Consider the following 72,089-nt stretch of genomic DNA (forward strand, 5'->3'; position numbering starts at 1 on the left):
ACACTGTGTTTTTCAGTATGTCTGACCTAACTGTCAACCCCATCAAGGAAATTCCTTGCCAAGCCCTCCTCGGTGAGCTTTCTCAGCGTGGCTTGAATCCGATAGGAAACTTAGTAAAAGTGTTTTACAGGACCGTTTACTAATCCAACCGTACCAACTATGGCGCAAATAATGAACCATAGTACACCCAATGCCGCAGTGCACCAAACCTTAGCAATAATGTGTATAAACTGTATCAAAAAGAGCGGAAGCCAGCTAAGGAAACAACAATGTTTACCAAATAAGGAAGGCTCGAGGCCTTGTGTAAAGACATAAAATAAAGACGATTATGAACCCGTTTACGGGAGATAGATAAATTATTAGACACCTAAATAAGGCATACTTGTCCCGTAGAGGCCTAAAAGGCACGTGTCAATAGTTTGGATGCGACACTGGCACAGGTAGCACTTGGTAGTGAGGTCTGCTCTGGCCAGGAGAACTAGCAACATGACAGTGCGGACACGGCTCGCGAGCCCAGAAGCCCGACTGGCACCAATGCCTCCTCCGCCAGCTCATGTGACCCGGGCTCGACGGATCTCTGCACTCTCGTACAAGCCAAGGTGTAGTCGGCTTTGTCGGCCGCAATTACGGAGAACATTGTGCCGCTTCTCACCCAAGGCCAAGGCAATGGGGCTGCTTCCGCCACTACGCCAGCCCAAGCTCCTGTAACCCACCCGATCAGCCACATGCACCAGCTGTGCCCAAGGCTGTGCAAGAACGTATCTTGCGAAGGGAGTTCGTAGATTGTTCAAGTAAGTTTGTTGCCTGAAATTCTCGCACACTTCTGGCCGGTGCACAGCCCTAATAGGGATAGCCAGCTAAATATCGTTGAGTCGGATGGCGCGAAGCAGGTGCGTCGCCAGGCTCACGATATAGCTACCCGGCTCGAGGCATGGACCACATACATGTCTGTTATCACCGTTGCTGCCCCACACCGGACTGCTGAACTGCTGAACCGATTGCGTACCAGCAGTTGATCGCCGGCGTTCCAACTAGAGACTCCATGGCTCGCATCATCCCTCGAACGAGATGATTACACGCCACAACAGGGTAACTCCGCAGAAAACAAGAACCGAAAAAGCCAAACTTGATGTAGCGAAGCTTGTACTCGTACCGTCGTCTTTACCCGTAGGGAGCGCACATCTTCGTAGCGAGCGCACAATCCTAGCGAGCGCACAATTCAGTTCGTTGCCTCACCAGTATGTTGCTTGCTATCCTCCAGACCGGCCTGATGCCGGCTGGGCTACCAAACCCACGAAACGACTAAAAAAGCTACGGAGCTGCAAAAGCTCTAAATGACCTCAACCAACTCCATTATTGACACCTACACCTCAGATGAAATGGCGGCCATTGCAGGCAAAGAGAAGGCTAGACTGCGGCAATAAAACCGAGAAAGAAGCAAGCTGGCCCGACTTGCTTGTTCTTTTCTTGTGTTTCCTTTAGATTTAGTTATTGCCTCTATATCTGACTAATTCCAATCATTTTGAAATTTTTGCGGGATCGTTTACTGGTTGCCATGGCACCTTTGGCTTGTTCCTTTCGTGAGAGTTAACTATGGTTTGCAGCATGCAAACATCCATCTTGCATGTAAAAACTTCCCGAGAGCAGTGCTCCATCTTGTGGGCTGTGACAATGTTACCGCCAGCCCTATGCTCAGGCGGCGGCCTGACTGTCTTGGCTTGGCTTGGCAACATCACTGTTGCCACTCCAACTAGTATTGCTAGTGACAAGCTGGATATCAACTTCCTTACTTAGGTAAACCTTACAGGATTCAAGGTGAAGTGCCATGCTAGATTTGAATATGTTTTTTTCTTGCAATGCGAACGTGGATATTTACTAGGGCAGTCTTTCATACTTTAGTGGTTGTTGGCTATAGCCGCAGCTATTGGTTGCTTTATAATTAAAACAAACCAAGGACAACTCGTTTCTTCTCTCTAGTAATATCATGTCAACTCGGATTGAGCACCAGTAGTGTGTCATTTTGCTACTCCCCTTACTTTTATTTATCGCCGTGGTTGGCAATCACCTAATCTCTTAACATTGGCCTGTGTTTCCTGAGATGTTGTAATAAAAATAATATAAACTGTCCAATGCTAGTACCATACTGTATATGGAGATTACAAATGAAATGAAGGGGCTGTGGAAGGGTTGTTTAAGACAGTTGGGTGGTAACGGGTGGGGGAAGGGCACTTTCAAGTAAAAATACTTACAGATGTGTTAGATTTGCTTGGTTGTTGAAGATTCCTACAGGCAGGCTGGAAAGTTTGTTATTAGAAAGGTATCTAATGGAAAACAACAGTGACAACCAGTACATCATACAAAGGACACCATTAGTGCCTCTTTGAATCACTACTATGGGTTCATCAGTCTCAATATGCACACATTTCGATTGGCTATAAGACGCCTGCTTTACTGTGTAGCTTAACGGCCGCAATATCTCACAACATTTTAGAGTTTAGATGGAAGATCGTATACCTTTCTTTCGTCGTTACCTCTTCATTCGCGTCTCTACAGAAGTGATATCGTCATTGAGTTGTTTGCCTGTTTTGGTGGCTAACCGAAATTAATGCAAAACACAGAACAATACAAAATTCGAAAAGCGCCAACTTTGAGATATCTTGTTTATCAGCTCAGCGCAATCCAAAGGTTTTGGACACATTTAGAGAAAATAACATATTCAAATCTTACCAGAACCATTCTAAACTGGTACCCAGATATGGACTTCGATATAAATCGTCCAAAAAGTGAAGCCAATCTTCGTAATTACACTCAGGGAGCATTGCAGATTGTGGTGGGTGTGTCTTGGGGATGGGGGTTGGGGGTTGGGTGGGGGAGGGATAGTTGTTAACTATCCGAAAAGAAATAAAATTTACACATGTAGATCGCATTTCCTCCAAAATCTGAAAGCAGAAACCTATAGATATCTGTGAGCAGCAGCCTGTTTTATGTCTATTGTCTGCATAATAGTGTCCCCTGAAGCAGGGGCGCCAGGCCGAACCAGGTTTATTTAACATTACATAGTCCCCCTATCCGTGCACATTGGGACTCGCGGATGCCCATTACTCCGGAACATTCAACCTGATAACTTTCAAGAAAACAAGTTTCATGCAAAGTTCTCCTTGAAAGCTCATTCTTCCGACTTGACAGAGGTCAGAAATGTGTTGGATAAATGGGTTGTCCTGCATCGGGAGAGTTCGGATGAGAGGAGATAACGTGAACATGATAACATGTTGAGGGTATTTCGTCAACCATCCTAGGTAACAGAGATTTTAAAACAAAACAACTAATTGTCGTAGCCCACGCATAACTTTGCGGTTTTTAGGTATTAATGCCAAAATTAGAGTTATACTCAGGTATACATCAGCCTTACAAGGTAGTTGCACTTCTCAAACCATCAAACTCATTGCCTTGCAAGGAGCTTATTTGATTATTGTTCAAAAACGTGGATGAAAATCAACAAAAAAGAAAATAGCATAGTCTTGTGAACCAAGAAATCTATCGATGTCCGGCTTATGTAGGATGTAATACAAAATTGCATCCATCATGTGTTATTACAATGATATACTTGGTCCGCACAGTTTCAATTGTCGCTTTTCTGCACTTTTTTCTCAGGATTCAATTACAAGTATTTGAAGAATGCCGCGATCACAAAATAATTTTTTCATGATAATTTACATGTCAGTAAACAACTCAGCCGAAAATTTAAGCAAGTTGCACGTTCTCGCCGCTTTTCTGTAGGCAATGCTCAAAACCTTCGACCGGATAGCAGCTACGCGCTTCATGCCTTGTTCCACTTCTACTCATCTAGAATGCTCAAAGGCAGTGTGTGCCTGTCGCCTGCTCGCTCACAAGCCGAGTGACACTGCCCGTGTGGTGGTTGTAAGCGTTATCCCTTTTTCGTCACAATAATGCCTTTGCTTGAGACAAAAAGGCAACGCCACATCAGCAGTGTCCATTTTTCAAATCGCCTCTTGTACTGGTCGTAGGTCTACTTGCTGATCAGCACCCACGCCAGCCGCTGGTGCTTGCACGGTCAACTTTGCGTACAAGAACACTCGGCTTGGCATCAGAAAAGTGTCGTTATTCGTGTAGTTTCCTTATACCCAAGTCTCATTATAATTATGCATTACAGCTACACGAGACTTTGCTCTGGGCATGGAAAATGTGCCGTTCTTCGCGAATTGTCGTTATACCCGCAGTCGTTATTGGCGAAGTCGACTGAAGACAAAGTTTTGAAGCCCTTGCTGCAAATAATGTTCAATACCTCAAAAAGAGCAGGGCGTACTACACAAGGCATAACAACAGAGACCAAAAGTCTTTCTCCTTACTCCGAATTTCGTGTTTAAAAACACTCATCAGACGATAAAACAAAATAATGGTATCCGTTAGTTATAATAGGGTGATTGTAATGGAGGCTAAGGCAGTGCTACAACCAACCACGAAGCTTGAGGCGATAACATCAGCGCTGGAATACACTGTGCGTAGTATGAGTGCAAGTGTCATGGCTGAGGTATATTGCTATAAACAAAATGGGAGATACATGTGAGACGGCACAGGAAGTAAGTCGGTTTCAGTGGGAGTTGTGTCACGACAAAGGGTTGGGTAGTATGTGATACATAGCACATACCAGGGTGGATAACGGCGCAATATGTGGTTTGGTGAGAGTGTAAAATAGTGAGGGTGTACATGTGGGTGCTTCAGAGAGAGAGAGAGAGAGAGAGAGAGAGAGAGAGAGAGAGAGAGAGAGAGAGAGAGAGAGAGAGAGAGAGAGAGAGAGAGAGAGAGAGAGAGAGAGAGAGAGAGAGAGAGAGAGAGAGAGAGAGAGAGAGAGAGAGAGAGAGAGAGAGAGAGAGAGAGAGAGAGAGAGAGAGAGAGAGAGAGAGAGAGAGAGAGAGAGAGAGAGAGAGAGAGAGAGAGAGAGAGAGAGAGAGAGAGAGAGAGAGAGAGAGAGAGAGAGAGAGAGAGAGAGAGAGAGAGAGAGAGAGAGAGAGAGAGAGAGAGAGAGAGAGAGAGAGAGAGAGAGAGAGAGAGAGAGAGAGAGAGAGAGCGAGAGAGAGAGAGAGAGAGAAAGAGAGTGAAAGAGAGAGAGAGAGAGAAAGAGAGAGAGAGAGTGTGTTTGTGTGTTGTGTGTGTGAGAGAGAGAGAGAGAGAGAGAGAGAGAGAGAGAGAGAGAGAGAGAGAGAGAGAGAGAGCGAGAGAGAGAGAGAGCGAGAGAGAGAGAGAGAGAGAGAGAGAGAGAGAGAGAGAGAGAGAGAGAGAGAGAGAGAGAGAGAGAGAGAGAGAGAAGAGAGAGAGAAAGAGAGTGAAGAGAGAGAGAGAGAAAGAGAGAGAGAGAGAGTGTGTTTGTGTGTTGTGTGTGTGTGTGTGTGTGTGTGTGTGTGTGTGTGTGTGTGTGTGTGTGTGTGTGTGTGTGTGTGTGTGTGTGTGTGTGTGTGTGTGTGTGTGTGTGTGTGTGCATGTAATCGGGCTTATTGCCCGTTTGGTATTGCGAATTCAAATAAAACACAACAACAGAGAAAGATAGAGAGAAAAAAAGAGAGGGATGGAGAGAAAGAAAGAGTGAGAGAGAGTGAGAGAGAGAGAGAAAGGGAGAGAGAGTGTGTGTGTGTGTGTGTGTGTGTGTGTGTGTGTGGGGTACCTGCAGTTGGATCCCGGGACGGATACCCTGATGCCGTCAATCCTTTTTCTGCACCTTGTCCTCACCCACTTACTGAGGTGTGGTGAGCCCGTAAGTGGGATCATTTCAAGTCCACCCTAGTTTGGGAATTTCAGGGGGTGTCGGCCGCTGGGTGGTTCAATGGCCAATTGAGTCATCTTTCCAAGATTCCTTTTGAGTCTCTCTCCCCTCTCCCGGGGAGACCCACGTGACCAGTTTTGGCAGTGAGCAAGTACAAGTACAAGTACAAGTGTGTGTGTGTGTGTGTGTGTGTGTGGGGGGGGGGTGTGTGTGTGTTTATGTGTGTGAATGTGTGTTTGAGTGTGTGTGTGTGTATGCACGATTCTGTGTGTGTGTGTTTGTGTTTGTGTGTGTGTGTGTGTGTGTGTGTGTGTGTGTGTGTGTGTGTGTGTGTGTGTGTGTGTGTGTGTGTGTGTGTGTGTGTGTGTGTGTGTGTGTGTGTGAATATCTCATCATGTGGCGCCAGTGCAGTTTGCGAGCGAGAATTTGTTCGATGTCTACACTTCAAGATGATCTCGCTTCTCATGTTGAGGCTTTATTCTCTATTCGCGGTTATGATCCGGAAATTCAAGGAAAGGCAAAGTGGGCACCTCTTGCTGATGTTGCTGTAGACTCGTGCTCGTTCCAAAATACTCCACAGGATCGAGTAGTCTTCCTGTCTCTCCTTCTATTTCCGGACATACTTGGATAGGTCGGTGCTTTTCCTCCTCTGCTCGTGGTTGAATGTGTACTTGTGGTTTCCGTACCGGGTCTTGAACGTTCGCTCCGTCGCTTCGAAGTACACACGTGCTGGGTTAACATTACTGCTTTCCACTTCGGCTTTATAGACCAGCTGCTGTGTCTGGCACCTTCCTTTCCAAGGGCAGTCAGGCTTCGCTCGGCAGTTTTATGGCAGGTCTTCATATTGCGAGCTGAGTAGCTTGTTGTTGTGTCTACGGGTGATGGCGGCTACATTCTGTAAGCAACTGTAGCTCACTGTCCAGAAGTTGGGCGCTGTCACTGTGGAGAGTGAAGTGGCATCGATGGTCACTCTTGCGCAAGCACGCCCACTTGCTGACAGCCATACACTGGAGGTGTGGACAGGAATGGAGGCGCCCAGAAACTCACTCCTGGTTTTGATAAATTGCCTGAAGTGGCTCTCAGTGCTATCTGTGGCGATATTGCCCACATACACCACAGCACGCTTGTTTTTGGGTCGTTCTGAGGAGACAAGCTTCCATGAGTCATCCTCAATAGCATGGAAGATTGGCTTGGATTCTGTCACATCTGTCTGGGACTTGGACTCTGTCACATCTGTCTTGGGCTGTGACTCAGAACACTCTGCCTTTGCCAAGCCACCGCTTCCCTGGGGCTTTCGATCCGCGCTTCTACTGAGGCCAGTAAGTGATACGGTGCTGCTGGGTTCCACGTGAGCTGCAGCTTTCTTGGCGCTGCGTTTGCTGGCACGGGTACTACTACTTTGCGTTCGATGTACATCTGCTTGAACTGCACTCGAGCTGTTGCTCGGCGTCCTCAACTTCATCCAGGCAATGGCGGAGTTTTTAGAAGTAACTAACTCTTCCTTCCAATATTTTACTTCCGCTGCCAGTTCACTAATTTTGCATTTCATACGCGCTTCGAGATCCGCAGACTCGGTCGCGAGGGTTGGCAGCGTTTGCATCACTGCAAGGAGACCCTGCTCAATCCCCGGGAGGGTGCAAAGCAGCTTCGTCATGGCCTCAGCAGAGAGCTCGCCCATGGCGAGGAGTTCCTGCCTGGCCCTACCTAACTATCTAGACTATCCTACACTATTTCTATTACTACTACTTCTACCTACCTAGCTATCTCCAGTCCGGCCTGATGCCGGCTTGGATGTCCAAACAACGAAAAGCTACGAGCTTGAAAAACGCGTGCCACACTCGTAGCTGAAAAAATCGTTAAAGGGGAAGTTAAGGCAAAAATTAAAATTTCACCAGTTGTAGTCTTCGGGGTGCTGAGTCGAATGGTCGTGGTCCGAGGAAGCTGAGACGCTCCCTTCCTGCTTGAATCCCAATCGAACTCGCGCACTTCCACCGAAACTGGGTGACTGCGCCCTACTAGATGGGGATTTGTATGCAAAATGTCACTAAAAGCGCCATTTCGTTCTTATAAAAGTACGGATGACCGCGATTGGCCCATATGTTGTAGTCTTTTGGACGATGCGTTGACTGGTTTTGGTCCGAAAAGGCTGCGATGCAGCGTTCCTCCTTTATTCCCAATCGAACATGGTTGAACAAGCGGTCACGTGCTCCTGCGTACGCCAGTCACCTGGTCACCGTGCCTGCAGGGTACAACTTACTAGCCTGTTTGACCTTTTTTGGGTGCAATCCTGTCACTCGAGTTGAACTCGAGTTGAACCTTGGTGTGAAAGTTCTCGCCTGCTGGCGTGGTGACCAGGTGATTTGGGCACCCAGGAGCACGTGACCGCTTGTTCAACCATGTTCGATGAGTGCATAAAATTCCTCCTGAAAATCCAACTCTTCGAAATGGCTGGAACACACGCGAAGGATTTCCATTGTAGTCCCGAACTTGTCAAGCAAAGAATTATGTCGCTTGATAGCTGCTATGGTGCACTGCTCGGCCTGTGCCAAGCACAATCCTACGGAAATTGGTGCAAATTCATCCCTGGGGGGAGGGGGGGGTTGCCAGTAAGATTATAGCAGCCAACAACACAGCCAGAAGCCATGATGACAGCAAATACCCTCACTTCCATGGACAAACAGAAAGAAGATGCAAAATCCCAGTGTTTCTGGATCTGGCCAAAGGATCACCAAGTCTCAACGACGTCACGGATGTGTGCAAAAAAAGAAAAAAAGGACAATTTCAAACTGACACATCTCAAGAACGCTTAGTCGGATCGAAGTGGGACCTTCACCATTCGACTCAGCGCCCGAAACTCTACGGACTATAAAGACGTAGTATTGATTTTGTGTGAAGTTCCCCTCATACAAATACGGTACAATATAAAACTCGAAAAGAACCAATTTTGAGATACTTAGTATTGCGTTTATCAGCTCAGCAGAATAAAAAGGGCTTGGGACACATTCAGAGAAAATAACATCATGTATTCAAAATCTGACCAGAACCATTCTAAACTGGTTCCCGTCTATGGACTTCGATACAAATCGTCCATAAAGTGAAGCCAATCTTCGTAATTACACTCGGGGAGCATTGCAGATTGTGGTGTGTGTGTCTTTAGGGGGAGGGGGGGGGGGATGGGATAATGGTCAAATACCTGAAAAGAGATGAAATGGACACATGTATATCGCCTTCCCTCCAAAATCTGAAAGCAGTCTCCTAGAATGATCTGTGAGCAGCCAGCTGTTATACTTCTATTGTCTGCCCCCTAAATCAAGGGCGCCAGGCTGGACCATTTTTATTTAGCATTTCACAGTCCCCCTATTCAGGCACATTGGGACTCGCGGCTGCCCATTACTTCGGAATATTCATCCTGGTAGCCTACAAGAAAACAAGTTTCATGCAATTTTCTCGTTGAAAGCCAATTTTTCCAACTTAAGAGAGGTCGTAAAATATGCTCAATAGATGGGTTGTCCTGCATCGGGAGAGTTCAAATTAGAGGAGATGATGACCTGTACGATCATGAAAATGTGGTGAGGGACTTTCGTCTATCATCCTAGGAGACAGAGATTTTCGAACAAAACGACTAATTGCCGTAGCCCACGTTAAACATTGCGGTTGTTACGTATTATTATTAATGCCAAAACTAGAGTTCTGCTCAGGTACATGTATATCAGCCTTACAAGTTAGTTAGACTTCTCAAACCATCGAACTCATTGCCTTGCAAGGAGCTGATTTGATTATTGTTCAAATACCTGGATGGAAACCAACAAAAAAGAGAATAGCATAGTCTTGTGTACCAAGAAATCTATCGATGTCCGGCTTATGTAGGCTGTAATTAAAAAAATTGCATCCATCATGTTATATTGCAATTATATACTTGGTCCGCACAGTTTCAATTGGCGTTTTTCTTCAGTCTTTTCTCAGGAAGAAAATACATATATTTGAAGCATGCCACGATCACAAAACAATAATGTACATGATAATTCACATTTCTCGCTCCACATATATTGGCACACAGAGACATAGTCAGCAATAGCGACACTACACAAAGTGAAGGGCGGTTGGCCGCAGCCAGATTGAAGGGTAGTTGGCCGCCGCCAGATGTGAACCGGATAACGAGTGAGGATTGGAAGCAAGGTCTGAGAACAGAGTGTCTCAGATAGAATAGGCATGCCAGTGGATAGCAGAAATAGGCCATGATGCAGAACCACTTGGGACTGTCAGATTAATTTTTCTGGACCGAGCCAGCCGGGAAAAAACCCTCGCACCGACGGACGCAGTTGTGAGGGAAAAAACGGGTGTATATCCCCGATGGCGATTAGGCATCATGTAGGCATGGCAAGCACATCATGGCAAAAAGTGATAAAAAAATGATAATGTGCACCGAAATGAAGGGTGGGAGGGTAGGGACGCTGGTGAGACTCAAAACTGACTGAAGAAGTCAGGAAAAGAAGCGACAATAAAGAATACACCAGATTCCATATTTGCAACGGAAAATATTTCGCTAGAAATCATTTCTCCCCAATTACGCTGCGCTCGGCTGGCGAGAAATACAATGTCAGTGTGCAACTCAGCCGAAAATTCAGGAAAGTTACACGTCCACCTCGCGGCTATCGTCTCTGTAGGAAGAGCTCAAAACATTCGACCGGATAGCTGCTGAACGTTTCATAGCTTGTTCCACTTCTCCTAATCTCGAGTCATGCTCAAAGGCAGTGCGTGCCTGTCACCTTGCCGCTCAGAAGCTGAGTGACACTGCTCGTGTGTAAGCTCTAAGCCTTATCCTTTTTTCATCACAATATTGCCTTTGCTTCAGACAAAAAGGCAACGCCACATCAGCAGTAGTCCTTTTTTCAATTCGCCTCTTGCGCTTGTCGCGCTGCTGATCAGCAACCAACCCAGCCGCTGATGCTTGTACAGTCAACTTTGCGTATAACCACACTCGGCGGGGCATCAGAAAAGTGTCGTTATTCTCGAAGTTCCCGTATACCCAAAAGTCTTAGTATAATCAGGTATTACAGTAACATGAGATTTTGCTCTGGGCATGGAAATTCTGCCTTTCTTCGCGAATTGCCGTTATATCCGCAGTCTTTATTAGCGAAGTTCACTGTAGACCAAGTTTTAAAGTCCTTGCTGCAAACAGTGTTCAATACCTCAAAAAGGGCAGGGCGGACTACGCAAGGCACAACAACAGAGACCAAAAGTCTTTCTCCTTACTCCGATTTATCGTCTGATGAGTGTTTAAGAGCACGAAACTAGGAGTAAAGAGAACGATTTTTGATCTCTGTTGTTCCGCCTTGTGAAGTTGGCTGTACATACAGCGCAGTGATAGTTTCCGCTCTGTAGCACCTGTGCGTACTGCAAATAAGTCCTAACGCCTTGCACCATTCTTTTTGGCTAGTTACTTGGAAGTCCTTTTCATTAGCTCCTTTACCGGTCTTCCGTGAGCTTCAGAGTGTGTCCTCCGGATTGGTCTAACTTTCTGGAGATGTCGACATGAGCTGCAGTTCGTACTGTGCGAGCACTGAAATTCAAGCTCAAGAAGTGCGTTTTCAGCTTTTTTACTCCCCTTGGTAAACAAGCATTTCCACCACACAGCTGGAAGTAGGCATAATCTGGATTCTCCATCGCTCTGAAATGTGAACATCCAGACTTATTTCACAAACTGGAGCGGAGGTTGCATCGCTTTCTTGCGCTGACGGAAGTGTTCGTCGGTGGCAGCTCCAGTCACAAAGACTCAAACGAACCGATCGCAACTTCTGTGATGGTTTGTGTTGCCATGTCGTCGGATGCAATGGTTATGGTCGGAAGGTGAATCGGTGGTTCCATGCCGTACAACACAGTCCGAACACCGAAACAACAAGTGAGAAGAAAAGCGCCAATTTCAAATTGGCGGACCAAGTACCAGTATACAACCCCCGACGTTTTTGTAACTGGTTTTAATAGGAATACCTGTGACTAACGACCACCGCTTGGGGCCAGAGGAAGCGGTTTTTAGTGTGAGGTGGTCCTTAGTCAGAGATTTGCACCGCACAACCATAACGAAAGTGGGATCATCCGTGCCTGGCTAAGTGATCTGTAGTACCAGGCTCGTCGCTAGTCAGGGTGGTCTTTAGTTACAGGTCTTACTGTTATTGCAATAAACCCTGAGGCTACTACATTTATTATACATATGTTGACCCTCACTTTCCCTAAAAAGGAGTATTTTATATACAGTATTTATTGGCCACAGTGGGGCACTAGCTGTGCTAGTACTCGTTAGCAACAACCCGAAATAGCGCACACACTGCACTGCATTGCTTTGTACTGCATTCAAGACTGACGTCAAGCGCTTTGTTTTGCTGCGTAATCACAAATGGCACCAGCCGGTTTTGCTGAAAATAAAAACAAAATCTTGCTTGCCCTGTTGTGCTCTTCCAGACAACGGATCGTGCTTCAACACTGTTTCTTTTCCTTTCGTATCTTTGCTGCCAGCCCGAGTGTCACCTCGACATTGTATTTTTCAGTATATCTGACCTAACTGTCGACCCCGTCAAGGAAATGCCTTGCCAAGCCCTCCGCGGCGAGCTTTCTTATCACGGCTTGAATCCGAAAGGAAACTTAGTAAAAGTATTTTAAAGGACCGTTTTCTGGCATAGCTATCCCCTGGTAGTGAGATCTGCTCCGGCCAGGATAACCATCAACATGACCGTGCGGACACGGCTCGCGAGCCCAGAAGCCCGACGGGCACCAATGCCTCCTCCGCCAGCTCATGTGATGCGGGCTCGACGGATCTCTGCACTCTCGTACAAGACGAGGTGTAGTCGTCTTTGTCGGCCGCAATTACGGAGAGCATTGTGCCGCTCCTCACCCAAGGCCAAGGCAATGGGGCTGCTTCCGCCACTACGCCAGCCCAAGCTCCTTTAACCCACCCGATCAGCGACCTGCACCACCTGTGCCCAAGTCTGTGCAAGAACGTATCTTGCGAGGGGAGTTCGCAGATTTTTCAAGTAAGTTTGTTACCTGAAATTCTCGCACACTTCCGGCCCAACATTCCGGCCGGTGCTCAGCCCGAATAGCGATAGCCAGCTAAAAATCGTTGAGTCGGATGGCGCAAAGCAGGTGTGTCGCAAGGCTCACGACATAGCTACCCGGCTCGAGGCATGGACCACATACATGTCTGTTATCACGGTTGCTGCCCCACACCGCACTGCTGAACTGCTGAGCCGATTGCGTACCAGCAGTTGATCCTGACTGCTAACCGCCAGTTCTTTCCAAGCACGTGGCTAGAGTTCGACCGCCAGCTGCGAATGCTCGTGGCCCAGTAACCAGGCACGAAGAGGTTGGAAACCATCGACGTGGACCTATGGCAGATAGCTTTCACAGGCCATGCATACGCGAAATGCGCTCAATGTAAGACGGTCCATCCAGGGGCGGTTTGTGTCCTTCTTGTCCGCAATCTCAATTCCCCAAGCCAACAGCATTTACCTCCAGTGGTCGCACCCATACCATCGACGACCAAGAAATCTGCCGCAACTTCAATGGAGGTCGCTGTTCTTCGTCGCCGTGCCGCTTCTCCCACACCTGCAGCCAGTGTGGCAAGGACCACACCTGCAGCCAGTGTGGTAAGGACCACACATGCATTATGTGCAACCAGCAGCAGCGCGGAGCCAATCGGCCACCCCCCCCCCCCCCGCTCCTAGCAGAATGGCTACTGAATCGCTTGATTCGGTACGTAGCTTCTTTCCTATACACTCTACAGACACCCCATTGCTAGCTGACCACTTTGCCCGCCTGCTACGTAACCAACCAGATCAATCATGTGTTGCGTATGTTCTCCATGGCCTGCGCCATGGCTTTGCTCTCGGATCTGCCGGCCAACACGACATTTCGGTTTCTCTAATAATCAGCCCTCGTCTTTCACGCACTCGGCATGTATTTTCGGACAATGAGCGAGACCACAGTTCCATTTCGGTCACCTCCATTTCAGTTCATGCGCCGCTTTGGTATTGGTGCCTCCCCAAAAAAGAACGGCAAGCTGCGAATGACCCACCATCTGTCTAGTCCGGAAGGCACCTGAACGAACGACAGCATTCCTGCCGAGCCGCTCTCTCTCTGCACTACTTAAGCATTGACAACACGATCAACATCATCATGTCATGCCCACAGCCTGTGTATTTGTCCAACCTCGATCTACACAGTGCATTTCGGCTGATCCCAGTCCGCCGTCAGGACTTCGCTAGGGAGGTCCCTACTACTACGAACGCTTTCTGCCTTTCAACCTTCGCTCCAGCGCAGCCGTCTTTGACTCAGTAGCTACAGCAGTCAACTGGATCATGCAGCACGTTTGCTATAGATCACAGGCTTCATTACCTGGATGACTTTCTCCATATCCCCATTGGTTTGGTTGCAGCCAACCAGCAACTCACCATCCCCCTCCGGGCATTCACGTATCTCGGCATTCCTCTTTGCTACATCCAAGCTCGAAGGACCATCACAATCATTGACCTTCCTTTTTTTGTCCTAGACTCCAAACGCCACGAAGCTCGGCCACCTGAGGACAAGCTGTCCGAGATCCGTACGCCACTCATGGCTGCTATCAGCGGGCGCAGCATCGGCCAGCGTCAACTCGAGTCCCTCCTGGGGAAGCTCACTTTTGCTGCCCCAGTTCCTGGACGCACATTCATGCGTCAACTTTGATCAGTGTGCCCTGAACTGTATCTGTGCATGTGAGTGCGGTGCGTAAAGCCCATCTTGAGAATGGGTTTGCCGGCCCCTAAGTAGATGCGTGGCTTCTGAAGAGGGTGATGAACGGCATCCAGCAATGCCATGGTACGCCTGTACTCACCCTTCGCCTTCCTATCACTATGCCAATCCTACTATACCTGATGGATGCACGCCGGAAAAGAAGTACCCTGAATGGCCATGACAAGCTGCTCTACCAAGCCGCCATGCTGCTAGCGTTCTTTGCATTTCTTCGGTGTGCCGAATTCACTAATTGCATCACACGGGGCTGCACTGGCTCCCCTGGTGACGGACGCCTGAAACTCGTCCTGCTTTCACCCAACACAGACACATTCGGTAAAGGCGTTACTAGCGACATTGCCCCGTCTGTACCGCCCGGTCCGTGCCATAGTTAGCTACCCATTTTTCACTGGTCGCGAGGGACCGGAGCAACTCTTGCTCGTACTCCCCAACGGACAGCAGCTGACCAGGCAGTCATTCACAGCAACAGTACGGTCTGTTGTCGCTGTGGCCGGTGTACCATCCCAGTCGACCTACTGGGTATTCAGTCCACATCGGTGCAGCCACCACCGCTGCTATGGCTGGTGTCTCCGAATTCTTCTTCCGAGTGGCAGATCAGCGGAAGAGCGATGCGTGTCTATGCTACATCCGGACTACAGCGAGCACTAAGCGGCAGCTATCGTCCCGGCTTGCCGCCGTGTCATGGCCGCCATGATGCCCGACTCGCGTGAGTAATGAGCTACTAAACTCTAGCTGAACAATTCTTCCCTGTGCTGACAATAATTAACACTTGCTGTGCGCCAATAGAGAGGTTTTGCAGAGCGAACGTTCACGAGAATTTTCGTTTGACGTCACGAAAAGCGAAACTTCGTGCGAACGTTCGCAGTTTTGAACGCGAAAGTTGCAGGAAACGCGAAACAAACTTTCGCAGTAATTTTCGCTCTTTGTGGACCGCTGGTCAGCCTGGCTTGGTGCACGGTGAGCCACCCTCAATCTTCATGTTTGTGCTTGATCTCTACTCTTGGCTTGGTCCGCGAGTGCTAGCTTTCCGATACTTGTGGCAGCCCGTGTTGCTTCATCTCCAGAACCATCACAGCCGATCTCCTGCTTTCTCGTCCTCTCACTGCTCAGAGTCGGTTTCATCAATGATGCCTTTTTGAATCTCGGGTGTTGATGCACAAAATCACGGCAGAAGCCAACCCGGCCCGTTTGTCTGTAGGTCTCCGGCCATGGACAACGTAGCCAAAGAGCTCTTGTCTCAGGCCGCGACTCAGAGTAGGTCTACCTGGTGAGCGTGCCGCCACTCGCAACAAACAAATCGGGTGAAGACCACTTCTCAAACTTGAACAAGCGAGTGCACACACACATTTCTTGGAGCGAGAAACATGCAAACTTTCGCAGTAATTTTCGCTCTTTGTGGACTGTTCGTGCACGGTGAGCCACCCTCAATCTTCATGTTTGTGCTTGATCTCTACTCTTGGCTTGGTCCGCCGGTGCTAGCTTTCCTATACTTGTGGCAGCCCGTGTTGCTTCATCTCCGGAACCATCTCCGATCTCCTGCCTGCTCGTCTTCTCACTGCTCAGAGTCGGTTACATCAACGATGCCTTTTTGAATTTCAGGTGTTGATGCGCCAGATTACGGCACACGCTCAGAGTCGGTTACATCAACGATGCCTTTTTGAATTTCAGGTGTTGATGCGCCAGATTACGGCACACGCCAACCCGTTTGTCTGTGGGTCTCCGGCCATGGACAAGGTAGTCCAAGAGCTCTCGTCTCAGGCCGTGACTCAGGGTGCCGCCACTCGCAACAACAAAATAATCGGATGAAGACCACTTCTCAAACAAGCGAGTGCATGCACGCGAAAATTTCTTGGAGCGAAAAACATGCAAAACACAAATTTCGCGCGAACGTTCGCAATAGTTTTCGCAACCCGGAACGCGAAAATCATTGCGAACGTTCGCTCTGCAAAACCTCTCTAATAGTGCTTACGGAGTGCTGGTTTGATGGGTCCACACTCAAAACTGGTGTTATCTAGCTATTTGCGGCTCTGCCTTGCGCTATAATACATCCATTTAGCATTGCAGCTCTATGTTGAGCTAACAGCAGCTCTACTTTGAGCTAACCGCAGCGCTACCTTGAGCTAACAGCAGCTCTACTTTAAGCTAAGGGCAGCTCTACTTAGAGCTAATCACGGCTCCACTTTGAGCTAACAGCAGCTCTACTTTGAGCCAACCGCAGCTCTACTTTGAGCTAACAGCAGCTCTACTTTGAGCTAACAGCAGCTCTACTTTGAGCTAACAGCAGCCCTTCTTTGAGCTACCCGCAGCTCTACTTTAAGCTAACAGCAGCTCTGCTCTGAGCTAACAGCAGCTCTGCTATGCGCTAACAGCAGCTCTGCTCTGAGCTTACAGCACTTTGAAATGCAAACCAGTTGTTTCGAAACCAGCACTCCTCAATCCAAAGATGCCTCTTTGTTGACTGGTTTGTGTGAGGTATGGGCTAATGGGGTACTAGCTGTGCTAGTGCTTCTACTACTGTACTTGTTAGCAAAAATCCGAACTAGCGCACACACTGCACTGCATTGCTTTGTACTGCATTCAAGACTGTCGTCATGCGCTTTGTTTTGCCGCGTAATCACAAATGGCACCAGCCCGTTTTGCTGAAAATAAAAAAATCTTGCTTGCTCTGTTGTGCTCTTCCAGACAACGGATCGTGCTTCAGCAGTGTTTCTTTTCCCACCATACCTCCCTATCCTATTTTATTCGCACCAATATTATAAATATCGTACCCAATAATCGGGTCTACTCTCACAATGGGTGTGATCTAGCTATTTGCCGCGGCTCTGCCTTGCCCTATATTTCATCCATTTAGCATTGCAGCTCTATGTTGAGCTAACAGCAGCTCTACTTTGAGCTAACAGCAGCTCTACTTTGAGCTAATCACAGCTCTACTTTAAGCTGACAGCAGCTCTACTTTGAGCTAACAGCAGCTCTAACTTGAGCTAACAGCAGCTCCACTTTGAGCTAACAGGAGCTCTACTTTGAGCTAATCTCAGCTCTCCTTTGAGCTAACAGCAGCTCTACTTTGAGCTAGCCGCAGCTCTTCTTTGAGCTAACAGCAGCTCTACTTTGAGCTAACCGCAGCTCTACTTTTAGTTAACGGCAGCTCTGCTCTGAGCTAACAGCAGCTTTGCTATGAGCTAACAGCAGCTCTGCTTTGAGCTAACAGCAGCTTTACCTTGAGCTTCAAACCAGTCTTTTCGAAACCAGCACTCCTCAATCCAACGATGCCTCTTTGTCGACTTGTTTATGTGACGGATGGGGCTAATAGTATTTTATAAACAGTATATTTTTGGCTCAACAACCAATAAGTACTGTTCATAAAAACTCCTTTTCAGAGAAAAGTTCAGTGCAAAAGGGAAAGGTGGTGTGGTATTTATTGAGTCAAAGTAAATTTATTTGAATTTGATACTGTAGATGGTGTAGCCGCTAATGAGTTTGGGTATTTATCAAAGGTCAGTATACTGGGCCAAGAATTCACATGTATAATCTTAAAATGACGTTGACACGTACATTAAAATAATGGACTCGGATGGAGAGCCAAGGATAAATTTAGAGTAAAGAAAAAGGACCAAGAAACTATATGTTAAGCTATAATGTCCACTAACACCGCCAGTTACTAAACAGTCAGCAGACTTTCAGCTTGTGCTTGTCTAGGTTGCGCCCACCTTCCCCTCCTTATGTTATTTCTATAAATTAGAACCTTACAAGATGGAAGGCTGTTGGAGTGCGCATCCAAGATGTGTTGGAGCTATTAGCCAGTTAGTTGTAGAACGTCAGTACAGTCGGTCAGTGTCGAGCAATATTATCGTATGAGCTTATTGTTTAGTAGGTGGTGGTGTTAGTGGACAGTATAGCGGAATTTGTAGCGTCTTAGTCATTTTGTTTTACTAAAAATTATTATAGAGGTGAATTAACATCAGGAAGGAAAGCACCAAGGAATTAAAAGGTACGCTATAATGGGCTAGATTTGCTAGCTGTGCTAGTATTCGTTAGCAACAATCCGAACTAGCGCACACACTGCAATGCATTGTTTTGTGCTGCAATCAAGACCGACGTCGTGGGCTTTGGTTTGCGGCGTGATCACGAAATTAATGGCACCCAGCCCGTTTTTCTGAAAAGAAAAACTAATATTGCTTGCCCTGTTGTGCTCTTCCAGACAAAGGATCGTGCTGCAGCAGTGTTTTTTTTCCCTTCCGTAACTTTGCTGCCATCCCGAGTGTCACCTCGATACTCTATTTCTTCAGAATGTCTGTCCTAACTGTCGACACTCTTGAACAGACATCGCAACTTGGCAGGTTCAAAGGTTAGTAAAAATACATCAAGAGGGGAAGCCAAGCGAAGACGAACTGTCACAAACCGAAAGCCAATCTTCTTCTAAACTCCATGTTGATGTAACGGTGATGGAGAAGTTTGTCTCAATATCCTTGTCAGTGTTGTGCCTTGTTGTCGCACTATCTGACTGTATAATTATTGTCTCGTTACTTTGCATGGTGAACAGTGGATCATAACTAGTAATTTATAGGTCCCTTTCTCTTTACATAGTTATTAGTATTGGCAGAACATGCGAGCTTAAACGAATAAGAACCTGGATTATTTCACTCTATCTTACAATCGTGTTGTGTTCAGCGCATAGCCAGTCGGTGCTGACGTTAAACTGCGATATTGGCAGTCCACCAAACCAGGAGTTGAACAGGTGCATGGCGACGGGCATTGTTGTGCCCTTGTGCACACTGACATGACAAGCATGATAACTATAGTCCTGCAGGTGAGAAGACGTGTGGACGCCTGTGCAAAGATGAAAAGATCAAATACGCCATAATGGAATACATACATGACGCCCAGGCTTATTGTATGTGTTCAACACAAGATGGGGAAATTGATAGGGCGTGCGAAACTTCATTATTCACTTTGCATGATTTCTTTGGCGGATTTCCCAAGATTCAAACAGACTTTATGACAGATCTCCGGGATGCCAAACTTCTCTTTCCAGAAAGAAGAAATGTTTCCTATTTTGCAAACTGGCGCAACGCTTAAATTGGTGATATACGTTCAAAAAAAATTCGAATCAGCTGGGCCAGCTGGTGTAGCGGGCCAGCTCGTATATTATTACTAATATTCACGCGTACACCTGGCCCATGCATTATGGGGACAAACGAATACAAACCAGCAGACAGCCAGGATAAAGCTGGTATAGCCGAAGGATAAGCTATAACCCTGAACAACTTCTCAGGTTTCGTAACGCACAGAACATGGAAACGTATTGTATGGGTACATGTAGGACTCAGTCGCCAGACTGGCAGCGAAGACCCTATGACCAATCACCTCCTGCTTTGCCAGTCAAATGGACTCCCCCCCCCCCAAATGACCAGTCAAAAGTTGGTTAGAAGTCACATTACCCCGTGACAAGTCACAATGCCGCTTGTGATTGCTCACAGAGTGCTGTGTTCTTCAAGGGTCGTGAAAAACATACTTTCAAAATAATAGAGATTCTGTCTGGCGCCCGCAAAATTTTCGACCACTTTCGTTTTGGATAAGAGCTCACACACACACACACACACACACACACACACACACACACACACACACACACACACACACACACACACACACACATACACACACACACACACACACACACATACACACACACAACAGGATTGAGTTACAAGGACACCCTTAGTTCATCGCCTGGAGAAGTTCAGTTCAGTCGTTCCTTTTTGGCGTGGATTCTGCGACCTTTCATGGAGAAACCCGGCGGTTTTCGATTGATCCTCCGGTTTTAAACCAGTGGGTGACTTTGTGACTTATCATCGGGGATTTTGGACATTTTGACTGGTCACGGGTATCGTGATCGGTTTTGGAGACGTAACTGATCACTGAATCCAACAGAAAACTTTCAGTGCAGCAAAGTGGTCAGTATTTCTTGAAATAAAATAAATAAATAAACTGAAAGAGCCACCATGACCCATGGATGTGTCAATCTATGCGAATATCACGTCTTGCAAACACATTGAACCATGGCTTGAGAAAGCAACTAACCCAGGACAAGGAGGGATTGTGGAGAGAATTGAACTTTGAAACAGACCATCCGATGCCGCAACAAGATGCCGCTACAGCAGTATCGAGCATTTTACATTCGTCGCATTTAAAAAAAATTGTTCGAACCTCCACACCCGTAGTTACGTTTTGCCAGGCACTCTTTTAGAGAGTTGTAGTATTACTACTCTTTGTCACTAGTGGTGGAACTAATGGTGTTGTATGATGTTGCACATTCATGTTCCTAATGCCTTCACCATCAAAACGTGTGTGATTCAGAGTTACGGACATTCCGAAGTTAAGTGCAGGGCCTGCGCCCGGACCGTCCAGGAAAACGAGATTCATTTACGAGTGTGTTTTAAGGGCACTGTGTGATGCAGACAATATACCTTGAGTGGATTATCCATGATGGACACGGGCACGTCCAATGATGGGACGCCTTGTCGCTGGCCCAGACCTTCACAGCCTGAATGGTAAAGAGAAGAAATGCAATCACAGGTTATATTCATGAAAATTCGGAAATGCAAATCACTGGCATGTTCAAGTTATGAATCATGGTATGGCCATGAATATTCGGTCGTGAAAAAAAACTGCAGCTACTGCATCTACTGATTGCAGGTATACTAGGCACAATATATACCCATTAGTTTGAGGGAAAGATGCAAACGAGAGAGGTCAGAAGAACAATGACTGTCACCACTAGGAATCGAACTGAGGACCTTAGCTTCAGGCCAGGGATGCTCTACCCACTGAGCCATGGCGTAGCTGTCATCCCTGCAGAGACTATTCAGCATATGCTTCAGACTTTGAAACTCGCACACTTCCTTAGAATCCACACAGTCAGTTAGAGTGCTGCGCTCACTGTAAACCACACACTTCAGGTACAAGCTAGCGCATGGGGATCCCCACGTAATAAACTTCGTTCACGCGTAGTATTCATTGGTTTGAGGGAAAAATGGTAACTGGAAAATTCCCTTTTACACACACACACACACATGGGCACACACACACACACACACACACACACTTGTACTTGCTCTCTGCCAAAATTGGTCACGCGGGTCTCCCCAGGAGAGAGGAGAGAGATTGAAAAAGAATCTTGGAAAGATTACTCAATCGGCTATTGAACCACCCAATGCCTAAAACCCCATGAAATTCCCAACTATGGGGAGAATTGGAAATGATCTCACTTATGTGCACACCACACTGCAGTAAGTGGGCGAGTATAAGGTTCAGAAAAGGGATCGACGGCATCAGGGTGTCTGTGTGTTGGGGTCCAACTGAATAATTTACTCGTACATGTACATGTATGTATATATTAGTATTACATGTACTGTCGTGGATATGGAAATCCGGGCGTGCGACTAGCGGCCACAGGGCGCAGGCCAAGCGGGTGGGGTGTGCGCTGCAGCGTGCTGGTCGCATCAGATCAACATGACTGTGCACTGCATGCAATATTCTGTACTGAGGGTGTTGGCCCCGGGCGATGGATTTATTTCCATTTCCACCACAGTAGATGCATTGTAGAGATAGATATTAGATAACCTACTCACGAATGAATGGTGGCGTACACTCGACGTGCCAAGAGAATTCCGCGTCAACTCTCCTTTGTGCAGCGAATAACTACTCGGTTCGCGACTAAGAAAGTGGAGTAATTGAAGTACTTCAGCTGACAAGCAAATTGTGAAAGTCGACCGTGTATGGCGTGCTCAACAAAACACGGGCCCAGTCACGAGCGGCTACAGAGTACAGACTTTGTGCTACTCTTACTTGAGAAGCGACAAACGTTTGTGTTGGAGCAACATCCAGTGAGTGAATCTATCGGTGTAGGCGTTCAAGAATTTGACCATGCCCAAATGACCTTGTGTAACAAATGCAACTCGAGCGGCGTGTTTTCGAACGCACTGGGCGCTGGTGCTCGACGTCACCTGAGTTCGCAAATCCACGCGTATCATCAGGCATATGCACTCGACGGCTGTCCGGGATGGATCGCGGCCGTATTCAAATCCAGAAAGCACGCCGCTCGGCATCTAGCCTTCTAGGCACTGTGTTCTTGAAAGGCTGCCGTGAGCTCAGTCTAGGTCTACGAACGAGCATCGGGATATACTTATATCTTTGTATGTGCACATTAGGTTGCAACTCCAACTCAAATAAGCACGTGCTCAAATGTCACCAGTACGTGATAAGCAGATCATGTCGTCGAATTTCTGAAAAACAAGAGGTCACCGTGCACTGGTCAGAGGTCCGATCAACTAATGTACCTACTGGTAATTGAACATGTACTTGCAGTCATTGTGTTGTTGCCTCCTGGGTGGCTGGACACGCGTACTAACAGAGACTCGATTCTCAAGGATTGCGCCTAGCGCCTGTGTTCTGGCCAGAGGCGGTGCTATCTGTCTTGTCGACTGTCAAGTCTGCGCTGGGTCTGTCACTGGCGGAGGAAACAAAGCGCGTGCAAAATCTGCTAGCATTTGAAGTGGATGATGGGTTGCATACTGGTCGTCACTAGAGATGAACGCTTCTGCCAACAGTTACATTACAAATCAAGCATTACTCCCATTACTTCCCCTACTAACATATGTGCGTTTTAGAGCAGACGACTTGGCGCATGTGTAAACAAACACGGTTTGACTTGTCTGTCGTTTAGGTGGCACGATCCTGGTTGGAGTTCAATGAACAGGGAAAACGACATCGGGATATACCAGCAACGGACGACCTCAATGCATGCAGCGAAGAATACGTCTGACTGACAACGCTGCAGAACTAGAATGAGCGTGATTGTTGCAATGACACTGGCGCAGGATATTTCACAGAAATGCGCTAGCTGCAGCTTCAGTCTGACAGATTTTACACACCCGTGCTGTGGTTGACATTGCTAGGAATAACTAGTCTTTGTAGGAACTACTTATCCGTGGCACCTTGCTACATACATGTAGATGTATGTGTAGGCACGTGTGGCGTAACGTTATACCCATGTCTGTTAGATGGAGAAATCACCTTTATCACTGATGAGTGTAAAGCTTCCAATGTACTGCTAGTGCGTGAGAGTAGAGACGTCACACCACATTATGGGTGCACACGTGCCGCGTAAATTTATCAGATCTCCACGTCTCCATGCATTCCTGAAATCTGATAGGATTCCGGGTACCCTTATCGCTCTGCAAAAAACCCCGACCTACACTATAGTTTTGCGTAGTGCAATTTAGACATGTAGATGGTAAAGATATTTGATTGTACCAATTGCCAAAGAACACAAAGGTATGCAAACAACAAATCAATGGTCTCCTCCAGGGCGCTTCTCTGCAAACAGTTGCGGAAAAAACCTGTTCGAAGTGGTTGTGAAAATGAAGAAAGTTGCGAAAGTGGTGATTTCTTCCAAAACAACAAAAAGTGGCGCAAACAGTGGCGAGTATCTTTGGGAAAGGGCTAGTCCCCACTCACGGCAGAAGACTAGTCTTTGGAACCTCCCTTTCCGGCTGATTTCATGAAAAAAGAAAGACACCAAAACCCTTAGGGTGCGCTCACACAACGCGCAGAATGACACGTGCAGGAAAGTGACCATTGTGATTTGAGGATACGCCATGAATATCAGAATCGCACCGAGAAAAACATAAACGCTTTCTAGGAACCTGAAGATGGGGGGGGGGGGATCAAAGTATAATCGCTGGGAGCGTATGCATGATGTCCGATGCACACCATACTGTTTGACTGCTTTTTCGGTTCAAGTGCCAGTCAGTTTGTTGTTGTTCAGTGATCAGATCGCAGAGTAGTGTAGAAATCCATGGACACGTAGAATCCGCCGAAGCAAACAACTTCTAAATCGCTTGAACAGCCTGCGGAGCATCGTGGTTCAGTAGTTAATGGTGCAATTGTTGCCTTTTCCGCAACTGTTTGCAGAGAAGCGCCCTGGAGGAGACCATTGATTTGTTGGCTGCATACCCTTGTGGTCTTTGGCAATTGGTACAATCAAATATCTTTACCATCTACAGGTCTACATTCACCCCGCAAAACTACAGTGTAGTTCGGCGGGTTTTGCAGAGCGATAACGGTACCCGAAATCATATCAGATCTCAGGAATGCATGGAGATGTGGAGATCTGATCATTTTTCTTGGAACGTGTGCACCCATAATGTGGTGTGATGTCTCTATTCTCACGCACTAGCAACACATTGGAAGCTTCACACTCATCAGTGATAAAGGTGATTTCTCCATCTAACAGATATGGGCATAACGTTATGGCAAACGTGCCTACACATAGTCCTACATGTATGTAGCAAGGTGCCATGGTTAAGTCCCTACAAATACTAGTTATTCCTAGGAATGTCAAGCATGGCACGGGTCTGTCAAATACATCGGGTTGAAGCTGCAGCTTGCGCATTTCTGTGGAATTTCCTGCGCCAGAGTCGTTGCATCAATCACGCTCTTTCTAGTCTTGCAGCGTTGTCAGTCAGACGTATTCTTCGCTGTAGGTATTGAGGTCGTCCGTTGCTGGTATATCCCGATATCGTTTTCCCTAAGCAAATTGTGAAAGTCGACCGTGTTTGGCGGGCTCAACAAAACACGGGCCCGGTCACGAGCGGCTACAGAGTACAGACTTTGTGCTACTCTTACTTGAGAAGCGACAAACGTTTGTGTTGGAGCAACATCCAGTGAGTGAATCTATCGGTGTAGGCGTTCAAGAATTTGACCATGCCCAAATGACCTTGTGGAACAAATGCAACTCGAGCGGCGTGTTTTCGAACGCACTGGCCGCTAGTGCTCGACGTCCCCTGAGTTTTCCAATCCACGCGTATCATCAGGCATATGCACTCGACGGCTGTCCGGGTTGGATCGGGGCCGTATTCAAATCCAGAAAGCACGCCGCTCGGCATCTAGCCTTCTAGGGACTGTGTTCTTGAAAGGCTGCCGTGAGCTCAGTCTAGGTCTACGAACGAGCATCGGGATATACTTATCTCTGTATGTGCTCATTAGGTTGCAACTCCAACTCAAATAAGCACGTGCTCAAATGTCACCAGTACGTGATAAGCAGATCATGTCGTCGAATTTCTGAAAAACAAGAGGTCACCGTGCACTGGTCAGAGGTCCGATCAACTAATGTACCTACTGATACTTGAACATGTACTTGCAGTTATTGTGTTGTTGCCTTCTGGGTGGCTGGACACGCGTATTAATAGAGACTAGATTCTCAAGAATTGCGCCTAGCGCCTGTGTTCTGGCCAGAGGCGGTGCTATCTGTCTTGTCGACTGTCAAGTCTGCGCTGGGTCTGTCACTGGCGGAGGAGACAAAGCGCGTGCAAAATCTGCTAGCATATGAAGTGGATGATGGGTTGCATACTGGTCGACACTAGCGATGAGCGCTTCTGCCAACAGTTACATTACAAATCAAGCATTACTGCCCCTACTAACATATGTGCGTTTTAGAACGGACGACTTGGCGCATGTGTGAACAAACACGGTTTCACTTGTCTGTCGCTTAGGTGGCACAATCCTGGTTGGAGTTCAATGAACAGGGAAAACGATATCGTGATACACCAGCAACGGGTGACCTCAATGTCATTGCAACAATCACGCTCATTCTAGTTCTGCAGCGTTGTCAGTTAGACGTATTCTTCGCTGCTTGCATTGAGGTCGTCCTTTGCTGGTATATCACGATATCGTTTTCCCTGTTCATAGAACTCCAACCAGGATTGTGCCACCTAAACGACAGACAAGTGAAACCGTGTTTGTTCACACATGCGCCAAGTCGTCCGTTCTAAAACGCACATATGTTAGTAGGGTGAGTAATGAGAGTAATGCTTGATTTGTAATGTAACTGTTGGCAGAAGCGCTCATCGCTAGTGTCGACCAGTATGCAACCCATTATCCACTTCATATGCTAACAGATTTTGCACCCGCTTTGTCTCCTCCGCCAGTGACAGACCCAGCGCAGACTTGACAGTCGACAAGACAGATAGCGCCGCCTCTGGCCAGAACACAGGCGCTAGGGATTCTTGAGAATCACACTGGCGCAGGTAATTCCACAGAAATGCGCCAGCTGCAGCTTCGGTCTGACTGATTTGACAGACCCGTGCCATGGTTGACATTCCTAGGAATAACTAGTCTTTGTAGGAACTTATCCATCGCACCTTGCTACGTGTATGTAGATCTACTCAATGATACACACAGCCAGACTGTTTCGGCCAATGAGGCCTCATCAGTGCAACTCCGAGCTTATAATAGGATTGAACTGTCAGCCATGGCTACGAGAACCACAGACATTAGGACAGCTTGATGTACTAGCGGTGAGAGTGCTCAAACTGCTAGAAGCAGCGGGCAAAGCATAAAGCTATCCAGCGCAAGTGCGTCCTATGGAGAGTGCTCAACAAGATCGAAATCTAGGAGCGAAATACTCAATGATGCAGACAGACAGCCTGTTTCGGCCTAGGAGGCCTAATCAGTGCAACTCCGAGCTTAAAATAGGATTGAACTGTCAGCCATGGCTACAAGAACCAGACATTAGAACAGCTGGGTGTTTTAGCGCTGAGAATGCACAAAATGCTAGAAGCAAAGGGCAATGCATAAAGCTAACCAGCGCAAGTGCGTCCTATGGAGAGTGCTCTACAAGATCGAAATCTAGGAGCGAAATACTCAATGATGCATACAGCCAGACTGTTTCGGCCAATGAGGGCTGATCAGTGCAACTCCGAGCTTAAAATAGGCACATGTACATGTAGATTTATGTGTAGGCACGTTCGGCGTGACGTAATGCCCATATCTGTTAGATGGAGAAATCACCTTGATCACTGATGAGTGTAATGCTTCCAATGTGCTGCTATTGCATGCGAGTAGAGACGTCACACCACATTATGGGTGCACACGTTCCAAGAAAATTGATCAAATCTCCACGTCTCCATGCATTCCTGAAATCTGTTAGGATTTCGGGTACCGCTATTGCTCTGCAAAACCCCCCGACCTACACTATAGTTTTACGGAGTGCTTGTAGACCTGTAGATGGTAAAGAGATTTGATTGTACCAATTGCCAAAGAACACAAGGGCATGCAAACAAGCTACAAAGTGCCAGGCCAAAGCGTGAAACGGCTTGCTTCTAGTAGCGATCCAGTGCAGCCAGTTTACGATCTGCAAGGACGCACTCCGCTGTCATGGTGAAAAGCCTACAGAGATTAGTCCAATGCCCGCTCCACCAAGTGCAAGCACTAGACATTCCGGCTTTTCGGCTAAATATCGACCAGTCGATACTTGGCCAATAAATAGAGAGGACGGGCACAACGAAAAATTGTACGATTTCGACCGTCCGGATTCGAGTAACGAAAGTTGCTGCGAAGATCCGTCCAAACGCCACCAAAACAGGGCAGATCTACTTGAAGCACGGAATACTTTTGTAATGTGGAGCGCTAGAATACTGATATTCTACAACGCCCTGTCTTGACGTACCCGCACCCCGCGTGCGTCGACCTACTACGAAAAAGTTCACATGATTGCTCGCAACCTCACGGCTTACGACTATTCGTTAGGTTTTTCGCCAGTAATATCCATTACGGAGTTACGAATTTAGTTGTGCGCAACTTCTCTAATAGTGCTACAACCTTGAGCCTTCCAAGCTGAAAGGCTTGTGGTTTGCGCACTGGGGTTGTGTTCGAGCTAGGTCTCAAGTCGTTGAATGTCTCAGTAGCATGCTGAATTATTCTTTTCATTATGCCCAAATTATGCCAGCGATTATGCTACATTATGCTGGAGTTACTTCCCCTACCCACGCTGGTCGTGGGAGGGTGGGAACTAGCGACAGTCCAAGTAGTTCAGACGTCATACCACCAACACCCATGCAGGACATAGGACGAACAGCTGGACGTAAGTCCAGGCCGGCGAGCCCAGCAGAAAGTTTAATGGAGGATCAGCTTTCTGGAGACACGATCACAGTCCGGTCCATTGCCATGTCGAAAACTGTACGGCTGCCGGACGGATCTGCCGTGTCCATACTTTTAGCCGACACAGTCCTTTGAACAAAGTTATGCAGTCCCTTTGGACAAAGTCATGCAGCAGTCCCCTTGAACAAAGTTATGCAGTCCCTTTGGACAAAGTCATGCAGTCCCTTTGAACAAAGTCATGCAGTCCCTTTGGACAAAGTCATGCAGTCCCTTTGAACAAAGTCATGCAGTCCCTTTGGACAAAGTCATGCAGTCCCTTTGAACAACGTTATGCAGTCCCTTTGGACAAAGTCATTCAGTTCCTGAAAACGTTTGCCAAGGAGTTTCTGGAGGACATGGCGACCACCACGACCCAATTATTGTCAACTTTGGATAAGCGACTGTTCTCGTCTTGCCAAGGCCGAGAGAGAAATAAACCATCTCCGTACCTCAAACAAGAAACTGACGAGTGAAGCTTTCCGGTGTGTTTCAGGGACCACATTGGCTGGTGGTATGTCATCTGGCGGAGAGTCCGCAAATTTTCGGCATCAAGAAGCATGTCGCCAAGCTGGCTGCTCGATTTGGGGACATCGCGCAATCCACGCCAAATATGGCCGAGGTGTGCACTCAGGAGCAGGCTAAGGGCGTGGCTCGGTTGGATAAAGTGATCCTGCGAGGCGTGTCAGAAGATGGTTCTGAAACATCTACCCAGCTGGCACAGACAGTTCAGGGACTGATACCAAACGGGCTCAACCTGCGAGATTGTTGTTGTTGTTGATTTTTATTTTGCTTCGCAAGGCCAAACGGGCAATGGTGCCCAATTCTATGGAAGCGAATTTCAAAAGGGAGAGAGCTACGGGGAGAGAGAAAGAGAGAGAGAGAGAGAGAGAGAGAGAGAGAGAGAGGGGGAGGGAGATGATAAGCAATTTTGCAGCGTCAACAGAGCGAACACAAAGAGTTCATAAGCGCACAAGCACGCAGAGAAGAGTAAATGATGTGGTGTGTGGACGGGGAAAGTCAGACAGAGCATTCATTGCAAGGTGTAGGGGATGGAATAAAGCTTAAATTGCTGGGCAGCCTTGATCTCCCTTACACTCCTGGGGAGAGCGTTCCAGGCCAAGGCTGCCTGAAAGGCCAGGCGAGATCTGCCGGCTTCTGACTGTGCCGAGGGGACAGTGAGGCCCCTGGAAACCTGGTGCCGGGTGGTGCTGCCAGCTGATGGTGAGAATAGGTCCTGGAGGACACTGCTGGCTTCCCCATTGACACAGCGCCACACCAGTACGAGCCGCTTCTGGGCGTAGCACTCGCGAACTCTGTACAGGGACATCCGTTCGAGCAGAGGCTGAGCCGAGGCGTGAGGCGGCAAACCGTATACAGCTCTCGCCGCTCGGTTCTGCAGGACCTGAAGGCGATCAAGCTGCGAAACCTTGAGGGAGGAAGAGAAGGCGTTAGACCCATATAGGAGGTCAGGCATGATGACTGACCTCACATACTGGATTCGACTACTCAGACATCTGCGGGACCGCCACAATGCTCCAATCTTCTGCACAACTTTCTTCGCCATCGCGTCAACATGGGGGTCCCACTTCACAGCGGCTTCAAGGGTCACGCCGAGGTAACTTGCTGTTGGGCTCAGGGGAAGCTCTGTCTGGTTGCAGCGGACAGCGACATGCTGACCCGCATTGCGTTGTGGTACAATTGACAGGACCTGGCTCTTCTTGTCATTTAGAAGCAGATGTCGATGCTTGAGCCAGTCAGCGACGTTGGTGACGGCCCCTGACAGGCAGGCTGATGTGGCTAGCACTGATTTTCTGTGGCAGTGCACGGCAATGTCATTGGCAAATTGCAGAGATGGAGCAGGATGGGCTATGGCAGGGACATCACGGGTGTACATGCTAAACAGGATCGGTCCTAGGACCGAGCCCTGAGGTACACCAGATGAGCACTTAGCAGCAACACTGTAGGTGGGGCCAATGCGCACTTGCTGGGTTCGATCTGGTTCTGCGTCTTGAATCGTGGTCTTCACATTGTCGATAGCATCGCTTGGCGCGAAGTAAAGAGTGATGGTCTAGCCAGGAAGAGTGTTGACGAAATTCTGCATTCCACCACGGAGACGAAGTACCAAGTGAATAGTGGACCCCTGCTGAACGTTGTAGTCACTCAGGGTTCGGCCGTCTGCCAAATGGGTGCCGGCGAAAATCAAACGCTGCTGGTCTTGGGGAATACCCTCCTTGTCTTGGTCAGCAGCCTGCATGTCGTCGTCCTCATCAGCTCCGCCATCACCACCGGTAGTATACATGTATGTAGCGGGTCGCTTGGAATCGCCATCCGGCCCATCGGAGTGTCCAGTGAGTGCCATGCGGAGAGAAGGTTGATCCACGCTAGCACCCTGACTGTGCTGCAGGCTAATAAGCAGGGCCAAGCCCAGGAAGGCAAGAAACATGATTCTCATCTTGATTCGTCGCACGGAGCTGTAGCGGGTTGAGCCACGGAGATCCGAGAAACGTTAAAGTAACACAGTTAGGTATAGAATGAAACAAAATGAATTTACCGCTGCCACCAATTTGTAGCCGGCCGCAGTCTCTCGGAGGCAAGAACGCACAAGGGTCTCAGTGAACACACTGTAACTGGCAATTGAAATTTACTGGCAACGAAATTAACTGACTGGCAACTAAATTAACTAACTGGCTATAAAAGAATCGTGAGCAGCAGCTTTGATACAAAGGCAGACTCCGTACGCTAATGTACGGGGATACGCTAATGTATGGGGATACAGTACGGGGATACGCTATACTCTAAACACTAAACGCTATACGCTTTGAAGTCAGCAGCGTGCCAACGCTACACTTACCACCTTACCGGGACTGTCTCACTAGAGTGAGAGAAGAGCCTATTATGATGTGCGAAACCACTCTATTGAGTTTTGTACTAGCTACAAAGCCTACATGTACATGTAGAGCCGTAGATGATCTAGGCTGCAGCGTACACCACTGCAGTCTGCACTGCCTCATTATCATCATCGTGCATGATCAAGGCTGCGCGCCCGCTTCGCGCGATCACGAGGGATAGGGAATTGTGAATTCTTACGAAAATCCCTTGTTTTGCAACAATAATTATTATGCTAGTTGTCGCAGGAATATGCTAGTTTTCTGCAAAACCTGCTGATTATGCTAGTGCAATGCTAGTTTCCAGAAACATCCAAATATGCTAGATATAATGCTAGCATTATCCGCCGGGGCCTAGGACTCCTCTCCCCTCCTGACGAGTAGGTTGTGTATTTAGTAAACAAATAAAAAAATGAAATAGTAGTAGTAGTATTTATTTTATTTACCATCGGATGCCTCAACAGTGATACACACAACTCTTTAGAGGGCCGATAACGGGATAAGTGGAAAGGAAAGGAAAAGAAAAGAAAAAATAGAAAAAATTGGAATTCAGACATCAAGCAGTACAGTAATCAAACACCAAGTCAACTTCATTCTTAGTACAAGAACTATCAAGATCATCGAGAAACTCAACAGATTCCAAAAAGAAGGTCAAAATACTTCTTAAACGCCACTGGGTCTTTAAAAAGATCCCTGAGTTGGTTTGCAAATGTAGAGGTACGGTGGTGTCTGCGCCACTCGGCAGGTAGTGTATTAAAGAAAATTGCGGCACGATTAGAAAAAGAATTTACTCCATCAGTTGTCCGGTGCTTAGATATGGCAATGGAAGCATTAGAGTGGCTTCTAGTTCTAAGGCTTGTTGTGATCGGTGGAAATAATTCCATAAGGGTAGGCAGTGAGATGATGACATGATTTCTATGAATAAACTGGGCAAAGTTGAGAATCATATAGTGTTCAAATGGATAAATCGCCAATGTGGTCAATAATGGCGTGATGTCGTCCTGTGACTTAGCACCACAGGCAGCTCGCACAGCACGGCGGAACACAGTAGAGAGCCTTTGGCGGTCCTTAGCGGACAGCTTCGTTACAAAACACGAACAACAGTACAAAAGATCAGGTAGAATGACTGATACAATAAATTGCCTCCTAGTCTTCCTGCTCAATTGCCGAAAGGACCGACGAAGAGCGCCAACCTTAGCACATGTCTTGCGAATTACAAAGTCAATGTGAGGCGACCACGTTAGGCGGTCATCAATGATAACCCCCAGGATTCGGGTGCTGGTGACGCGGGTCAATACCTGATCGTTGAGTATCACAGGAACAGACATGTGCAGGGGGAGTTTGGAAATGAACATGGCGACAGTTTTGGCAGAGTTGACTGACAACCCTAGGTCCGCAAGATCTAGAGCAAGCACTGAAAGTACCTTGTTGACGGCACCGACAGCTTCATTTGGCGACCTTCTACTGGCATACAGCGGCATGTCATCCGCGAACATCGGCAGCTTGCAGGAAAGAGCATCAGCTGTGAGCGGCAGCTTCCGCACATATAAATTGAAGAGCACAGGGCCCAGAATGGTGCCTTGAGGTACGCCACTAGTAACTGGTACCAGAGGAGACGTTCCGATGTAGGTAACCACGCGCGGCTGCCGTCCACGGAGGTATGACTGCAACCAAGCCAGGGCTATGCCAGAAATACCCACGGCCGCGATTGCGATGAGAAGTTGCTGGTGTTGCACGGTATCAAACGCCTTCTTCAGGTCAACGCAAACAACAGCTGTATGCAGACCCGCTTCGCGGGCTAGCAGCCAATCATTCGTTACCTTCGTGAGGAGTTGCTCGGTCGACCGGTGCTTCCGGAAACCAAATTGATCTTCATGGAACGGGCAACGTTCTTGGAAAAACACCTGGAGACGAGAGAACACGAGCTGCTCAAGGAGGTTGGCGAGAATAGATGTTAGAGACACCGGGCGGTGATTGGAAGGGCAATTACGGGGGCCTTGTTTTGACTTCAATATCGGGGTGATGTGGGCAATTTTGAACCGGGACGGAAAGTGTCCAGAAGAGAGGGAAGTGTTGTACAAAATGGTAAGTGAAAGGGCAACTACGTCTTTCGATACCTTTAGCAAAAAAGGCATAATTCCGTCCGGGCCAGGAGCTTTGCGGCTCTGGAGGGCACTGATTAGCCTTTTCACTTCTGAGACAGTTACCGCCTCGAACGTCCTGAGGTCCGTAGAGTTAGCCGGACCCATTGGCAGATCATAGGTGGCATGATTATCGGTGACAATAGCGTGGAAGTAATCGTTTAGTCTCTCAGCTGGGATAATAACTGTTTGCCTCTGTGGCGTACGCTTGGTGATCGTGTTCAATATTTTCCAGAACTGTCGAGGTTCCCGTTCATACGTCCTGCACCGATCCGCGAAGTAACGATTCTGAAGATGACGGTACAAGTTGTTGGACTGACTACGTAATCTATTGAACTGCGCCATTATGACCATGTCACGAAAGTTGGCTGCTTTTAACTTCTTGAAGGCTGATTTGCGTTCCCTGATCAAGTCAAGGAGAGCCTTGGTCATGAAAGGGCAAGTCTTCTGATTCCGCTTCGGTCGCTTCCTGGGCACATAAGGCGCTGCAATATCAAGTGCAGCATTAAATTTCTCGGCCCATTCGTCTAACATCAGGTCAGTGTCAGTGGTTGCAAAGTGATGAAGATTGGAAGACAACAACATACCGCAGAAGCGGTCTGCGTCGAAGCCTCGGTAGTCTCTTCGTTGTCTGCGTGGTTGCTGACCATCGGTGTCGGAGTTCCGTGTGCCCGCTGTGGGCAATGGGACAGTACTGAGGACCAGGCGATGGTCTGAGAACTCACAGTCTATAACGGATGCTGACGTGACGAGGTCTATGTTCGTCAGTATGCAGTCAATCGACGTGCGTGTCGAGGCAGTGATTCTGGTTGCGTCCTGGACTTTATTGGCCATCCCGCACGGGAGTAAAAGTGTGTTCTTAAGGTGTTGGAAAACGCTGGATGCCTGATGCAGGAAGGCTACATTGACGTCGCCTAATAATACAACATTTTCGCTGTCCAGTTGTTCTGTGGCTGTGGCAAGCCGAGTCCAGTACTCCACTGACTCGGATGGGGGCCGATATATGCAACCGAACAAAACACCATCATTGACTGTGCCGGTTCTGAGCCACATCAATTCTAGACTGGCATGCGAGTGGGTCAAGACAGGAGTCACATTAACTTGGTCGTTCACGTACATGCAAATTCCCCCTCCTTTCCTGCAGGGGCTGTAGGAGGACAAGCACGAGCAGCCCTCAGCACACGGCCGATCACGACGGAAAAGAATTGCTCCCGGCACCGAGACCTCGTTGTCCGAGATGCTGGAGTCAAGCCACGTTTCAGTAACTGCCAGAAGATCCAGGGCATGTTGGTCTATTAACTTAGCAATAATGTGTGTTTTGTGTCTAAGGCTGCAAATATTTATGTGGCCAACCTTTATGTGGGTATATGAACAGCTTACGGGGGCCGACGGTTGAAGAGGAGACGATGGTGTAAAGGCTGGAGCATGCGGGTTCAAGGGGAGTGGGTCAGTGGTTTGAGCCATTATGCTTTAACGGGTTTGAGAGCCCAGGCCTCTGTACCAAATCGCCACTCTCTTACAGTACGGCCAACTTCATCAGGCCAGAACGATTCTTCCGCGACCTTCTTGGCGTCCGTGACCAAGACTGTAAATAAAAATATACGACATCCTGTACAGTCTCGAATTAATACAAATTTTCAAACAATAATAATACTATTTATCACTCCCTTAGTATTGACTCACATAGAATTTTGCCATACCTAAGCGGTCAAATTAATATTCCTGCATATTTCACTCCTTAGGGCTATATTGACCGCTTACATTTTACTCCTTTTTAGCGATTGAACACATGCTTTGGTCAATCGTGATAAATCTAATATTGCCTTCGTACTTGGTCAGTAAAGGAAATAAAAGACCTCGTAAAAGACCTCGGCTTCGCCTCGGTCATTTACTCGGCTTCTATTTCCTATATTGACCTCGTACTCAGTCAATATTAGATACGTAAAATTATACTGTCAATTTTCCAACCTTCGGGTAATCGATATTTTTCCACTTCACTTCTCGTGTCGTGCATTGCTCAATAGAGACGATTAGCAATGAAAAATGAGAACTTTTGGGATCGGTGATAATTTGCGAAGATCTATTTCGAAAGAGAAAACCTTGTGAAGGCTAGCAAAGCGAAATGACTTTTCTCGAAGTTACTTGAATTCTATAGTACAGTACAGTATATGGAACTCAGTCTAGTCTCAGGGGTTGAAAGTTTACTACTCCATGTTGTCAAATACGTACCGAGGAAAGAGTAAGTTTTTCTTGCAAATCATTGCAACTTAGTGTCCAAGTTTTCCAAAATTTCAAGCGTTCTTTCTATATTCATTCCTAGACTTGAAGACATCAGCGGCAAGCGTCGAAGGTGACGAAGCTAAGTGGTCGGACATCGTCCATCAAGCGTCATTTGTCGTGCAGTGCTAGTTGTCGTAAGTTGTATAGTGATGATATCTTTTCGATTTTAACTCGCGGAAGGTCCGGGTTACATCTGGCTGGGTTAGAAGCTCTGTGTATTCGTTAACTAGATCGAAAATGTGTTATCGTTGCAGTTGTTCGGTGTCACGCCTCGTGACAGTGTGACAAGTGCTCCCTGATGTGTCCAACGTGTTTGTCTACAACTTGTAGGTTTTGGTTTTTTAGTTGGTAACACTTTGATCATTTTATCGCCTATGTTGTAGTGTTGACCTTTTCTTTCTCTCTCTACTATTTGTATGTGTTTTCCAAATTTCCAACATTCCCTGTACTATCCTGAAGAAAAGGGAAAAAAACGTTTGATAGTACGAAAAGTCTACTGAATTGTGTGTTTTGCGTCTCTGCATGCGAAGATTCTGATTGCGAAACTGTTTTTTCACCGCCTCCAAACTACCGCTTGAATGATAATTTCATTGGTTTTTTCCGGGTCGCTTTTCAATACTCCCTGTTTTGCATCGGGAACCTTGTTCAGTTTGATAACATCTGGAGCCATAACAACTGTATACAACAATTTTGTACTGGTACTATTTAGCCATCTCAGGCCGGCCCAAGGGCAAGGCCACAACTGTATGCCAGACTCAAGAGAATTCTTTTTTTGGCATGCTGACACAGCTTCAGTTCACGCGCACGGGCTGAGTACGTGAAAGGTTCTCGGACCCCGTTTGATGTGCATCTAACTTCAGCGGTGACAAATGAGCAGTGACACTTGACAATAACAGACCGTGTCAGTAGCACTGACAGTTTGTGTGAGTAGCATATGCTCACCAGAGGTAGACTGTAGGGTGTAGTCACCCTTTGTTTGCCGGATCTTTGCGGATCGCTACTGCAGCGTGTCACACCTGAACAAATGCTGCCAAGGGATTATGAGTTCATTGTAGCTCAGTTGTGGCGTGAGTGCCTTTTTCATCACAATTCTCTACCTGAATTTTCAGTGTGGCTAGATGTTGATATTATTTGACTCATCGTTCCACAACTGGGACTCCGTGACAGCTATGCTGTCATGCATTGGCAATGGTCGCAGTCCAGGCAACACAAACTGTTCTTGTACTGGTCTACATACGCAGTAAGCAGCCCGGCTTGCACGATCAAGTGCAGCCTGAATGAAAAATACCCGTAACCCTCTTATTCTAAAACCCTATTATTTACTCTGATTCTCGTTGCAGCCATAGCCCCACAAGCCGTAAGGGGCATTGACTATGCAGCTTCAATATACAGTGCTGCTCAATGAAATCCAGTGGCGTGACTCAAGTAAGCGCCGGGTGTCGCGCAGCAGCAGACTGGATTAAATTGAGTAGGACTGTACATACACGTTGACATGTGAAGTGGTACCCGGCTGCTAGAGCGCTGTTCTCGGAACATCTCCTGCAGTGCAAAATGCTTTAGCCTACGTATCCCATCTCTGTGGTTCAAATTCGGCAAACACTGCGTGCTTTGCAGGTGATGCGGCTTTGTGACACGTTTACCGATTGGAGGGCTTAGCTCGCTGCAGCAGTGCTCCGGGTGGCAGTCATGGGTCTGGTGCCCATCAAGACATGGATGCAGGAGCATTTACCAAGACTACACTGTGAACTTCGAAGTAAGGACTACGAAGCCTCTCCCTCGAATTTCATGTTGTTCGATGCAACATGAGCATGCTGGTGGTTGATGGAGGTGACAGTGTTGTGATTAGAAAAATATTCTACTTTTAAACCGATCACGAGGCCCTGTGTTTCCCGCTGTCATAGGGGGAGCGCCACAGAAGTTATGGAAGCTAGAATTACATCGTCGCTGTCATATGTTACGTAAAGTGACAGTTGTACCGTTGGTGCGCTTTCATGCGTCGGACATCGATTCCTCCGGCTTATAGCCAACTACTTAACTAAAGACTCTAGCTTTCAGCAAATTCAATGCGTTCGCACATTTGAGAAGCCTGAGAGTAGTGTAAGGCGGATATCAGGGACAAGACATCTATACGCGCTAAAGATGCCCTGGCTGAACTATAACATACCTTGAAAGGCACGCGTACAAAGCCGTAGGTGCATGAGAATACCTTTATTTACAACACCAACACCATCAAGTAAGAACCAAATCAAAAATCCAATGTCATGGTCAGTGGTGACCCCTCACGCACGCTTACGCACACAAAGAAGAACAATCATGCCCACGCGCACACATACCCACACCCACACATGCCCAATGACCCTGGAGTATGCTGAATAACACTAAAAACAATAATTATGATGTAAGACTAGCTAACTCAGCGGAGGGCGTTAGAGTTGTAACTAAGAGTTCCATGGCGCTAGGCAATCATCAGACAACGAAAGTAAGAAGAAAGAATACAAATAACGAAGAAACAATTGCTACATTAAGATCTTCTTCAAATTTGTCACCAATGCAGCACCAGTGCTCGGAGCCTCTAGAGCCTCTCTGAGCAATCCCCATGTACGTTTCAAAAAGTAAGGGGACCAATAGAGAAGAAAACCAAAAAGTTCAGCCCCAAACCATAAATGGTTATGCAAGGTATTGCCTTTTTTGTTTTTCATATGCTCAACCAAAACAGATGATTCATTTTGAAAAAATTGACAAAAAGGCATCACCACGTTATACAGCAAGAAAAAGGGAAATAGTGAACACAGACACAACGCTGCTCAGTAAGTAACAAAAACTTTAGCTGCAAGATATAGTTCATGTATAAGCATGCAAGAATGAATATTATCTGTATGAAAATGGCATAAGGCATGCGTTGGGACTTACCGAACCCATTGGTCTGCTGATTTGTATACCCTCGCGAACACAATCATAAGGATTAGACTCACAAAAGCACGCCGCGGATACTGGGTTTTATTGATCACGATTTGACCATAACCAGACGTTTAGAGTGCTCCAGGCCAGTTATGCAAATCTGCCAGCAATGTCAGAACTCCAGAATCACAATAGCTGTCGGGTGCAGGCGCCTTTCTCTATATTGCTCTTGTGGATCCTAGAAAGAAAAGAAAATCTGCCTCTTATAACTCTTATTATGAAGTTATGCCACATCGCAATTGTGCGTGCTCAGCGAGTATTCAAATTTGATGTACTTCAACAAGTGGTTCATCATTTCCAAGGCAAGCTTCATCACGCACTTGAGCTGGGTAGGACTGCGACCACAGGATGAGTTCCTCCATGGGCACGGACTCTGTACCCGGGTAGACATCATATCCAGGCACAGTGCCACAGTCTGCTGAGCTTGTTCTGCTCAGAGGCCACTCAGCCACACTGCTTTGTGCTGGAATACAATCTGCATTATCACGGGACGCCGATGCCAGACTTGACAAACTTGTGATTCGTTTCTTAGACCTAAGTGGCGCTGAATTATTGTCCATGGTGGCGTGAGTGGCACTGGTCGAATAACCACGTGTGCGACGCATATTCCAGGAGTTCCCAATCACAGATGTCAACGTTGATGTCCTGGTACGGATACCCTCCTTTGCTTCCTTGCCCAAGATTGTATGCACAAAAACTGCAAATCCCTGCAGCGAGTTTAGAATTGTGAAGGTGTACTGAATTGCTATGTGACTGTTGATGACCACTATAAATCCAAATAGCCATGTCAAGCCTAGCATAATGGAAAGGGAGGCGACAATCGCCAGCAGGGATTTTCCTTTCTGGGACTTCTTTATTGCGCTGGTCTTTTTCTTACGTTTGACCAACGCATATAGTACAGCCACGAACAATGCGATATTGTAGAGGATGCACAGAGCAATCGGTGTGACCAAGCCAGCGAAAAATGCTGTGCCTGGCCGAATCCAGCATCTGCCCAAAAGAAAAGAAGAGCAGAGCAAAGAAGGATGTTCAAAATACTGAAAGTCAACACTTATTCGGAGCATATCTATTGCCTACCTATTTTCGGCTATTTTCTACCTTGGCATTTTGGCTCAAAAATTGTTGCGGTCGAAAATAGGCTTTCCGAGGTTCAGTGTCTCAGTGTATGCAAAAAACGTAGTACCGGCTGACGTGTGAGTGGGGGCAAGATGTGTTTGACCCTGGGAGGCCGAAATTTATACACACCACCATCAATTTTTCAGACTTACAAGTACTTCAGAGAGAGAGGGAGAGAGAAAGGAAAACCCAGAGCTGGAGTAGGATGAGAGTGAAAGGTAGACAGATTGAGAGTAACAGCAGGAGAGAGAGAGAGTATCCACGGGAGAGAGAAGTAATAGCGATAAAGAGATACATATAGAAGGTAATGAATGGATAAAGTAGACGGTAACTGCGATCTAGAGTCTCTCTATGATATGGGAATGTGGGATGCTCTTAACACAGTTTATTTGTAACATGCAAACTTACAGGTACGTGTACTATAACATTGTCATCTGATGTGGCGTGTGTGTGTGAGAATGCCATACAAGCGTGGCAGGAGCACCTCAAGATCATTTGAAAGTATAGGGAGTGATTATGTGTCAGACGGCGAACTACTTTCTCTTCCCTACACACTTGCATAATATACTGCATCGAACAACTAGACAACGCTAAGTAGTTATCATACCAGCAAACTTACCGATTTCCCATTCCATATGCTTCCGCATTTGTAGCTCCAGCCATGATACTAACCACTACCATAGGAAGTACTGGAGAAACATGTAGATTGAGGGAGAAACGGCAACAAATCAACGATATGTACCATACTGAATTGTGTTTTTACTAGATGAGCAACATTGAAATCAACCGTAATTCAAGTAGCACGGTTCGTAATCGGAAAAGCTATTTTCACCTAATTCCAGTACACAAAATAACCTGGCATTGCCCAAACATTGCGATCACTCATTTTCTTTCTAATGGAAATTTTGGGTGGAAGTATTGGTGTGTTCCTCACCGAAAACAGAAGAAAGAATAAGTTTCCTCTGTCGGTCGCCTCTATCATCAAAGACGATTACGACTTGTTTGTACAGGAAAGTCGCATCCACTGACATGCACATGAAAGCACACAGGAGTAGATAGTGTAGCATGATGGCTATGGACTTGCAGGCTATCACACTCTTCTCCAAGTTATCATAAAATATCATAACGGTGAAGAGAGTCAGGAAGATGAGAAGGGTGATGCTGAATCCGAAGAGGATGCGATGATGAAGATGACTACGAAGCTTTCTAAAGAAAACGAACAAACAAACGTTTATTAAAACTTTTATTCCCGTAGCTATGCAAAACACATTACTCCAGTAACGTCTGGCGCTAGCCAGGGTCCACACAGTTTTAATTCTGTGTTAGTTTGTGCCCTCGGCAGGCCTGGCGCTATCTTGTACCTCTCCCGCATCGTACCAATAAAGACAGCTGGCGACAATATTCAAATAGGGCGTTCAAATGCAAGATCATAACGATTAGCAATTTGGAAGAATGAGTATGTATGCGAAGTGCATTGGGGAATGCATGCAGATCCATGGTGCGGGTTCGAATCCTATAGGTTATGTCTGAAAAAAGGAAAAAGAAAATTTTTTTCTTCAGACTTTCCCGTTTGTCTCTTTCCCTCAAACTAGTGAAGATTTTATGACTTGGGGCTCCCCGCGTGCTAGAGTGTACATGAAGTGTGTGGGTACAGTGAGGGCCGCGTCCCACCCGCCTGTGTGGATTCACAGGAAGTGTGAGTTACGAAGTCTGAAGAAAATGTTGAACAGTCTCTGTTGGGATGACGACTACACCATAGCTCAGTGGTTAGAGCATCGCTAGCTACAAGCGAGGGTCCCTGGTTCGAGTCCTGGTGGTGACAGTCAATTTTTTCTTCAGACTTTTCCCGTTTGTCTCTTTCTCTCAAACTAGTGAAGATTTTTGACTCGGGGCTCCCCGCGTGCTAGAGTGTACGTGAAGTGTGGGGGTACAGTGAGGGCTGCGTCCCACCCGCCTCTGTGGATTCACAGGAAGTGTGAGTTAAGAGGACTGAGGAAAATGTTGAACAGTCTCTGTTGGGAAAACGACTACACCATAGCTGAGTGGTTAGAGCGTCGCTAGCTACAAGCGAGGGTCCCTGGTTCAAGTCCTGGTGGTGACAATCAATTTTTTCTTCAGACTTATCCCGTTTGTCTCTTTCCCTCAAACTAGTGAAGATATATAACCTCCCTATGTTTTTTTTGCTTAGGTCATCAAGGCGGTAGACGGTGTCGTATTACCCTCGAACGCAAAGAGAAAGTATATTTTGTTCGCTCAGGGCCCTACGCTATGCTTTTTTGCCTAGCTCATCATGCATGTTATTCGAACAGATGGAAACTTATTGCAATACAATGATGTAGCCGATCAGTTCGTTGTGGTGTGGACGGGCATTGTAGCGGTCATGGTCAACGTAAAACACTATTACTTTCACATACACAAGCTCGGGGAGCAAAAGTCTCTCTGTCCTATAAGCTGCCACATAACAACTAAATACAAAAACCATGCACTTCACACGAGCTGACTTGCACGCGTGGCCCCTTTCACAAACCCAGAAAACGGGATTGGTCTATTATAACGCATGTACGAAGTCACTAGATTACACCGCACCAGAGATGAAGACGAGAGCTGTTGCCGAAGAACGGCTTACGAAAAGGATGCCTGGCGCTATCCCGTGCATGTACCTATCCCGCACCGTACCATCAAAGACAGCCGGCCACAATAATCAATTGGGGGGCTTTTAAATGCAGTATCATAACGTAAAGCAACTTGGAAGAATGAGTATGTTTGCGAAATGAATCCCAGGTTATGTCTTAAAAAAATGAAATATTGTTACTATTGCCTAACTCATATTCAAATTTGATTGAAACGTTTTTGCAATACAATGATGTAGCCAATCAATGGAAAAACACATTTCCATCAGTTCTAATAAAGCATGGTGAGCTAGACAAAAAGCATGGCGTAGGGCCCTGAGCTTCCAAGCTCTCCGGTTCAAATTATCAATGTATTCATGCCTCATGGTATCATTCATTTAGACCGGCATTAGTGGACATAGTTCACGATGTAAATACTGCTCCGCTGTTATTTATTGGAATTTATAACTTATTTCAGTGATTTTATTCGACTTTCAAAAGACAAGTCTGAATAATAGTATCTTCCATTATCTGTTATGGACCATCGTGGAAATAAGGAAAAATCCACGGCTGTTTACTTACTGATAAAGGTCAAGTTCATGAAGATGTGAAAGAAAGTAATTGGTTTCCTATTCACTGAATGTATCTGCAGGTTGTTTCATTTTATATCCTGAAACCACGTTTGAAGTGGTCCCTCGCCTCTGTGCATGCTGGGATCTAAGTATCCCCTGTATTGGCAGAATACTAAGTTGTATAATACAGATTGGGGTCTGGCATTCGCTAAAGTGGCTGAGAGATGTAGTTATATGACAAAATTTACCGGTAGATGTTGTACTCCTTTCTATGATAAGAATCTGACGTGTATCCTAAGCAAAGGCTAAGACTTGCTACACATCATGATTAGACAAGGATAGTGGAGAATATTTCATTTCTGCTTCATTTCACAAACAAAAACTACCAGGTACTGGTCTTACGGTACAAGCGTGATGAGGATGACGTTGCCGAGCAGTCCTAACATAGAGAGTCCACAGCCCACCAGTGAAACGTATTGGAGCACTACGTGAGGAACGTCTTTGACCTCATCAATGGCACTACGCGTCTAGATACACAAAGGCAGCAAAGTATAATGAGTTGTGTTTCTGAATGTGTGCAATGACCCGTGGAATTACTTTGTCAAATATTCAAGCGGTAGTTTGGAGGCGGTGAAAAAACAGTTTCGCCATCTGAACCTTTGCATGCAAAGACACAAATCCACACAATTCAGTAGACACTTCCTTCTATCAAACGTCTTTCCTTGTTAGAAGCCTTGTATATTCGTAAAGTAGATCCAGAACTATGTCCACAGAAGCAGAATGTGTTATCATTGCAGTTGTTTGGTGTCACACCTCGTGAAAGTGTGAAAGTGTTCCCTGATGTGTTCAATGTGTTTGTCTACAACTTGCAGCTTTTACTTTTGAGTTTTTCACACTTTAATCAATTTACAGCCTATTTTGAAGTATTGACTTCTTCTTTCTTTTTCTACACAGTTATGTGTTTTTCAGAATTTCCAACATTCCCTGTACTATCCTGAAGAGAAGGGAAAGAAAATGTTTGATAGAAGGAAGAGTGTCTACTGAATTGTGTGCATTTGTGCCAAATATGCTAATCATTACAGGACTATATTTGAACACGTTAGTCCCTTGCTCCAAATTTTGGACAATTTCGACTAACAAATAGACCAGCAAAATTGGTCAGGTGGTTGCAGGACACTTACGAATAGAACAGCAAAGTTGGTCAGGTGGTTTCAGGAGCAAACTGTCCGGTTTGCTGACACACCACCGTAGACCCGTGTGCATCCGCGTTCATCCCAGCCACCGTTTCCATTATCTAACATGGATATAAAGTCAGAACATTTGCGTCAACGCACGACATAACGAGAGTCATGTGTGCTGTACTCAGCACTGTAGTTTCATCTGAGTACTCAGTTGTCATCCCTCGTAGCGAGATACATTATCCTATCACAGCCATGTGTGTCTAATAACCCTTTATGGACCACATGTACAGATTTCGAGCTCTTGGAATAAAAACCGTTCTATCGCTCAATCGTAACATACCCATTTCTGGTGAAATTTCGGACACTGTCATCTGCAACTTGAAGACAAAACTCCCATCTATCCACAGGAACAACGGCTGGAGCACAATGTGTGGTTGAAGAGGTTTAAAACGAAGCCATGGGTGTATGTATGTGTGTGTGTGTAGATTATCATCATGGGCTCACACACCTTCCTGGATACGGAGTGAGGTGAAACTCATTAAAAATGGCACACAGACTGCTGCTATCTGCCATAAAAAGGTGCGAAAGAGAAGAGCGAACTGGCGCAGACCAAACGACTTGTTTTGGAATGCTAGCGTTTCAACTTTCTCTTTCTAAGGGCTTTCCAGGAAGCCTACATTTTTAATGAAGATCTTGAGTAATTGTTAAACTTAAGGTTGAAAGAAAATGGCTTTTTGCACTGGTCCGGTCTGCACACAGTCAGTGATTTACAGCACACATGTGTAGTGCTTTTCTCATGAGCAGTATGGTAAGATATGTGAAAAAAGTTATCATTGTCGAGCTAGTTCTCGGCCAATGGTGGTGGGAGTTGATGCTCTCCCTATTCAGGGATGTACAGTCCCAACATTGTGAAGCTTCTTTGGTCATAATTTCTCCATTGTTGTTTAACAGAGACATAGTCCACTGCTCAGGCATGATTGTATGACCTGAGGTGAAAGCCACTGACAAAGTGAAATAGTTGCTATTGATTTTGTAGATATCAGGTAATGAAAGAGGATTGTAAACATTCTTACTTTGATCAAAGTTCCAGTAGACGCAAGTCACATTAACCTTTTCATCCTAAACGACAGAGAGGACAGTACAAATGGGAAATCCACACTGAATGCTAAAATTTGACCAAGACTCAACAAGAGCGATATCTGGTGTTCAAAGTAGCTATCTACACAGTGTATACATGTCTACTCAATCTGCAGACAGAATCGTCTTGAACTTTATGGACTCATCAGCGCAGCATAGAGAAAATGAAGCCGAAACTGTTAGCAAAGAAAAATACATTTTCCAAAGCCAGGCCCGAACGTACCCTGCCAGAGTGTCAAACTGGCGAGTCAATGAGCTCAGCATTGCGGAAACAGCAAAGGCACGACCCAACATGCGAGACATGCATGTCTACTACATCGTTTAGTATTCCCATTACATCACATATTAGGCATGCTCTGATTTGTGTGTTGATTTTGGTTTATCTAACCAAGAGCCTACTTGAATACACTCCGGTTCAGCGACTTAGACATGGTATAATAAAATTCCTCTCACTCAGAATTTCATGCATAGGCGTATCATCACATAGGATACACACTTTCTCGGGAAGTTTCACCAGAACTCTTATAGTTCCCTTCAGACACATTTCCGCGGGCTTCGCACAGTCGATCTACGCCCCAAAGGAAACTTACCCACAAATTTTGAGTGATATTAGATAGATCGACCCAGACATGTTCTCTTTTAAGAGAGCATGTCAAAAAATTCCCACATGCATCATTTCTTTTAGTTTTACATGTAAGCCCTGAATAACGTACCACAGACGATTCAGTGAGAATATCAAATGACATTACAACTGGCCTTTGAAGGTCACTGAGTTGCGAGTCGCCAGCCTGAGCTGAAATGATCTCCGTAGCTACTGATGTGTTGGCTGACAAATTTCCATCCTGGAATAAGGTTTGCGTCTTGTAGAGGATGAAGCGAGTTGGGGCAATATTACACAGGGAATCATTTGAGAGAGACAGACGCTCAGTTGCTGTCTGGATTGTGTAGCCAGAGATGTCAAATGCAACGCCAAACCTTGTCACTGGAATTATCGACAAAAACGAAAATAGAGTAGTTAACATGTCCCACAGTGCTGTGGCATCACAAATGTATACTAAACAGAGACTTCAAATAGGAACATCTAATTGTAGTTGCAGTTCAGTCAAATTGTAGGAGATCTTCTTAACCATTGTTGGCCCACTAGCCCCTGAAAAAACATACATTTATCGGTCCCTGACTAAATACGGTCTTAAATTGGTCTATTCAGATGGTGGGCCAAGGAATTAAATTTAACGTGGGCTCAATGTATGCGATCGAGTCCACCAAATAAATCAGATATTTTGAACAGTCAGATGTGCACAATCTAGCACAAAACTGACAGGGATTACTGAGAGATTCCACGGCATGAAAGTAATCTTGAGCACTGCTCGACAGGCCCTTGGTTTGTGCTATTGAGCAGTGCTCAAGCTGACTTTCATGCAGTGGAATGTCTCAGTACTCCCTTTCAGTTTTGTGGTCAAATAGCGCATTATGCTCCATGTTTCAGAGCGACAAGCTTTGAAAAGCAGCTGAACAGTACATCCCAAAGGAGCGCCTATATGGATGACGGTAACTTAAATACATTAGATGTGCCATCACGTTGATTGGAAAGGTGTTTTGGATCTAGGTTTGACTATGAAAGAGCTACATAGTCAGAAAGATATACACATATTCATGCTTACTCGTTGCGGATGCATTCGTCTCCCCCAGGAAAAACCCTCCGGGGGACTTGGAGCGGAATGCTTGGGTTGAGAAGCTATTCACAGGGCAGCTAACAGCAAATGCAATATTCTCCTGCTGCTCCTGGAAAGGTTCATTCACCTCAACTGTAACAGTAGATACAAGTCGTTCCATGGACTTTGCAGGTCTGTAGCAGGGAGAAAAGGGAAGGGGGATTATTAATTATTTGGGAGAATTGTTCAAATACTGCCAATAGTTTGAACTTTCTAAGGTGAAGAACTCTTCCTCTCCTCTCCTCCATGCGCTCTCACAGCCGACTCACTGCTATCCTCGGTAGCCATTACACACACCAATAGCCATAAAAGGAAGGGTTGCAGGTAGATGATGAAATTCCTCCTGACAGCTGACAGGCGAAACAGCTGTCAGGAGGAATTTCAGTATCTACCTGCAACCCTTCTTTGTATGGCTGTTGGAGTATGTAATGGCTACGGAAGGTAGAAGTGAGTCGGCGGTGAAAGCGCATAGAGGAGAGGAGAGGAAGAGTTCTTTACATTCTATTGGCCGAATAGTGCCGTTCACCATTTGAAATTTCTAACGTGAAGTAGTTTATTTTGTGTTCCATGCTTGAACAGATCCACACGTTGTGAATGGAGCATTAATACAGCACCAGTAGCAGTCTACGCGAACGCGGAGAATTTTGACATGTATTTCCGCATGTCTGTTTGACAGTTTTTTTTGTTACGCTCAGTTTTCAAGGTGCTGAAGAACGAATGAGAACATTTTGCTGGTATCAAGATCTGGAGCCAAATAGACAAATTGCTAGATAAATACACTGAACGAAAGTAATTCTACTGGAAGGTTTCTCTATCTGCGGAAAGCTATCGGTTGTGATATCATACGGTTTTATCAAGTGAAGTTCAGAGTCACTGGTGGAACACAACACAAATAATTCCAGAAAGTGACAGCGCATCTTCAAATTAGCTCAAAGAGTTTTGGTCGGAGTATATATGTTGGACTCAGTAGAGCGTCCAGCCCCTATATGATGTCCAACCCCTATATAGGGTCCATTGGTCCAAAATCCACTGTACAGAGTCCAAACTTGGAATCAACTGTGAGCTCAAAGTTTCGATGGACATCACTCCCTGTATAATAGAGTCCAGCCAATTGGCTTCACCCCTATAATAGAGTCCATTGGTCCAAAATCAACTGTACGGAGTCCAAACTTTGATATCAACTATAAAGAGTCTTTATGTGGACAACACCCCCTGTATAAAGTCCAGCCAATTACGCATCCCCTATCGAGTTCGAAAATAGACATAGGATCTGCTGTAAGCAGTGAATATTAACCAGAAAACGGCCTCTACCTTTAATCCTTTACATCATTCACTTCTAAAGATAAAAAAATATGTATTGAGGCGCCACTGCAGCCACGTCATTACATGAAAAACCCTACAAACACCATCCTCAAATCAAGTGGTCTCTTCGCAGACGCTGCAAATTACAATATCTCAATCATGTAGTGTTGCCAAATTATTGTGCACGCACACACACATGCACACACCCACACAACGCCAAGAAAATACCTAGAAAAAAACCAAGAATCGAAAGAGATTAATGGAGAGCCCAGGATTAATTATTTGATTTCAAATTATTGTGCGCGCACGCGCACACACACACACACACTTATACAACGCCAATAAAACACCAAGAAAAGAGAAGAGACACAATACACACGCAACTCCAACAGCCATGCAAACGTCCACCCATTTACATGTAAAGTCAAGAGGGATAACAAATAATTATAGGAAACGGATGCGTACGGGGACGGGTACACGCACGTTTACATACACGTAGTAGTGTTAGAGAGTAACATAGTGCAGTGGTCAGCATAATACTAGCACATGCTGAGAGTGCAATAGCAAGCTTCACCATTGCTCATGGCCATGCAAATGTTCAGCAGCACTCAGTTCCGCAAGCTTCTGAAGATCAGCACAACTGCAACAAATAGATAGCACAAGGATACGCTTATTACCGGAATGATGCATGGGAGCACACAACTACCAAGTTCTCAACGAATGTGATGGTCAATGAACATCAATCCACTCTAAGACCTGTGAACAGGTGATGATGGGTTCAATAATCTATTAGTAATACGAGGAATAATATCGTTTGTGCACACTCAAAACGCACAGACACACCAACATACATGTAGTGTACACAGTGTTTCACTTCACTGCAACTAAATTCAAATGAGATGATTTGAACAATCTGTACAGCGTTGCTGTCAGTCAGTCTTCCCCAAGATGGAAATGCAATGATTTGTTGTCACGAGGCAGTTTCACTGACACAATGTCATGTTCGTGACATCAAAACGGTTACTTCAGGGAATACGAGTATTAGCTTGAGAAGCTTTTTCTTGTCATTGGCATACAAGCAATCCTCCTAGTCCTACTACTACTAGTACACTGACACTGCGTTTGTGGATCCCATTGTATTCGACATCATACTACAGGAAGAGTGTCGTGTAGTTCACATAATTATCACAGGGATAAAAATACATTTATCATGAAATAAAAATTGATGATAGCTAGACGATCATATACGATTGATGCAAAGTCCTTGCAGTCCTTGAGGACTATTACGAAGTGGTTGATTACTTTTAGGGCATTCATTCAAGCAACATCAAACAAACGCGATACGCTCCTTGAAAATGGAAAAAAAATTCAAGCATAACGACAGAACAGCAGACCAATCGAAACTAGTAAAAGCTTCCTTACCTCAGTCATCGTCCTGCCATGTAGTTGGACAGCCTTTTGACACGGTGGTACAGGCAGCTCTTGTCCAGTCAAACAGGGTATCCTTGTGGCGTCGAACGAAAGAGAGTGTCAGTGTATCTGACTCGTCAGATTGCAACTGTGCTGAACTTTTCTCTTTCTCCGCTTTCTGCTTTCATCCATCGCTCTGATGAAACCGTTCAAACGTCTTACTGGCAGCAATGGCCAGCCAAACAGGGGATCCTTGTGGCGTCGAACGAAAGAGAGCGTCAGTGTACCTGACTCGTCAGATTTGAACTGTGCTGAACTTTTCTCGTTCTGCAATTTCTGCTTTCATCCCGCGCACTGATGAAACGTCTTCAGAGAACCACAAGACGCTTTCCAGATTTGATTTTGAACGTCTCCTTATCTTCCTTGGTTAGCTCGAGACAGATTACTGTCAGGAACTGCACAGCAGAATTGGCAGCCATGGCTGAAGTGAAGAAAGGAATGCGCTGCCACGAGGCAAGCAAAACTGATTTTTTTTTAAAAATGTGTTCTCTTTCGGGGCACAACACACAGGACGGCGTGACTGGATAAACTGGACTCCTGGACCGTGAATAGGGGACTTGTAGAAAAAGTGTACTCCTTATAGGGGATTGCGCGGCAGGATGAAGCTGATCAAAACTGAGTGGACTCCTGGACTCTGTATAGTGGATTTTTGGACCAATGGACTCCATAATTATAGGGTGCTGGACATCATATAGTGCATGGACTCTATACTGAGTCCTACATATACATGCGAGAAACACACTGAGTTTGGCAAAATATTTTTTGTGGTCTTTGGATTTCTTAGGCCAGCTGGGTTAAGTCATATGGAGTGTAGGAGTCCCTACCGTTTTGCCGGTGCTGACATCACGACCTTGGCATCACTGTTCACACTGAGAATGTTATCCAGCGTCTTCAAGGTACTCTGCACAATCTATTGGAGAAAAACGAGCGCCGAAAAGTCACCGTAAGAAATATGTCACTGAATGGATGTCTGTAGGGTAGTCAGTGCAAACATCTACACAAAGCTCGGAATATAACTCGTTATTGCCTTGCAACACCTTAATTATTGACCGTCAATAGAACGGAGTAAAAACGGAGTAAAAACATGGCCTCAGAAGTTATGGGGATCAATCCAAATTTTGGACCCCCATGTATTCCTATGATGTCCTATTTTACGGGTATACATATTACTTGTGATAAAGCATCAATACTGCATTAGTATTATAGTGTTCGAGTCCTGCGTACCTCCTTCCCGACAGTTTGGTTGAGCACTTCATCTTTGCTGACTGCTGCAACAAGGTTGAATATGGCCGTGGAGGCAAAGTCCACAGCATCGGTTGTCAACTCCTCCGTATTGTTGGTCAGGCTTGCTACTGTTATGGAAGTGCTAAGAACATTCTCGGGCAGACTGGTATTAAATTCCACCTGCGAATGTAAACAGAAGTGAGGTACAAAAATATAGTAATCATGAATGTGGGAGTGGTTGTCTGCCGCACAAACTCTGTATTCATTTTCCTCGACCAAATTCATTTAAACCATACTAATTCGGAATGACACTTCTCGCAGCTGCATTATAAATATCTTTTAATCAGCTAGTATTTTGGCAATACTATCCAACAATTGGATGCACTGCTACTGACTTCACACAGTCAAATGGTTCTTTCTCAATGATTCGGTCACTCTGACCATCTTCAGGATGAAGTGGGCAAGGAAGTATGGCAGACTTTGAAACAACATGCTGGCTAAGTGGGAGCAGAAACGGCAAGAAAAAACTCTCTAGCGAAAAATAACACATCCCACATGATCACAATAGTTGGGACAGTTCTCACATAATGTAAAAAAACTAGAGCTGTTTTAAAGTCTGCCTTGCTGCCTTGCCCACTTCATTCTGAAGACGGTCAGAGTGGCCGAAATGTTGAGAAAGAACGGTTAGACTGTGTGAAGTAGCAATAATAGTGAGTGTTGGCTAGTATTGCCACAACTAGAGTTCACTTACACCATGTTGATAAATATACATAATTGTGGGCGACGAGGACTTGTGAAAGTGTGGAAGCTGGACAGCGATGGTTGAACTTTCTGTTCGTGCCTCTTTCACACAGCCACTTTAGGTGTTGATATTGGAAACAAATTATTTGCAACCAGCGCCAGCGCTATCTGCCATGCATGGCACTGATAGTGCAGCGTACTACCAGTTGTGCTTCCTGCAATTCTCAGCACTAATTGCCGAATACTCAAGGACCTTTGTCACATTTCGCTACGCCTCGGTTCCGATTAGACGTCAGTTGTATCCTGGACAATAAACCCGTCTCCCACTAGGCAGTCATGGCAGTTGTTGTAAGAGTCAAGAAGATGTACACCCTCCCCCGCCACTCTCAAGGGTTCTCTGCAGATCTGTTCGTACTTCGCCTGTAGCACGTGCCGTGCGTTCTATCAGGTATGAAATTCAAGAAATTCTCTTTTTCAGCGTAATACAATTCTTGGTTAGCAGTAGGCAAAGAGGGAAACGTGTTAGAGCTTCACACAATCCATAATACTACGAAGCCTGGCGTCTGCAACCCTGCTGCTGCTATTTATGATGGAACACTTCACGTTATATAAGCATACATAATCACAATAGCACAAAGTTCATGCAGTCATCTAAGGCAGGATATTACCTTTGACAGTTGCTGCAAGGCAGCGGTACTTGGCGTGGGGCAAGCTGTTATATTCGGAGCGGCCCATTCAGCCATTGCCAAACCGGGATTATGCTTCCTGGGAACCTCAGCGCAGTGTCTTGTAGCATAGCGTACAAGGTCATCCTCCAATGCGACTGGGCAATCCAGTGTAGCTGTGTCATGTTGGAATGTCTCGGGCCAGTGGAAATCACCACGTTTACCTCCTGTTGTTGTGGTTGAACTGCACACGTCTGAGGAGATGTGAAAGCAAGAGCGAAATGCATTACACAGGTCAAGTACTTCACCGATTTTCAGTCTCACTCTATTTAAAGTTGCACCCCTGTTTTCAGGTTTGAGGCATGATCTTTTGATGTATTCAATTCAGTAGCAAGTCATGTTTTGATTGTAAGTCGCACAACCTATTAAATGATTCAACTTATCTGGATAGTCACTGGCGGCAGCCACGATCCGTCATCTGGCCTCGTGATCTCGCGGCTGGCGATGGCTGATTGCCCAGTGGCAGCTGCGGCTGTAGGCTACTGTAGGTACTGCAGAGGTCATTGCTTTTGCTGGAGATGGCATGTTTCTTCGTCCTGCCTGTTTTGCGTGCAGCGTAATCATCAGCATCAAATCATCACCACCACATTCCAAACTTTTCCTCCGCAATTCTCAGAAGTTTGTTTCTTGTGTATCTCAGGCTCACGCGATGGTCGATGGATGACATAGCGCCTTGCTGGTGTCTTTCACGGACCTGGGGCTTGGCGCCGTCCTTGGTTGCGAACAGTTCGATTTTTTGTTCAAACTGTTGTTCGCAGCATTTTTGGCTACGAGTACGAGCGAGGGTTTTGTTTGCTGGAGTTTGGGGTTGAGGCCCGTTCGTGACAGTGTCCTCAGCTCCTGGATCTTGTCCTGTGGGTGTTGCAGTTTCAACTGCTGGCTTTCCACGGGTCGTGTCAGATTCCGTCACGCAGGGGACCTGTCCGTCTCGGATGTTGGTCAGTTGGATGGCGAAGACGGCGATTCGGGGGACGCGAGGGAAGCCGACGACGATGTGATCGGAGGGGATGTCAAAGGCACTGAGAAAGAAGCATTATGTTCGAGGGATCCTGACAAAGGAGTTCGTTCAAGGAAAATCCTACGGAGATCGAAAAAACCGGTCCACACTGGTGAGACTCAAAACTGACTGAAGAAGTCAGGAAAAGAAGCGACAACAAAGAACACACCAGATGCCATATTTGCAACTGAAAATATTTCGCGAGAAATCATTTCTCGCCTATCTCGCTGCGCTCGGCCGGCGAGAAATACAACTTCTTATTGACAGTTTGTAGAGCATCTGTGAAACGTTCGCGCAGATTTTCCTCCGTGTTATTGCCACCGATCTCCGATATGTAGTCTGCTGGAGCGGTGAGGTCGCAGTGCACTTCAATCATTGATGATCTGTGTGGACATGTAGTAGAAATGTGGGATTTAGCGTCGTTGCGTAACTGTTTTCAGCCCTGGTAGTTTTCAAGCCTTGGTTAGGCTAGAGGTATAAATGTCCAATCATCCGTTGATGAACTGGGGGATAATATAAACAACTTCACAGGGTATGGTGAAAGTAACTTCCAGTAGATGCGACCTATCACCTCTTACACAACAATAATACCTACTAATTACGTTCCATTTTCGGTCCTTCTATATCGTCTTCCTCCAAAATTGAAAACATCTATGCGCTTAGCAGATAATCGCACAGTACTGGGCAGTTATAGGTGAAGGAACTGCACCACTTTGAGCACTCAGGCTTAAAATGTCTACAGACAGTATTATCCACTTTCCTTCGCTGGCTTTGAATCGAGTCATTTTCTTACCGTAAAAATGGTTAAGGACAAAATGTTACAAACTGTTCAGCGATTTAAGCAGACCATATACAGTCAGGGAGTGTGACAAAGTGGCAAAGAACTGACAAGGGATAATGTTCTTACCCAAGTTGACTGTCTGAAAAGAAATCAATCTCCAGTGCTCTCTTGGGGAATAATATTGACAGCACCTGAAATATGGAAACAGTAATAATGATAACTTGAAAACTCAGCCTATCAAGTTAGCAAGAAAACAAGCCATGCAAAAAAGCTGAGACCATAGTTAAACTTCAAACGTGACAAATCAGTCAAAAGAGGCTCCCATGTCATCTAAAACAATGTTCATTTCAATTTTGTCCTCTTCAACACAGTTGCAAGCCTCAGGCATTTCTTGGATGGTCTACACCACCCGCAAAACGTCTACCTGAGATTTCAGGTTTCACAGAACATCTGAAATCTTTTGCAATTTTACAAGAATTTCATGCAACTACAGCTCACATTGGATTTGAAGAGATTCTGAACGTTTGAGCTTGTCTGACCATCATAGAGACCGGATCCTGTAAACCGCCCGAATATCCCAATCTGTGCACTGCCTGCAACAAGAAAAAGATGTTATCCTTGCCAATATCCAAATAACATTAAACTGCAACAAAAGCGAGAGTTCCAAGATTAACTAGAGTCTTTAACACCACAAGTTTTCAAAACTGATTCATCAGGCCATGCATTACATACATGTAGCTTAGATTCACTGTCACCATTGTTATTGTCACCATGCATGACATGTGGGGGTGAACTCAGTTCACTGTCGCAAATAAACGTCAAGTGAATAGTGCTTCCAGAACTTCCAGTTCGTTCCCGAAACAACCTGTGTCCAGCCTACCCTCACGCAGTTGTCCCCATCTGGAACCAGGTGCCCGCTGGAGTCTTCTCTGGTACATTCTGCACAAAGAAACTTGCAACATTTCAAGGTTGCAGCCAACCGCTATTTAAAGACCAACGACTGGTCGTGGGCACATGACCATCTCTGAGTATCAGCATCATGTCTGCCTCACCCCATGACTTTCAAACTCCGCTCCACATCCTGCTCCCATTAATACCATTTCTTTGTTTCTCTCTCTATCCTCCAAACACTGGCTGTTTCATCTTTCCCCTCCTTCAACTGTACTTTCTCTCCTTCTAACATTTCGTATCAGTTACCTGTCACTCCTTTCATTTGTTTCTTCTTCTTTCTGTTTGGTGCGTGTTATGTCCCCATGACGTCGAGGCCTCAGGTCGGCTGAGAAATGCCTCGCCATCACTTTGCTCCCACATATGTACATGTATATTTTTGTATTTGTCTTTGCGCTATGATCATTGTAAAAAAAAAGAAAAGAAAAAAAGCACGAGTCAGTGATGGTGCACCTGTCCAGTGCGCGAATGACTATGTGCAGCAGCAGCAGCACAGCACTAGTCCAGCACCCTTTTCTGCAGCCACTGGCAGTGTAGGGGCCCATGATCTGAGCTGTGGTGGGATGCAGAGCAATGCCTCTGGAATGTGCATCCCAAGCATGTTATCTGCAAGAGTGTGCTTGGGTGGCAGCAGCAAAAGTCACATTGATACTACTGATTCCAGGGCCTGAGTGGGATCCTTCAGGACTACAAACACTGCAAACCTGCAGGGAATGCAACAGTCCACCAGCAGCAGGTCATGTTTGCATGCTGATGGAGGTGTCACATCAGCACGAACAGCAAGGATGGAACATTACCACAAAGGCAGAGGAGAAAAGGGACAACCGGCAAGATCATTGTTGTAACGCTAGGTTTCATGCACACATAGCGACAACTAGATTGCCTTAGCCTTGCTATGAATGCAGCGTTACAACAATTACCTCTCCGCTTCTCTCTATCCTCTTCTGCCTTTGTACTATAGACTTGTTTGGAAATTAAGATTGACACCAAAAATGCTTTGGGAGAAACGCTTTGGATATATCTCAACCTGATTTTGTTCAATTCCATTTCAAAGGAGCCCAGAGTGAGATAATTCTCAGCAGAGACTGGATATCAATATGAGACTCGAATCAGTATCTTAGAGTTTGGTATTTTGCTCATGTGTTGCCACCAATATATGATAAAATATCATAACAGGTCCACCAGCATGGAGCGAAACAGTATTATTACTTTACTAACCTTGTACTGTAAGAGTAAATATTGACTCAACACTTCCAATACCGTTTTTGACTCTGCATGCATATCTCCCAGTGTTGCACAGGTGCAGAGTGGCAAAAGACAACACCAGGGACTGGGAGGATTCTTGTGTGACACTTGGTCCTGTACAGGTAGGGTTATCAGCAATGCATCTTCCACTGCTGTCGACTCTACACCATCGTGGTGTGGGTTCAGGATTGCCAGTAAATGCACATGGAACTGCCAACGATGATCCGTCAAAGGAGAGCAATGTTGCTGGTATTGGAGGGTTGATGGATGGTTGAACTGGAACAAAGAAGGAGAGGATAATGTACTCTCTGAATGGAAATACATGTAGGAATTGAAAGCTTGATAAAGTACTTCGAGGGAATAGACAGTGAAGCAAGCGCAATGTGACATGTGCCCCTAAGCTCCAGCTCAATTTTCAGGAGTCCGTAACCTGGAAAAATCAGAGTGAGGCATCTAACTATAACAATTAGTTCAGAATAATTATTGTCTCTGTCAATACAAGCATTCAATACTAGCGCAACCAATTCCAATTTGAGCAATGCTGCAGTGTATTTGAGGGGTCTTTGCCACATTGCGCATTAACCCATTTTTGCACATGAAGGCAAGATATGTAACATCTGGTACGAGTTTATTATTCTACTTGGCCCGCCCAGTTACAATTGGCGCTTATCTTCACACTTGTCACAGTCTCAGGCAGGAAAGACGAATATCTGAAGCAAGCCACGATCACAAAGCACTATGTACACGATTATTTACATGTCAGTAAGCAACTCAGTCGAATATTCACTGCCCGAATGTTGGCTGTAAGTGTTATCCCCGTTCGTGGCAATAATGCGATTTTGTTTGAGACAAAAAGGCACGCAGTGTCCTTTTTTCAAATCGCCTCTTGCGTTTCTCGTACTAATAATAGTTACTTGCTGATCAGCACCCACGCGAGCCGCAGGTGCTTGTACATGCAGTGCAGTGAGAGCTTCCGCTTGATGTAACACCAGTACCTGTGCGTACTGCATAAGTCCTAACGCCGTGCACCAGGCCTTTCGGCAAGTTTCCTGAAGGTCCTTTGCACGAGTGTTTCCCTCAGGACTTGGTGCTTATTTTTATTAGCTCATTTGGCCTGTCCTCTGTGAGCTTCAAATGGTGTCCGCCAGATTGGTCTCACTTTCTGGAGATGTCGACATGAGCTGCAGTTTCTTCGTCAGCGATTTGCTGGTGATAGCCCTTCACTAGGCGCTGTACTGTGCAAACACTGAAATTCAAGCTCGCGAAGTGCTTTTTCAGCTTAGCCCCATCCCTCACACAAACAAGTCAACAAAGAGGCATCTTTGGATTGAGGAGTGCTGGTTTCGAAACAACTGGTTTGAAGCTCAAAGTAGAGCTGGTGTTAGCTCAGAGCAGAGCTGCTGTTAGCTCAGAGCAGAGCTGCTGTTAGCTCAAAGTAGAGCTGCGGTTAGCTCAAAGTAGAGCTGCTGTTAGCTCAAAGTAGAGCTGCGGTTAGCTCAAAGTAGAGCTGCGGTTAGCTCAAAGTAGAGCTGCTGTTAGCTCAAAGTAGAGCTGCTGTTAGCTCAAGGTAGAGCTGCTGTTAGCTCAAAGTAGAGCTGCTGTTAGCTCAAAGTAGAGCTGCGGTTAGCTCAAAGTAGAGCTGCGGTTAGCTCAAAGTAGAGCTGCTGTTAGCTCAAAGTAGAGCTGCGGTTAGCTCAAAGTAGAGCTGCTGTTAGCTCAAAGTAGAGCTGCTGTTAGCTCAAAGTAGAGCTGCTGTTAGCTCAAAGTAGAGCTGCTGTTAGCTCAACGTAGAGCTGCAATGCTAAATGGATGTAATATAGCGCAAGGCAGAGCCGCAGCAAATAGCTAGATAACACCAGTTGTGAGAGTGGACCCGATTAGTGGGTACGATAATTATGATGGTGTGAATAAGTTGGATAGGGAGGGATGGTGGGAAAAGAAACACTGCTGAAGCACGATCCGTTGTCTGGAAGAGCACAACAGGGCAAGCAAGATTTGTTTTTCTTTTCCGCAAAATGGGCTGGTGCCATTTGTGATTACGCAGCAAAACAAAGCGCATGACGTCAGTATTGAATGCAGTACAAAGCAATGCAGTGCAGTGTGTGCGCTAGTTCGGATTGTTGCTAACAAGTACTAGCACAGCTAGTACACCATTAGCCCCATCCCTCACACAAACAAGTCAACAAAGAGGCATCTTTGGATTGAGGAGTGCTGGTTTCGAAACAACTGGTTTGAAGCTCAAAGTAGAGCTGGTGTTAGCTCAGAGCAGAGCTGCTGTTAGCTCAGAGCAGAGCTGCTGTTAGCTCAAAGTAGAGCTGCGGTTAGCTCAAAGTAGAGCTGCTGTTAGCTCAAAGTAGAGCTGCGGTTAGCTCAAAGTAGAGCTGCGGTTAGCTCAAAGTAGAGCTGCTGTTAGCTCAAAGTAGAGCTGCTGTTAGCTCAAGGTAGAGCTGCTGTTAGCTCAAAGTAGAGCTGCTGTTAGCTCAAAGTAGAGCTGCGGTTAGCTCAAAGTAGAGCTACGGTTAGCTCAAAGTAGAGCTGCTGTTAGCTCAAAGTAGAGCTGCGGTTAGCTCAAAGTAGAGCTGCTGTTAGCTCAAAGTAGAGCTGCTGTTAGCTCAAAGTAGAGCTGCTGTTAGCTCAAAGTAGAGCTGCTGTTAGCTCAACGTAGAGCTGCAATGCTAAATGGATGTAATATAGCGCAAGGCAGAGCCGCAGCAAATAGCTAGATAACACCAGTTGTGAGAGTGGACCCATGAAACCAGCACTCCGTTAGCTAAGCACTATTGACGCACAGCAAGGGTCAATTTATGTCAGCACAGGCAAGCATTGCGCAGCTAGAGTTCAGTAGCTCATTACTCACCCGAGTTGGGGATCATGGCATCCATGGCACGGCAGCAAGCCGGGACGATAGCTGGCGCTTAGCGCGTGTTGTAGTCCGGATGTAGCATAGACACGCATCGCTCTTTCCACTGACCTGCCACTCGGAAGAAGGAGTCGGGGCACTAGCCATAGCAGCGGTGGTGGCTGCACCAATGTAGACCGAATGCCCGGAGTAGTTCGACTGGGATGGTACACCGGCCGCAGCGACAAGAGACCATGCTGTTACTGTGAATGACTGCCTGGTCAGCTGCTGTCTGTTCGAGAGTACGAACAAGAGTTGCTCTGGTCCCTCGCGACGAGTGACAAATGGGTAGCTAACAATGGCACGGACCGGGCAGTACGGCGGTACAGACGGGCCAATGTCACTAGTAACGCCTTTACCGAATGGGTCCGTCTTGGATGAAAGCAGGAAGAGTTGCAAGCGTCCGTCACCAGGGGAGCTAGTACAGCCCCGTGTGATGCCATTAGTGAATTCAGCACACCGAAGAAATCCAAAGAAGCAGCATGGCGGCTTGGTAGAGCAGCTTGTCATGGCCATTCAGGATACTACTTTTCCGGCGTGCATCCGTCAGGTGTCGTAGGATTGGCATAGTTATAGGAAGGCGAGGGGTGAGTACAGCCGTACCATGGCATCGCTGGATGCCCTTCAACACCCTCTCCAGAAGCCACGCATCTACTAAGGGGCCGGCAAACCCATTCTCAAGGTGGGCTTTATGCACCGCACTCGCATACACAGATACAGTTCAGGGCACGCTGATCATAGTTCACGCATGAATGTGTGTCCAGGAACGATGACTCGGGCAGCAAAAGTGAGCTTCCCCAGGAGGGACTCGAGTTGACGCTGGCCGATGCTGCGCTCGCTGATAGTAGCCATGAGTGGCGCACGGATCTCGGACAGCTTGTCCTCAGGTAGCCGCAGTCTAGGAAAATACCAAGGTCAATGATGGTTATGGCCCTCGAGCTGGGATGGAGCAAAGAGGAGTGCCGAGATACGTGAATGCCCGGAGGGGGGTGGTGAGTTGCTGGTTGGCTGCAGCCAAACCAGTGGAGATATCGAGAATGTCATCGAGGTAATGAAGCCGGTGATCTATAGCAAACTCGTGCTGCATGATCCAGTTCACTGCTGTGGCTACTGAGTCAAAGACGGCTGGGCTGGAGCGGAGGCCGAAAGGCAGAAAGCGCTCGTAGTAGTAGGAGCCTTCCCAGCGAAGTCCTGACGGCGGACTGGGATCTGCCGAAATGCACTGCGTACATCGAGCTTGGACAAATACACAGGCTGTGGGCATGACATGATGATGTTGATCGCGTTGTCAATGCTCACGTAGTGCAGAGAGAGCGGCTCGGCAGGAATGCTGTCGTTCGCGCCGGTGCCTTCCGGACTAGACAGATGGTGGATCATTCGCAGCTTGCCGTTCTTTTTGGGGATGGCACCAATACCAGAGCGGCGCATGAACTGAAATGGAGGTGACGGAAATGGGCCTGTGGTCTCGCTGCGTGCGCAGGAAGCAGCTAATTGCTCGGATATAAATGCCGAGTGAGTGAAAGCCAAGGGTAGATTATTAGAGAAAACCGAAATGTCGTGTTGGCCGGCAGATCCAAGAGTAAAGCCACGGCGCAGCCCATGGAGAACATACGCAACGCATTTTTGATATGAGTGGTTACGTCACAGGCGGGCAAAGTGGTCAGCTAGCAGTGTGGTGTCTGCAGAGTGTATTATAGCAATAAAAACTGCTTTATGGCAGTTTTCTAAAAAAAGTTATTGTGTTCTAGTCCATGGACCCCGTCTAAAAAGTAAGAAATTAACGAAATGTGATAGCTGAAAATTAAAATTTCACACAAAACCTCACAATAATCACAACACTTGAAATGCTGCTTTCAACTTTAACTTGTACTGCACCAACAATTGGCAACATGCATGCATAGGAAAGAAGATCACGAGGGGAAAAGGTCTTCTACATGTAGCTTTTAATTCTGTGTGTGAATATTGTGAGGTTTTGTGTGAAATTTTAATTTTCAGCTATCACATTTCGTTAATTTCTTACTTTTTAGACGGGGTCCATGGACTAGAACACAATAACTTTTTTTAGAAAACTGCCATAAAGCAGTTTTTATTGCTATAATTTCTTTTGTTTTTTTCTGTCACCAATCAATGGAATGCCCTATATCAATATGTAAATGATGGCTTTCACATCATATCAAGAGGTTTATGTACTCTTGATCACATCAATACCGTATTATACCAAGAGTACATAATGGGGGTTATGTACTCTTGATTATACGCATTGATGTGCAAGCCTTTTCTTGCAGAAAATGGCACTAGCATAATGCATGTTCTTCTGCGGGGAAACATGTGAGTAGTCAGGTGGTGATACTTTTTTTATACGGAGGTCATTCTGTGCATGTTGCTGTTGCAGAATTTCATGACTCTGCCATAAATTTGTCTTGCCTTTCAGATATTTCAGATTTCCCCACACTCGAGCCATGCGCCAGGTGCGTGTCGCAGATGTTTTTGTTGATTCTGTGTTTATAATGATTTATAATCATGGGTTATCGTGATAAGGTCATCCAGCATCATATTGCACTGAAATCGTAATCCTATTGATGTCGATACAACTCTTGGAAGTAGTTCAATGACTTCAAACTGTTAGTCCACGATTTTCTAAAACACAGCAAAGGAGGAACAATAAACATGTATTAAAATGTAAACAAATCCATTGTTGAGTCCGACACCTCGTTCTAACAACTACACTGATCCTGAGGATAAAAGGGCCAAGGCTATGGTTGGAGGTACTGATACTGAGAGATAAACAAGGCACTCCATGATAATAAAATCTTACACATCTTTTGGTGAGTATGAATGATATCCAGTCGAACCTCTTTAGGACGAACACCAAGGGACCGATGGTATTTATTCTGTGAGTTTGTCTTAACCTATTTTATAACCAGTGAAGACAATTATTTCTCCAATAGACATACGAATAGATTTCTCCTACAGCGAAAGATTCTAAGCCACACCGACTCATTGACTCGTCTCGTATGAAACAAAAGAGTCACTAGAGAGGTTCTGCAAAACGAAAATGCGTACAAACTTTCGCTCTACATCATGAAGTGCGAAACTTCGCAACTTTGGACGCGAAACTTGCAGGGAACGCGAAATGAACTCTTGTAGGAAATTTCGTGAGATCGGGTCATGGCGTACGTGCACTTGGCCCGCGCAAACTACGAAAATGTGCAGAACGCAAAGTTCGTGCAAAAATTCGTACACACTTTTGCAAGGACTGTCGCGAAACTTCGTTCGAATTTTCGTTTTGCAGAACCTCTCCAGTGAACCTTTCTTTAGCAACATGACGGCAACTGAAACAGCAACAGAGAAAGTACGATACATGTACTGCACATTCTTGCAGGTACTACAGGTACTACCAAGAGTACGGGGGGTTATGTACTCTTGGTACTACAAACAGATTGCAGATCGTAATTCTTGCTTTGGCGGCACGAAACTTTATTTGGGGCAGTGCAATCTCGGCAGTACTCACTCAAACAGCCCAGACTCGAGTAAACAAATGCAATCATACAAGTACGAGATTTTCACGAGACGACACTGCACCCATTGGCTTGTTTCGTATGAAGCAAACAAGTTACTGAACCTCTCCACAATGGAGATTTTCCCTGATATGCGAATTTATTTGGCAAACTCGGTCAATGAGTCCTTGAACCTTTCCCTCCAGATTGGGAACTACCAACGATAGTATGCCACTGACCAGTGCCTTACTTGTAACGTACTAATGTGCAATGAATATGAGTATTTTGACAACACATCTAACATAAGCCTTAGGGCGCGTTCAGACTGGCGTAAAAAACAAGCGGAATGTGAAAGTTGTCAAGGTGAATCGCTCACGTGACGTTCCCGCCAGCGTAAACACGGAAAAGGTTTCCCACCACTCTGCAGGCCAGTGGAATGCAGATTCCGGCGGCACGCGGAGCGCTTTTGATATCCTTGCAGCACATGTTCTGTCTTTCCGTTTTATTTTAGCCTCTACTCTTGCAGTCTGACTGCATGCTTTTGAGTTTTGAGTTTTGACTTCTAGACTGCCAACTTCTCCCATCATGCCGAAATCTTTGTTCGACTCAGCAATGGAGAGGGAGTTCATGGAGCTGTACGTGGTGATTTTTGCGGGCCGTTCTGCAGGCAAAACGTTACTGCGAACGAGAAGCATACTCTGATCGCGGAGCGGATGAATGCCACCCAAGCACCAAATACTCCGGACATAGTATTTTTTTCCGTCGACGAGCACAAGCAAAAGCACAATGATCCAGCATCTCAACAGACTGAATTAGTTTATTTTGATATCCAACTCAAACTGAGTCAACTCAAATTTTTCAAATCTCGAAGTTTCACATGACTGGCCGTTCCAGCGGGATACATGTGCAGTGTGATTGCGATTCCCGGGATTACGCTGCAGCTTTCCGGCGGCTATTCACGTCAGTCTGAACGCGCCCTTACCGTCGAGAAGGGGAACTCGCGTTCTTCGCACACTGTAGGCAAGGGCAAAGAGATAAAAATGGATCTAAATCCGAATAAAATCAGCACACGTTTCCGTAAATGAAAGGGTGAGCATAAGCAAATGAATCGAAGGAAACTGGTCAACTCAGAGATCACCTGTCATTGAGTATTCCGTAAAAGGAGGCCTCGGCAGCGGAAAAGCTAAATTTAGAAAGGAGATCGTGTCAGCTTTTCCATTATTTATTGTATTCCGCCCAAAATCAGCACACTTTTCGTAAATGAAAGAGTCAACACAAGCAAATGAATCAAAGGGAACTGGTCAACTCACCTGTCATTGAGTAATATTCCGCGAAAGGAGGTCTCAGCAAGGTCTCAGCAGCACCGAAACGAAATAAGCCAGGCCAGGAGACGAAATATCCGAAACAGCTCATGCAAGAAGCAGTTCCAAAGAAGGAACTTCCTCGTGCATGCACATCCGAAAAGGCAACAACAAAAAGTCTGCAATGCACACGCATGCGGCCATCCGGCCGCGCGATGGTAGGAGCCATGGAGTAGCTCCCTGGTCCAGGACCAGGTACCGAGCATCTTACGTAGAAACTTACGTAGCTACGTAGACAACGTGTCTGAATAGCGGTGTCGTTAGGTAGCGCCATGTGAACACAATAATAGAAAAGCTGACAGGATCGCTTTTCTAAATAGGAAAGAAGCTACGTACCGAGTCAAGCTATTCGGTAGCCATTCTGCTAGGAGCGGCGGGGTGGCCGATTGGCTCCGCGCTGCTGCTGGTTGCACATGATGCATGGGTGGTCCTTGCCACACTGGCTGCAGGTGTGGGAGAAGCGGCACGACGACGAAGAACAGCGACCTCCATTGAAGTTGCGGCAGATTTCTTGGCTGTCGCTGGTATGGTTGCGACCACTGGAGGTAAATGCTGCTGGCTTGGGGACGAAAAGGACACAAACCGCCCCTGGATGGGCCGTCTTACATTGAGCGCATTTTGGGTGTGCATGGCCTGTGACAGCTATCTGCCATAGGTTCATGTCGATGGTGTCCAACCTCTTCGTACCTGGTTACTGGGCCACGAGCAGCCGCAGCTGGCGGTCGTACTCTAGCCACGCGCTTGGGAAGAACTGGCGGTTAGCAGTCAGGATCAACTGCTGGTACGCAATCAGTTCAGCAGTTCAGCAGTGCGGTGTAGGGCAGCAGCCGTGATAACAGACATGTATGTGGTCCATGCCTCGAGCCGGGTAGTTACATGTATAATTATCGTGAACCTTGCGACGCACCTGCTTCGCGTACGGTCATCCGACTCAACGATATTTAGCTGGCTATCGTTATTCGGGCTGTGCACCAGCCGGAATGTTGGGCCGGAAGTGTGCAAGAATTTCAGGCAACCAACTTGAAAAATCTACGAACTCCCCTCGCAAGATACGTTCTTGCACAGCCTTGGGCACAGCTGGTGCAGGTGGCTGATCGGGTGGGTTACAAGGGCTTGGCCTGGCGTAGTGGCGGCAGCAGCCGCATTGCCTTGGCCTTGAGTGAGGAGCGGCACAATGCTCTCCGATAATAATAAAATGGCGGCCGACAAAGCCGACTACACCTCGTCACGTAGATCTACGGGAGCGCAGATCCCATGTTGAGCCCGCGTCACCTGAGCTGGCGGAGGAGGCATTGGTGCAAGTCGGGCTTCTGGGCTCACGAGCCGTGTCCGCACTGTCATGTTGCTGGTTCTCCTGGCCGGAGCAGACCTCACTACCAAGGGCTAGTTGTGCCAGCAAACGGTCCTGTAAAATACTTTTACTAAGTTTCCTTTCGGATTCAAGCCGCGCTGAGAAGGCTCGCCGCGGGGGCTTGGCAAGGCATTGCCTTGACAGTGTCGACAGTTAGGTCAGACATACTGAAGAAATACAATGTCGAGGTGACCATGGTGACACTCGGGCTGGCAGCAAAGCTACGAAAGGAAAAGAAACACTGCTGAAGCACGATCCGTTGTCTGGAAGAGCACAACAGGGCAAGCAAGATTTGTTTTTCTTTTCCGCAAAATGGGCTGGTGCCATTTGTGATTACGCAGCAAAACAAAGCGCATGACGTAAGTCTTGAATGCAGTACAAAGCAATGCAGTGCAGTGTGTGCGCTAGTTCGGATTGTTGCTAACAAGTACTAGCACAGCTAGTACACCATTATCTATACCTCCCTGGGGTAAACAATCCGCCCCTTGAGACAGCTGGAATTAGACAGAAACTGTATTCTCCATCGTTCTGAAATGCGAACATCCTGAACATATTACGGATTCGAGCGGAGGTTGCAGTGTTTTCTTGCGCTGACGGAAGTGTTCGTCGGCGGCAGCTCCTTCAAAAAGACTCAAACGAACCGATCGCAACTTCTGTGATGGTTTGTGCTACCATGTCGTCGGATGCAATGGTCAATGGTTATGTTTGCATTGTGAATCGGTGGTTCCACGCCGTGTGACACAGGCAGAACACGGAAAAACCAAGTGAGAACATAAGCGCCAATTTTAACTTGGCGGACCAAGTAGATAAGCCTGAGGGGTGATCATGACGGTAACGTAAACACGTGGCACATTACCACGTGGAAGTTTTTCATTTCACAGCACTGGAGAAAAGAACAAGTTTCCTTACTATGTACATCCAGCTTTGTCTGGTCGCCAATGGTAACGCCACCAGCATACTGGTCCTGAGTACTCGCCTCACAGTGGTAGATATCGGTATCTGTTACCTCTGTGGTGTAAATTGTCAATACATCATCACCTTGATAGAATGACACTCTTCCTACCAAGTCGTCTTGTTTGAGAATCTGAAGTAAAGATGTGGCATGTGAAACAGTTCATCAACATGAATCAGTGGACCACGCCCCCAAGCTTGTTGAAGAACTAGTCGGTGTTTCAAAAGTCTATTTCAGAAGGCCTGTGAAATGATAATAAAGATTCCATACGACCTGCAGGTGGTAATATTCAACATGTTTTAAAACTTCGTTTCTTCATCTCATGTCCAACATCGAAGGCAGGAAGATGAAGGAAAGGATGGTGTACTTTGCCATTTTGCTTTCCCAAAATATAGCCGGGGTCTTACCATGCCATTCTTGAACCATGAAACGAACGGCTCAGGTACTCCGTACACATGACACCGTAGCACCACCGTTATCCCTGCCAGAACTGATTGGTCAACCATAGGTGGGAGGAAAATGGGCCACACTATTGTATTATGCAGAAGAAACAATTGAAAATGAAGCGGATAAGAATATCAATAGAAATGTGGCAAGTACAATGTCTTATCATCCAACATCACATCCAACCCATGAAAGTACAATGCCTTATCATCCAACATCACATCCAACCCATGAAAGAAAAATGCCTTATCATCCAACATCACATCCAACCCATGAAAGAACAGGCCAATTCATTGGCTTACACTTAGTAATTATTAGAAGTTCCAGAGCGTCATCTACCAAACCCAGCCATATACCCCTTGATTCTGCATCATCTGCATTAGTCTCTAGTAGCCTCCAGGCTAAATCTGGGGCACGGACCGATTGAAAAAAACAGAAGCGTGTGGCTGATAATGGAGATAATACGGCAGGGGAAAAAGCATCAGTGGGTAAAAAAATCATGGCAACAAGAACATACCTTAGACCAGGATATGTTTGATGGTGGTACTGACGGATATCCATAATGTGATTAGTGGACCGTCATCTTCACGTTGAGATCTTTCAGGCCAATCACTGACTTATGTTGTGCTGCTGCTGTTGGCAATACTGCAAAACACAAAGAAAAACAACGTACATAGTTGAACAGGCGGCGAGGTGACACAAGTGTAAGGATGGCAATAAACCGTATCAGGTGAAGTGTCTTGTCACGAAGGTTTTAGTGAGATGTGCTACATTTTCAACATTGTTTAGGTGTTATTTATCATTATCACTCTCTTATTATTGACCCCCACAGAAACTTGTGATTTCTAAGCGGTCAAATAAAAGACCTCGGCGGACCTCGGTCTTTTACTCGGCCTATATTTCCCATATAGACCTCGTGTGTGTCAATATCCTATTTATCACGATTCCTTTGCCATGACCCCAAAATTTGAACATTTAGGAGCTATTTTAACCTTTTTAGTATAGCATTTGTATAGTGTACATACGATGTTGTCTATTTTGGGTACAAGACTGTAAGAACAACAGAGTTCCGCATCTGCAGCACAGTGGTTGGGTGGTAGAAGGGGTTGCTTGAGATTCATACCGTTGTGGGTTCGAATCCTGCTTGTTCTCTTCCTTTGTCTTCTTTCTTTAAATTTTTCTTTTTGAAGTGGAGAGAAAAATTCTAAGTCCCTCCAAAGTCGAAAGATTACAATGCCTAAGTGGTCGATACAAGCGGTCGATATAAGGGCGCGCTCACACTGCGACCAAAACCAGCGTCCATGCGGCCATGCGGCCAAGTTGCATGGCAACGGCATGAACTTGACCAAAACGTGGCGGCCACGTTTCAAATCGTGACCGCGACCTCCGGAGGGGGTTGCCACGACTTGGCAGCAACATGATCGTAGACGTGAAGCGTATTTGTGTACAACCTGGCCTGAAGTATGTTCAATTTCTCAAATTCCGGTGTGTTGATTCATGAAACTCGGCGGTTGTCGATGTCATCCTCGACATTTGCAAATTTTGTACACACATGTAGTTCAATGTGGTCCTGGACGCACCCACCGCCATGCATGCATTCTTTGCCCTTTTTGGACGATGGCAATTTTGTTGTTGTTTTTGTAGTTGCTTCGTTGTCAGTTGATCGGGTCAGTGACCAATTTCTACAGTGTACTCGTTCAATACGATGGCAGCTTGGTCTGGCTTTTCGGTTTGGGTAATCATCTTTCTCTACTTTTCTGCGATGATGGAATGCCATACCCCAAGACATTTCAGTTACATATCATCGGAAAATACAGTTCTCATCTCGGCAACAGACGAAAGAAACCACTACCGTAATTTACACTGCACTGGCACTTGCTCTGACCACCAGGTCAGGAAAGCGAAAGCGCTTGGATGTCAGCGGCAGTCTTTCAAGAGTCCAAACCTACCCGAATTATTTTCGTCGACTTCAAGTTCAAGAATACGAGCCACGAGGCACTTCCTCCAAAATGCAACATGCGAAAAATTACATCCAAAACGGGCCACAACTTTATTAGGAAACGCACGAACTCTTTTGGATACGAACTGCAATTCGTAAAGTTTGTGTGACAACTTCACGTCTACGCGTGTACGAGGCGTAGTGTGAGCACGACTGCCACGTTTCTGCGTTTTGCTGACGCATGGACGCGTGCTCATGGTCGCAGTGTGAGCGCGCCCTAAGCGGTCGATATTGCGGCGATATGGGTAATATAGGACCAGTCAAGGATCACTAGAATTAGTGGAGACACAGGAAAATCAGCACCAGGAATCTACACCTGAAGAGCACCAGGATTTGCAGACAGAACAGCAGAACGTGCATACTGCATCTAGTGACAGCCAATGCCCTGCATCCAGTGACAGCCAATGCCCTGCGTCTAATGACAGCCAATGCCCTGCGTCCAGTGACAGCCAATGCCCTGCGTCTAATGACAGCCAAAGCTCTGCGTCTAGTAATGTCCAGCAGGACAGTGGCCAGCACCAGCCCAAGCTTCAAGATACGTCAACTACGTCTGCTCCAGCCAAAGCCACGCCACCTCGCCCTGGAAAGCGTCATGCAGAAGATTCCCCTGGATCCATGTCGGGAATACCATGCAAAATGCAACCTTCATCTAGCTCTCAATGAGTAAGCTAAATCCAGTTGCGCGGGAGTTCTACCCTCAGGCTGCTACCGTATCTATTAACAGTTTGCCACAATCTCATTCAACACATACCACCATTGGATTCCTTAACATCTGCAGCCTGCGCTACAAGATAGACACGCTGTCCGCTCTGATTAGGGAAAGGACATGGGATGTTGTTGGGATTGCGGAGACATGGCTGGACGCGTCTATAGCTGATGGAGAACTGAACATCGAAGGATACAGTTTGGTGAGAAATGACCGAAAGGGGAGAAAAGGAGGTGGCGTCTGTATTTTTTACAGGTCAATGTCGACCCACTGCATACTGTCAATGTCAAACAAATCCTACAGGAGAAGACTGGGATGCTGGCGTCCAGTGTACAGACACCAGTCACATTTCCTGTGTCTTTTGCAGCATACAGGCTGAGACTCATCACTGTAGAGTCCACTATTGCATGAGTTTTATTTGTAAAGTGCATGGCAGGCGTACACATTGTGCCTCGCAGGACTGCGAGATGCTGCAGAAGACCAGGTTCAACCTTTCTGGACGGCCATTCACCGACGGTGGGCTACACGATGCTGGAGGAACTAGATTCCAGTGAAAACCCAAGATTCCTTTGCTCCTGGACGCTCCGACATGTTGTGATCTCTGCCAGGTGCGCAGTTACTAGTATTTTCATCGCTATAGTGAGGCCGATGCCGACCGGCAAACTCTCGCTCACAGCCATCACCAGCCTATCAAAATCATCACTTGGCATCACCCAGAGGTATAGGAGAAAGCCAAAACAGCTGAAAAACAAACAAAAGCTAAGGACGACGGAAAGACAGCATGTCAAAAAGATGACGAATAGTATGAAGTTCAAATGGTTTTGAACACTCGTTCCACCAACTATACCACTTTCAGTAAATCGTGACGCCATTTTGTTTTAACACGCATATCGCGGATTGCATGCAAGAGAGACGATGCGACAGAAAGCAAAGCCTTTTGTAGTTTTCTTCCCCGCACTGGTGATGGTCTGCTGTTGGAGTGGAAATGCTAAGACATAATCCTTGTTTCGCTCTTCTGTGTAGTGTGATGAGGTCAGCGAACATGTAGAGCTCACTTTGATGAAGTAGTCAAGGCTGTGAACGCTGTGGCTCAAAGCGATAGGCCCTAAATCTTACGAGATATTTCGAGTGCTATTGTTTGTTGCGAGCGCTTCGTCTTCTATGAGTCCTGCCTATTTCCTGGCAGGTGCCCTCCTATAGGACCAACCATAAAGTGACTGCACTCATCTGCAGCCGATCAATGTTATATTGCACCAGAAGATAGCGTTTTCGCCAAGCCAGTGCCCCGCGAAAGCCCATCGCCGTGTCACACCGTCGAATGAGTGATGAGAAGCATCATTCGCATCATTCGCGCGAGCGTGATGAAGAACTATTTCGAAAGACGCGTGCCCCCCTTTCACGAACCCAAACAATCTGCACGTACAATACTTAGTACAGTCATGATGAGTATAGGATATAGACCGAAGTCGAGGTCAAAATCCTATTTATCACGATTCCTTTGCCATAACCCCAAAATTTGAACCTTTAGGAGCTATTGTAACCTTTTTAGTATAGCATTTGTACTATAGTGTACATAGGATGTTGCCTATTTTGGGTACAAGACTGTAAAAACAACAGGGTTCAGCATCTGCACCACAGTGGCTGGGTGGTATAAGGGGTTGGTTGAGGTTCATACTGTTGTGAGTTCGAATCCTGCTTGTTCTATTCCTTTGTCTTCTTTCTTTCAATTTTTCTTTTTGAAGTGGAGAGAAAAATTCTAAGTCCCTCCAAAGTCGAAAGATTACAATGCCTAAGTGGTCGATACAAGCGGTCGATATAAGCGGTCGATATTGCGGCGATATGGGTAATATAGGACCAGTCAAGGATCACGATAATTAGTGGAGGTCGATATAGAAGAGTGATAAATTGCTTTATCGCCTTCTTAGTATTTGACCCCACTAATTTCCCTGATACCTAAGCGGTCAAATATATCGCGTATTTGACTGCTTAGTCAAATACACGATATATTTGACTACTTATATTTGACTCCTTAGAACTTCTTGGACTTAGATTTCTCTCCAACTTAGAAAAAGAAATTTTTGAAGAAAGCAGAAATACACAAGATGGGATTTGAACCCACAACCTTGTGAATCTCAGTCACTCTTCCTTACCACCCAGCCACTGTGCTACCGATGCTGAACCTAGTTTAAACAATGATCTTGACTTTCAATGCAGTACAATGTGGTATAGGCTATAGTATAATACTAGAATTACAAGGATATGTCGTATATGAAGAGAAATTATTGCGTGGAGAACACGATAAATAGATTATAGACCTCA

General features: G+C 46.2%; 1 protein-coding gene and 1 long non-coding RNA gene across 2 annotated transcripts; both read right to left on the bottom strand.

The window, feature by feature from the left end:
• Positions 1–40,536: 40,536 nt before the first annotated feature.
• Positions 40,537–52,771, bottom strand: LOC135829785 (adhesion G-protein coupled receptor G2-like). Its single transcript, XM_065342168.1, has 10 exons — positions 52,534–52,771; positions 51,125–51,304; positions 50,725–50,810; positions 47,078–47,262; positions 46,130–46,398; positions 45,353–45,398; positions 44,280–44,392; positions 43,501–43,625; positions 40,852–41,123; positions 40,537–40,606 (listed from the first exon to the last, which is right to left on the bottom strand). Exons 1-7 carry the CDS (start codon positions 52,606–52,608, stop codon positions 44,310–44,312), a joined length of 924 nt encoding a protein of 307 aa, XP_065198240.1. The 5' UTR covers positions 52,609–52,771; the 3' UTR covers positions 40,537–40,606; positions 40,852–41,123; positions 43,501–43,625; positions 44,280–44,309.
• A 1,075-nt stretch (positions 52,772–53,846) lies between these two features.
• On the bottom strand, positions 53,847–54,959 carry LOC135829786 (uncharacterized). Its single transcript, XR_010555918.1, has 3 exons — positions 54,867–54,959; positions 54,495–54,559; positions 53,847–53,970 (listed from the first exon to the last, which is right to left on the bottom strand). It is a non-coding gene; the product is annotated as an uncharacterized LOC135829786 (long non-coding RNA).
• Positions 54,960–72,089: the final 17,130 nt, after the last annotated feature.

Source organism: Sycon ciliatum, chromosome 13, assembly GCF_964019385.1.
Source record: "Sycon ciliatum chromosome 13, ocSycCili1.1, whole genome shotgun sequence".
NCBI classification, from domain to species: domain Eukaryota; kingdom Metazoa; phylum Porifera; class Calcarea; order Leucosolenida; family Sycettidae; genus Sycon; species Sycon ciliatum.

What these genes read in the sequence shown, in the direction of transcription:
- LOC135829785 (XM_065342168.1), bottom strand. Translation starts at nt 52,608, where the DNA reads ATGGCTGAATGGGCCGCTCCGAATATAACAGCTTGCCCCACGCCAAGT. An exon ending in GACGAATGCATCCGCAACGA is followed by an intron (nt 46,399 to 47,077) that starts GTAAGCATGAAT and finishes CGATAATTCCAG; the next exon opens with TGACAAGGTTTGGCGTTGCA. An exon ending in TTCTCACTGAATCGTCTGTG is followed by an intron (nt 45,399 to 46,129) that starts GTACGTTATTCA and finishes TCTGTCGTTTAG; the next exon opens with GATGAAAAGGTTAATGTGAC.